The 72,089-nt window shown below is 34.6% G+C and overlaps 5 protein-coding genes and 4 long non-coding RNA genes across 18 annotated transcripts; 8 read left to right on the forward strand and 1 right to left on the reverse strand.

The window, feature by feature from the left end:
- The first annotated feature begins 364 nt into the window (after nucleotides 1–364).
- Nucleotides 365–2,954, forward strand: LOC108809236 (uncharacterized). The gene is made up of 6 exons (XR_001942799.2): nucleotides 365–701; nucleotides 815–954; nucleotides 1,036–1,083; nucleotides 1,592–1,689; nucleotides 1,848–1,893; nucleotides 2,757–2,954. It is a non-coding gene; the product is annotated as an uncharacterized LOC108809236 (long non-coding RNA).
- A 7,198-nt stretch (nucleotides 2,955–10,152) lies between these two features.
- Nucleotides 10,153–10,717, forward strand: LOC130496669 (pathogenesis-related protein 1). Its single transcript, XM_056988946.1, has one exon. It carries the CDS (start codon nucleotides 10,159–10,161, stop codon nucleotides 10,507–10,509), a length of 351 nt encoding a protein of 116 aa, XP_056844926.1. The 5' UTR covers nucleotides 10,153–10,158; the 3' UTR covers nucleotides 10,510–10,717.
- Nucleotides 10,718–13,036: 2,319 nt separating this feature from the next.
- LOC108816176 (pathogenesis-related protein 1-like) lies at nucleotides 13,037–14,072 on the forward strand. Its single transcript, XM_018588749.2, has one exon. It carries the CDS (start codon nucleotides 13,110–13,112, stop codon nucleotides 13,800–13,802), a length of 693 nt encoding a protein of 230 aa, XP_018444251.2. The 5' UTR covers nucleotides 13,037–13,109; the 3' UTR covers nucleotides 13,803–14,072.
- Nucleotides 14,073–16,365: 2,293 nt separating this feature from the next.
- Nucleotides 16,366–18,420, forward strand: LOC108810518 (uncharacterized). 3 transcript variants are annotated; one of them, XR_008935057.1, is made up of 4 exons: nucleotides 16,366–16,889; nucleotides 17,042–17,067; nucleotides 17,355–17,809; nucleotides 17,897–18,420. It is a non-coding gene; the product is annotated as an uncharacterized LOC108810518 (long non-coding RNA). The 3 variants fall into 3 exon arrangements; XR_008935058.1 differs by having other exon boundaries at nucleotides 16,366–16,517; nucleotides 16,602–16,889; nucleotides 17,355–18,420; XR_008935056.1 differs by having other exon boundaries at nucleotides 17,355–18,420.
- Nucleotides 18,421–24,958: 6,538 nt separating this feature from the next.
- On the forward strand, nucleotides 24,959–30,060 carry LOC130497046 (uncharacterized). The gene is made up of 3 exons (XR_008936085.1): nucleotides 24,959–26,597; nucleotides 26,767–26,841; nucleotides 29,194–30,060. It is a non-coding gene; the product is annotated as an uncharacterized LOC130497046 (long non-coding RNA).
- Nucleotides 30,061–33,343: 3,283 nt separating this feature from the next.
- LOC108808106 (uncharacterized) lies at nucleotides 33,344–36,272 on the forward strand. The gene is made up of 2 exons (XM_056987092.1): nucleotides 33,344–33,547; nucleotides 34,084–36,272. The coding sequence occupies exons 1-2, from the start codon at nucleotides 33,344–33,346 to the stop codon at nucleotides 35,065–35,067; spliced, it is 1,188 nt and encodes a 395-aa protein (XP_056843072.1). The 3' UTR covers nucleotides 35,068–36,272.
- Nucleotides 36,273–46,237: 9,965 nt separating this feature from the next.
- LOC108809934 (pathogenesis-related protein 1-like) lies at nucleotides 46,238–47,044 on the forward strand. Its single transcript, XM_018582068.2, has one exon. It carries the CDS (start codon nucleotides 46,251–46,253, stop codon nucleotides 46,944–46,946), a length of 696 nt encoding a protein of 231 aa, XP_018437570.1. The 5' UTR covers nucleotides 46,238–46,250; the 3' UTR covers nucleotides 46,947–47,044.
- Nucleotides 47,045–49,499: 2,455 nt separating this feature from the next.
- Nucleotides 49,500–51,529, reverse strand: LOC108808104 (uncharacterized). The gene has a single exon (XM_018580300.2). It carries the CDS (start codon nucleotides 51,518–51,520, stop codon nucleotides 49,553–49,555), a length of 1,968 nt encoding a protein of 655 aa, XP_018435802.1. The 5' UTR covers nucleotides 51,521–51,529; the 3' UTR covers nucleotides 49,500–49,552.
- A 16,158-nt stretch (nucleotides 51,530–67,687) lies between these two features.
- On the forward strand, nucleotides 67,688–70,908 carry LOC108823145 (uncharacterized). 8 transcript variants are annotated; one of them, XR_008935946.1, is made up of 5 exons: nucleotides 67,688–68,167; nucleotides 68,342–69,005; nucleotides 69,151–69,278; nucleotides 69,425–69,894; nucleotides 70,618–70,908. It is a non-coding gene; the product is annotated as an uncharacterized LOC108823145 (long non-coding RNA). The 8 variants fall into 8 exon arrangements; XR_008935948.1 differs by having other exon boundaries at nucleotides 67,689–68,167; nucleotides 68,358–69,005; XR_008935950.1 differs by having other exon boundaries at nucleotides 67,689–68,167; nucleotides 68,392–69,005.
- Nucleotides 70,909–72,089: the final 1,181 nt, after the last annotated feature.

Raw genomic sequence — 72,089 nt, forward strand, 5'->3', positions numbered from 1 at the left:
CCCAACCCAATAGATCCATTTAACTTGTTAACCCATTAACTTGTTAACCCATTAACTTGTTAACCCATCAACCCATTGGATCAAAAATAAACAATTCATTTGGGTTAATGGGTCAATTTGGGTTGGATCAACCCATGGGTCATGACCCATTTTGACACCCCTAGATGTATTTAAGATATTTAAAATAAACTAACCAAATATAAATTAGATTAAATCATTGGGCTCTGATGACTAAAAACAATAATTGGGCTTTAGGAGTTTTTTTTATGGGCAAAGCTATAGTTGTATTAATCGGTACATGTTTGACATTTTAGCTCACTAAAAGTGAAGCCCTGTAACAAAAGAAAAAAGAAGCAAACGGAGCAGTCTTTTTTTACTCTTCAAAAATATCTGTCTGAAAAGGCTACATTTTCTCTCTATCAAAACTCGTTTTTTTTTGCGATTCACCACTACTGTCAAACCAGTTTCTCAGATCTCTTCAGATATATCTCCTATCTCTTATTTATTCTTGATCCATATATAATTGTATCGTCCCAACTATTTTCCAGTTTCTTTCCAACTGATCTAATTTTTTCCCATTTCAAGCCTATTTTTTGCATGTCTGATAACTTATTCGTACAATCCGATGATCGATCTGAGCAAGATTCATCTTAGTCGTACTGTTTCTTTTTCCTGTCAAAACATCATCGAACACAAAAGAAGTAAGGAGGAATAAAATAAAATTAGAATATATTCAGAGATATAAATTTATATTCATTTCAAAGTTTTTGTGTTTATTTGTTTCAGACTACTTATGTGTTTACTCCTATTGTAGATCTTATCCAAGAGGTTGAAGTATTAGCTACATGATGTGCCTAACGCATCTATGAAGAAAGAAAAGTTTGATTTGTGCAAGGTCGGGCAGAAATATAATCAAAGCTGGAGTAAAGTGTCTAACATTGAAAACCATTGAAGGTTTGGATTCAAATCGTTTCAGTTTCTGTAGATTGTTAGTTCATGTTCACTACTTGATAAACGATAACTTTTCCTTTTCAGATAAAAATGGGAATGTCAAACACTTTCAGAATTACAATGGAGTAAGAGGTAAACAGAAATGACAAAAATCTTGTTCACTCTATTTTTCTTATCTATGTTCCCATTTGAATTTCTTTTCTATAACAATTGTATAGGTGTCTAACCTGGATAGAGAACTCAGAGCCTATTAAATATGATAAGTTACTTTTTGAAGAATATAGAATCTTAAATTAAAAGGTCATACATATTAGAAAAAGGGACTTCTAGTTAATTAATTGTTTCTTTTTTATGCAGTTTTATACGTCTTTGGCTCTTTGCTAATTTTCTTTGTTGTTTCACTTTCACATAGTTATATATTATTAGTAATGTGACTGAATACAGAAAGTTAGTTACCTTTACTAACCCCTTTCTCTTTGTTAGTAAAATTGGTTTTTATTTTGAAGGAAATTTTGGCCATTTCGAATGTTTATATGTGCTAAAGCATGGGAAAAATATAAATAAGTACTGTTAAATCTGAGTTTTGATTTAAGACTATGTTAAATAACTTCAGACTGACCTCTTTCTCTGTTTTGAACAGATTGTATAGATTTCGGTAGCTATTATTGTCCGGAAGGTTGAATACATTAACTGGTTTTGAATACATCAACAGGTTTTAAATGGTTTCACATCAGGAAGGTAAGCGTTTCCTGTGTATACGTCCTTTTCTCTGTTAAAAGTTTATGTCAGTAAAACCAAACATAAACTGCAAACTTAAAAAATGTCTAATATTTACCTTTTTGTCTGCAAATATTGTCTCTAAAGTCTCACCAAACCCGACATTGATTGGTTTTCAGGCGTGGATGACTTTGGCTTCTCAACCAAGTTGTTAATCGCATCAAGGTACACGATCCTTTTTTGGAAGACATTATATGAGAAGCGTTTTGAATTCTGTGTGTTTGCTTTGAGGCAAATAAACTGTATATATAGGAAAATAAAAGTTAGTGTATTTAGGATATTCCACAGTTTAATATTGTTAGAGAATATAAGCCGTTAGTTTAGCAAAATCATATATCTTGCGAATCAAGTTTTTTTCAAGATAAAAAAACTTAAATTTTCGGGTTTATTATAATATAGATTTAAGTTTCCAAATTCTGCGGTTTGTTGTTTTGATTGGTTGTTATTGATATTTTAAGATATGTAAATATAAATATCGACCATGTGTTTATGAGTTAGTATATTCGGTATTATTATTTAGGCAACTTCCGAAAATCAAGTTTATATACTTAGATTTAAGCTTTTTATTTAATGGTATAGATAATTATGGTTATTGATTTCAAAAAGATTGGTATTTAATGATCTAGTATATTCTCTATGGTTATGTATGGAACTTCCGAAAACCTAGTATATTTGCCAAATTTTTAGCTTTTGATTTAGTGGTTTATATTTTTGGTTATATATTTGTAAAAACTGTGCAAAATGCAAATCCTATAATTTTATCGACTATATTGCACATTGGTTAATCCGTTGAGGATTCAAAGCATCTGTATTTATTTTGTATAAGTTTATTGTTTTGATTAGTTTATATGCTGAAAATATATAAAAATGAACCGGAAAATTAAAAAGGATCGATATTCATGATTTTAAACAATGCAACATGTATGTTTTCTGGTGTAATTTTTTGTAACCAAAACATTGATTGGAAGTGATGAATGGTCGATACACTAATATTAACATAATGTATTGTTTTTAATTTTCATTTGCAGAATCCAATAAACTTTGAACCCTGGATGTCCATGGAGCATTATTATAAATATACAAAGATTTGGTACAAATACTGTCTATGAAATGAGAATTAGTGTGTTATAACAATTGAAACTTCGACGTAATCTATACATCTTTGATAAGAAGCCGCATGTAAAGTAACGTAAATGTTGTTTTTAAAGAAAAAGGTTTTTCTGCTGTATAAATAAAAGGAAAATCAGAAAATACAGAATTTAATAAAAAGCATATGTTTTAGATATACTCCGTGGCATAAAATGGTAAATATGGTTGAAACAGAAGGTTGCCTAAAAAAAGGGCCTTCTGTTTTAATAGTATTGATTTTTTTCAAATATGTTCATTTTAATATTTTAAGTATGCTCATTTTAATAATAAGTTTCAAACAGAACTAAAAAAAAAAATCCTCTAAAATTCAAAGATAAATCTTAAAAGTTTCAAATTTTAGGTTTTTAAGAATAAAAGTAACTAAATTTTGGATGAACTTAAATTATTTATTATTAGTTTTAGTTGTAATTTAAAATTTAGCTTATTTTCTGAAGCTTAAAAGTAATTTATTTATGTTATTCATAATTATATTTTCTTATAAATTTTAAAGGTATTAAAATAATTTATTTATTTTCATTCTTAAAACTTAAAATTAAATTTGAAATTTTAGATATTTATTTTTTGAATTTCAGAGATTTTTTATAAAAAAATTGAAACTCATTAATATTTTTGAATAAAATAGCATGGTTTTAGTATTTAAATGAACATAATTTTAAAGGTTAGTGTGTATTAAAATATGAAAAATAAGCAGTTTGGGTATTAAACCACATAGAAAAACTACATGTATAAAAAATTAACAAAATTTAGTTTGAGTATTTTTATAGATTTTTTCTTTATTTTAATGTAGCACTTAAAATCTTTTTGGGTACAAGTAAATTGTAGTTGGATTTCTGTAAAGAATAGATGTATCAATGACCATTGACGAGCATCATTATTAAATAACCACTAGGTTTTGACCCGCGATTTAAAGCGCGGGATTACTTTTAATAAAATTTTAGTTTATTTTACTTTAGAAAATTAATATTTGCATATACAATTTTTGGAAATGTATTATATAATTTACTAATTAAAACCTGTTTTGATTGGAAACAATATTCGTAGTTCAATGAATGTTTTTTGGTATAGATGATATTTTATAATTTATATTATTTTTTTGTTTATAAGGGTAATTATATTATATAGTTATAACATTTATATTGTAATATTTTATTTTATATTTTCGTAGTTCAATGAATGTAATTTTATAGCTATGAAAGTGAAGTAGGGTATCACATTAATTTAACTTTAATATAATTGGTTAATCAAGTGTTATATAATTGCTTGATTTATTTATTCTAGTATACAAATGTTGCGTTGATTTTTCTTCCTTCTTAAGTTGTTAAATACTTTTTTTTGTTCAATACTATTAATAACTATTTAAAATAGTTAAATACTATTAATAACTATTTTAAAATAATCACAAAAATCCAACAACTTAAGTATATTGTGAGGTATGAGCATTTATAGGGAATGTTAGGTTTAGGTAATGTCGCTTAGAATTTTTAGGAAATATTGGTTTTAGTTATTTGGAAAATCATATATGGATATTTCAAATAATTTCCAAAAGCTTTAGTTAAAATTTAATTGCAGTGGCACTGTTGTAAATACTAAATTTAATTGCAGTGGCACTGTTGTACAGCGGCGTTTATCATTTAATACTAAGAGGTAAATGAAGTCAACAATTACTCTCCGAAAATGAAGCAGAGAACAAGTCACGGGTGTTGAATTATAATACCACAAGACATTAATACATACTAATATTGATTACTTTCTTCCTACCAATCAACTCGACTTTTTTTTTTTTATCGACTCGACTTTCGGTTCGATTAATTAACGGATGGACGAGACTGACGTCATTGTTTCCAACTTCGGGCATGCATGATGCATCTCCATAATTTTTCTTCAAATTTTCAAATTTGTATAACTTATAATGATTAACGATATATACATATATACATTAAACGAAAATTAATAAAGTTCGAAGTTTGAAAACAAAATGCAAACACAATACTAGTATCTTAGTTTGTACTCTCTCCGTTTCTAAATAGATATTATTTTGATATTTTTCACACATATTACAAAGTGACGGAAATATATATGTAAATTGTTATTACTTATATCTCTCTAATCAATAGTATTTGAGATAAATAAAATTATTTATAAAATTAATGTAATTTTCATTTAGTTTTTCGCTAAAACTAATTATAGTTTGCATTGAAATTGTAAAAATAACACTATTTTTCTAACAAAAAAAAATTAAAATAACACTTATTATAAAAAAAAATGAGTACTATTTTAAAGATTTTCTCAATAATAAACAAAATAAAACCTTCCATTTCTACGTAGCCCACCAAAGCTTTTGTATAAATACATGGCAAAATAGAACTATTGTTTTCCCACAAAACAATAAGATTCAACATAATAACACAGATAAAAATGAAGAAGTTGTTGTTTTTTGCTTATAGTATCACCTTAGTCCTCGCATTGTCATCCATCTTAACTCAAGCCTTTCGTCACAGTCCCGTTCAACCGCCCATAGCAAACGTTATAAGCTCAAAGATAAGAACACGAACACAATATAAAGAAACTCTTCTTTATTAGGTTAAGATCGCTCTCTTAAACTTACACGCACAACTCAAATCCTTAATCTAAGCAATACTCTTGCTTCTTATTATATAGAGACAATATTTCCTAAACTCTTAGGATTTCCTAAACTCTTAGGATTTCCTAAACTCTTAGGAACTTACTTTTCTAATCCTATTTTCCTTTTAGGATCAATGTAGCTTAAGCTCCAAGCTATCTTCATGTTTATCTCCAACATTCTCCCCTTTAAACTTGAAGTTAGCTTCTTCAATATCTTGTACTCCCACTAGATCTTTCATTTCTCTGAATTTGATTCTTCCCAAGGCTTTTGTAAGAATATCAGCTTTCTGTTCCGTACCCGGAATGTGTTGGACATCAACCTGTTCATTCTCAATGCATTCACGGATGAAGTGATAACGTTTGTGGATGTGCTTACTTCGGCCGTGGAAGACTGGGTTCTTTGTGAGTGCTATCGCCGATTTATTGTCCAAATGTATCACTACCCTTTGCCTAGGTTCTTCGGTGATCTCATCTAGAAGTTCTTGAAGCCATATAGCTTGCTTAGCAGCTTCTGTTGCAGCCATAAACTCAGCTTCGCATGATGACAAAGCCACAGTCTCTTGCTTCTGAGAACACCAAGTAATTGGACACTTATTCAGATAAAATATGTGACCTGTGGTGCTTCTACCATCATCTTCATCAATATTATGACTTGAATCACTAAAACCTTCCAGCTTCATCATGTCCGCACGTTCGTATACGAGGCCTAACTGTGTCGTCCCTTTTAAATACCTTAAGACTTGTTTTAGTGCCGCTCCATGGGATGACTTCGGTGCATGCATATACCTGCTCAATAAACCCACACTAAACGCAAGGTCAGGGCGCGTATGAAGAAGATAACGCAAACAGCCAATCTTGCGCCTGTATTCCTTCTCATCGATGCTGTCCTCATTCATTGCCTTTGATACCTTCAGACCGAACTCCATGGGAGTATGAACTGCATTGCACTCGTCCATATTGGTTTCTTCTAATATTTTCTTTGCATATCGCTCCTGAGACAGAGTTATTCTACCTTTCGTTTGAGCAACTTCGATACCAAGATAGTAGGTTAACAAACCAAGATCACTCATCTCGAAATTGCTTGACATCTCCTTTTTGAACCCGTGAATCATGATGATATTAGACCCGGTAACCAGTAGATCGTCCACGTACACGGCGACAAGCAGAAGGTGTTCTTTCTCTCTTTTGTGGTACAAGGAAGGTTCCTTTGAGCACCTAATAAAGTTTAATTTTGCTAGAACCTTATGTAGCTTCTCGTTCCATGCTCTGGGAGCTTGCCGAAGACCATACAAAGCTTTGTTAAGCTTGTATACCTTCTCTTCTTGACCTTTAACTACAAAACCCTCGGGCTGGCTCACGTACACGTCTTCCTTTAAGTCTCCATGGAGAAAAGCAGTTTTTACGTCTAGGTGATGGATCTCCCACTCGTTTGTAGCCGCTAAAGCAATTAGGAACCGGACTGTTTCTATTCGAGCAACCGGTGCAAAGACTTCGTCGAAATCAACGCCGTGACGTTGAATATATCCTTTAGCCACCAATCTTGATTTGTACTTGTTTATGCTTCCATCCGCATTCCGCTTGATTTTGAAGATCCACTTTAGCCCAATTGGTTTTACTCCTGCAGGACAGTCGACAAGATCCCATGTTTTATTCTTCACGATCGAGTTGATCTCTTCCTTACAGGCATCATGCCACACCTTCTCTTCCATTGCATCCTTGAAGTCCCACGGTTCTTCATTTAGAAGAAACAAGAGACGCTCCCCTTCGGTTTCGGCAAGGCATATGTAGTCGTCAAGATAGCTAGGCATCTTAGTGACTCTTGTTGATCTCCGAGGCAAAGCTTGCTCTGTTTCAATCTCATCTTGCTCTTCCTGTTCTTCTTTGTCAACGGTTTCTTCTTCTTCTTCCTCTTGATTATCAACATGAGCATCGCTATTTGTCTCACCACTATCATCTTCAAGTCCTTGATTCCCAAAATTTCCCAACGAAATCTTGAACCTCCCTGGTTTCTCGACTGTTTCATGTCCGTTCTTGCTCCATTCCCACTTCTTACTCTCGTCGAACACAACATCCCTACTCACGACTATCTTCTGGGAAGTGGGATCGAACAATCTGTATGCTTTTGAGCCGGGCTCGGTTCCAAGATGTACAAGAGTACGAGACCTATTGTCGAGTTTCTTCAGATTTACCGCCTCTGTTTTTGCATAAGCAACACATCCAAATACTCTTAGATGTTCAACGTTTGGTTTTCTTTTCTTCAGAGCTTCATACGGTGTCTGAGATATCAAGGTCTTCGTTGCTATGCGATTAATCAAGTATGTAGAGTGTCTCACAGCTTCTCCCCACATGTAGTTTGGAACTTCCATGTGCTTCAAGTTACTTCTTGTCATCTCTAACAAGGTTCTGTTACGCCTTTCCACGACGCCGTTCTGTTGTGGCGTATAAGGAGCCGTTAAGTGTCGTTGTATGCCAGATTTCTCACAGTAGCTCTGAAACTCTAGACTTGTGAACTCTCCTCCTCTATCTGTCCGAAGAGTTCTAATCGTTTTGCCCGTGTCCTTTTCTACGATCTCTTTGAATCTTTTGAATCTTTCGAAAGCTTCTCCTTTCTCCTTCATTAGAATAGACCACATGTAGCGTGTGTGATCATCTATAAGAACGAATATGTACCTACTTCTTCCTGCAGTGGGTGGGGTTATTGGTCCGCAAAGATCACCGTGTATAAGCTCTAGTGCACGGGAAGCTCGGTACGCAGTTGCTGCCGGAAAAGGTCGCCTTGCTTGTTTCGCACGTAAACACGATTCACATAATTCTTTCTCAACTTTCAGTTTAGGTACTCCAGAGACAAGTTCCTTCTCGATTGTTGCCTTCATTGCATCGAAACCTAGATGGCCTAGTCGTGCATGCCAACGTGATATCTTACTCTCCTCTTGCAGTTGTAAACACCTCTGTTCTTCTATCTCCATTGTGACCTTATAGAGTCGATTCCTTGATCTAGAAGCTTTCACGATCAGATTACCATCTTTGTCATGGAGTGTAAGGTAGTTCTCTCTCATCCTTACGTCGCATCCAGATTCCGTGGCTTGACCTAGACTGATAATATTACTCTTGAGTTCTGGTATATAATAGACATCTGCAAGAATTTTTTTCTCTCCGTTTTGAGTGATAAACAGTATTGATCCCTTTCCTTCGATGTTTATCCTTGAATCATCCCCAAAACGCACCTTTCCTGTGACTTTATCATCCATGGTTTTAAAATAGCTTCTGTAACCAGTCATATGATTACTTGCTCCGTTATCTAGGTACCATACTTTATCCCCATCAGTGCTAGATTCGAACTCTTTAGGCCTTATGTTGCGTTCATTGAGATAGATAATCTCATGCATCATAAGTCTATCAGCTTCCTGAGTCTCGTCTCCATTCTTAACTTCTGTTGTCTCTTGTAGCTTGAGCAGTCTATCTGGACAAGTGGCTGCGAAGTGTCCCTGTTTATCACAACGAAAACATGTGATGTTTGTTGCGTCTCTGCTGGTCCAGTAGGACCCTCCGCGTCCTCTTCCTCTTCCATAGAACCGACCACCACGACCTCGTCCTCTGTACTCTCCATAAGAGTTCCGCTGTGCTTGTGGGTCTGTGTTGGAATACATAAGTTTATTTTGACTCTCCTGTGTGTCCTCTTCCTCCACGCTTATGCGCTCTTCGAATGTTTTCAAGCGGCCTATAACTTCTTCAAAGCTCGTAGTCTTTAAATCAAGTTGTTGCTCAAGAGAAGCAACCATATATAGGAATTTCTTGTTTGGTAAACTGCCCAAGAGTTTCTTCACTAGTTTTATGTTTTCTATGGTGGTACCTAACGCAGCCGCTTTTGATGCAATCTCTGATATTTTGCCCACGAAATCATCTATCTTATCAGTATCTTTCATCTTTACTCGATCGAACTCGAGCATCAATGTGTGTAGTCGTGCTTCTCGAACCCGTTCTACACCTACATGACGAGTTTTAATCGCCTCCCACACCTTCTTCGCGGATCCAAGACTCCCAACTTGTAGTACCAGTGTTTCTGGAATGGATTGTAATATAAGAGCGGTTGCCATCATATTTTTTTTCTTCTCCGTTGTTTCCTCCTCAACTGCATCCCATACTTCATGAACGTTTAGTAAAAGCTCCATCCTTATCGCCCACACGGTGTAGTTAGTTGTGTTCAACATCGGGCAACGGATGGAGGAAGATCCTCCTTCCTTCTTGGTCTCCACGATCGTTAAATCACTCATCTCTCTCTCTTGATTAGGTTTGGCTCTGATACCAAATATAAGCTCAAAGATAAGAACACGAACACAATATAAAGAAACTCTTCTTTATTAGGTTAAGATCGCTCTCTTAAACTTACACGCACAACTCAAATCCTTAATCTAAGCAATACTCTTGCTTCTTATTATATAGAGACAATATTTCCTAAACTCTTAGGATTTCCTAAACTCTTAGGATTTCCTAAACTCTTAGGAACTTACTTTTCTAATCCTATTTTCCTTTTAGGATCAATGTAGCTTAAGCTCCAAGCTATCTTCATGTTTATCTCCAACAAACGTAAACACTGATGTCAACCCGCAAGAAACGCTAGCGGTTCACAACAAGGCCCGAGCCTTAGTTGGAGTTGGCCCAATGGTGTGGAACGAATCTCTAGCGACCTATGCACAGAGCTACGCATACGAACGAGCCAGAGACTGCGCCATGAAGCATTCCTCAGGACCTTACGGTGAGAATCTTGCAGCTGGTTGGGGAACGATGAGCGGTCCGGTCGCAACAGAGTATTGGATGACTGAGAAGGAAAATTACGAGTATGCCACTAACACATGTGGCGGTGATGGTGTGTGTGGACACTACACTCAAATCGTGTGGCGTGACTCGGTCCGACTTGGTTGTGGCTCGGTGAGGTGTAAGAATGATGAGTATATTTGGGTGATTTGTAGCTATGATCTTCCGGGCAATTATATCGGTCAACGTCCTTATTAATGATTCTGGTTTCATAACGAATTAAAAAGATACTATGTGGTAACTTTGTTTCTTAAAGAAAATTAATAGGATGATCTTTTTCTTCTTTATAACACTTTGATTTGCAAAATGCCACAAGTTTTGGAAATGCATAATTTCCAAAATTAATAGAATGATAATTTGTGTATTCCAGTTTACTACCATCTACTGAAATGCATCAGTTACTCGTATCATTTTTGTAACCACATTAATCTTTTGATCAAATTGTTTTATTAAAAAAATAAAAATTTAAGAATCAAAGTTTATTTTGATTTCAATGGTTTAAATTCTTAGGTTTCTAAGAAATATCTTTTTTACTAATAATCCAAAATATCTCGATGATTCATATGTGCTAAATTCAGTGCTATATCGATTATGTTCTCAATTATTTAGCCAACTGAATTCTAAAAAAAAAAATTATTTAATGTGGAAGGGAACTGAAACATGAATTTTTTCTTCCATCAAAACTTTGTACTATATATATATATATATATATATGGAAGGGAATAAAGTGAATGTATATTTTTCTGTTATTCAAACTCAACATATAATTTTTGACAAAAAAAACTTAACATATAAAGATATTCCAAAGGACGTTGAATCTTGTTGGTTGTTATGGAGGGATTGAAAGGACCTTCCTAAAGAGCTACAATGGACTCCTTAAAAACTACAATGGAACATCACCTTCCTCGGGGGTTAATTTTTCAACTAGCCCAAAATTCAAAGAGAATACTTTTAATTTTCTTGGGGATGAAATATCATTTCTCAGCAGTTATCTCAGTCATACGCCCATGCACAATCTCACCGACATAGGGTTTATGAGCTAGATCATGTGAGAAGTATGCATGGATCTCTTTATTGAGTTGGTTAGGTTGGTCAAACCGGAATGTTAAAGGTTATTATCTATATCGGTTAAGGCTGTTGTTTGTTTAAATGAAAGAGGTCGTTTTCTTTGATGATGTACAAGGACATTCAAATTCGTTAGAAAGAGAAACACATCATTCCTAGTACTCACATGTGAAAACCCTATTACATACTGACTAGCCTCAAAGATAATTGTTTTGAAAAAATAATTGTTTCTTGTGAAACAATTTTTGTGTGTTTTCTATAAATTTTCTATTATTTAATAACTATAAGTTCTAATTTAAAAAAAAATATTTGAGTTTTATTGAATTACTAATTAAGTTTAACTGTATTGAAAAGTGATAATCACAAAAAGATATATTTGCAATACAATTTTGATGTATTTTTATTATGTATGAACGAGTGGAAATTTATTTCAATAGAAAGAAGATAATATATTTTAAGATTTTTAATTACATTTAAGTACTATAGCTAGACTTTTTTTTTAGTATTTTATGCAGTGAAATCTCTCACCATTTGGAAAACTTTATCACGAGTCTCTCAAATTAACTTTCATGGTTATAGACTATATCATTGTGGATAGTTTTATTGCAACACCTCACTCCTATTATCAAATGTTACAGCTTAATCTTAAGAAATGGTTTTAAGTATGACATATACGGTATACGGTAGACGGTATACGGTTAGAACAAGTTACAAATCACGGGTGCTGAGTAAAACTCACGAGAGTTATATAACATCACGTGGATTATACAGGTCAGAGAGATTAACGAATGCAACTTTTTTTCTTATAACGACTAACGAACGTAACTAACTAATTAGTCCAATCAGATTCGACGTCTGTAGGAGTGTGAGAGATTATATATGAAAGCTTAATGTGTTTCCATTACAAAACACACATCGTGAGGTACATTTAAAAAAAAAAAAAATTACTTCGTGAATCTTTTAATATCGGAAGGCGAAAGGGGTTGAAAAGTAAATATTGTTTTCCATTTACAGCCACGTATCATATATTGAAACATTATAACATCTGGTGATGATATACCGTCCACAATTAACGGACCTAATTATTCGCACCCCACAGTCAAACTTCCATTAATAACCTGTAAACACACTAATCACGTGATAATCGCACACTAGACGATAAGCTTTTCGACTAATCTAATTAACTTCTTTTACATTCAAACTAAAGATTGCGAGAGACTATTGTCGGCGAAGAGTAGATTATCCTTTTACTATTTTCTTAGATCAGATTCGAAACTACACATTAAATCATAAAATATAATCATTTGTAAATTATTTTGAACTTCTTTGCCTTCTACAAAATTCCGGGAATGCGTGAAAGAACTCTTGCCTTTTCCGTTATATTTATCAAACTTCCAAAATTGTAACTTTCAGTCGATTACTTAATGTTGACGTTAATTACTCTAAAATTAGAATATAAATAGTCTTAAATTTATATGATTTTAAGAAACTTCTACAAGTAATTTGCTATCTAATAATTGTTAGGAAATAAACAACGTCTTTTCGCTTATTTTTTGGTTTAATTAGTGGTGAGTATTTGAAATCCCAAAAATAGTCACGGAACTCTTGCTTTCCCCTAGGCTTACAAAAGGAGAAAACAAAGAATCAAAATAGAGACCAAAGAAGTTCAAAACAAAAACAAAAGAAGTGTTGAAAAAAAAACAAAAAAAAAAACAATAAGAAGAAGAACAAGAATGTCGTTTTCTGGATATAGCTTCGTCGTAGTAACATTACTCTCCGTCGTCTTAACTCAAATCTATGGTTCCTGTAATGACCCACAGGCTGAACCCCAACCGGCAGCAATGTCAGGGCATAATGCTCATCCCCAACCGGCAGCAACGTCAGGGCTTAATGCTCATTTTCAACCGGCAGCAAGGTCAGGGCTTAAGGCTCATCCCCAACCGGCAGCAACCTTAGGGCTTAACACCCTAGGTCGAACCAACTTAGACCCAATGTTTGATCTCAACCCGGCAGCAACTTTATTGGTTCACAATCAGGTTCGAGCCGAAGTCGGGGTGGCTCCAATGCTGTGGGACTTTAAACTAGCTGCCTTCGCACAGAACTACGCTAACGTACGATCCAAAGACTGTGCCCTACAGCATTCGAACGACGAAATGTACGGCGAGAATATAGCTGCAGGGTGGCTCAAATCTAAGGAATCAATGAGCGGTCCGATCGCGGCTAAGTTGTGGTATGGCGAGAAGAAATTCTACAATTATCAAACCAACAAATGTAGTGGTGTGTGCGGGCATTATACTCAGATGGTGGCTAACCAATCGCACCGAGTTGGTTGTGGTCACGTCAGGTGTCATGCAAATACATATCTTTGGGTCGTATGTAACTATGCTCCTAGGCCGATGGGTGATGAGAACACACGTCCGTATTAATGAACTTTTGTTTTTAACTAAGACGAGTAGTTGTCTGATGTAATAAAACTTAACATAATAAGTTACGTACTATAGATAAGACAAGACATTATAGTTTGGAGATGTCTGATCATGTAATAAAATTTAACATAATAAGTTCGTGTATGATAGATTATATAAGATCCAGAAATTCTATTTTTTTTTTTGTGATTTGTAATAGTAGTCATCACGTAGCAGTGTTTGATCACACCTCTTGTATTTATTTATGTGAAATACTTGGGTTCACCGCTAGAATAAACCTTTAGGTTTACCCAACCAATAGGATTTCATTATTTTATATTTATTATCTTTTTAAAAAAGGAAACAAAATATTGTCAAGTTTTATTATGTTTTTAAAATAAAAAAATAAATAGAAAATAATAATAGTCGCAAAAAAAAAGTTTTATAATTAAAATACTTTCAGCAAAACACTAGACCCTAAACCCTAAATCATAAACCTAAAATTCTTGATAAACCCTAAATCCTTGGATAAATCCTAAATCTTTGGATTTGCTTAAAAAAAATATTTTTAACACTGTCAGCAAAACATTAAACCATAAATCCTAAATACTAAACCATAAATCCTAAATACTAAACCCTAAAATCTTGGGTAAACTCTAAACCCGTGGATAAATGATTTAGAATTTATCCAAGTGTTTAGGATTTACCAAGGGTTTAGGATTTATCTAGGAGTTTAGGGTTTATGATTTAGAGTTTAGGGTTTAGTGTTTGGCTGACGGTATTAATTTTTTTTTTAAATGTGTTTTTGTTTATTTTTATCTTTTAGTATAAAAAAAATATAATTTGACAATATTTTATTTCCTTTTTTAAAGATACTGAATATGAAATAACAAAATCCTATTGGTTGGGTGAACCTAAAGGTTCACTCCTAGGGTAAACCTAATAATTTCTCTTTATTTATGGACAACAATTGGGTTCACCCCCTATGGTGAACCTTTAAATTCACCACCTTCCTAATAACCTATCAAAGTGCCAACTAGATTAATGATTAAAAAATATTAAATAATTTTTTCAAAAACCAAAATATTTAAAAAAATAAATAGTGTCAATTTTAATAAACCAAAGTGCTATCTAATCCATAAACTCAAACTCTATATCTTAAATCCAAATTCTAAACCCTAAATTCTAAATTATAAACCCAAACTCTATACCCTAAATCCAAATCTTAAACTCTAAACCCAAACCATAGATCACAAACCCAAAAACCTGAACTCTAAACCCAAATATATACCCTAAACCCAAATTTATACCCAAAACACAAACCCTATATCCTAAATATTTGGATTAATATTGATGTTGTTCTTTTGAAATTTAAGATTAAGAATTAAAGTTTTGATTTAGAATTCATGGTTTGGCTTTAGGGTCTACGGTTTGGGTTTAGGGTTTATGGTTTGGGTTTAGAGTTTAGGATTTGGGTTTAGAGTCTAGGGTTTGAGTTTATGGTATAGTTTTGGGTTTAGAGTTTAGATTTTTTGGTTTATGATTTATGGTTTGGGTTTAGGGTTTAAAATTTGGATTTAAGGTATAGAGTTTGGGTTTATAATTTAAAATTTAGGGTTTAGAATTTGGATTTAGGGTTTAGAGTTTGAATTTAGAGATTAATTAGTGACATTAGCATTATTAAATATGACACTAGAATTTGGACCCGAGCGCCCGCTCGGGTGTTTCATTTAACTTTTATATTGACTGATATTTGTTTTTTTAAATGTAATATTTATTTGTAACTTTTGTTTTACTTTATTTACAATGTCATGTCACTGAAAATTAAATAATACTGCATATTTTAATGCTTTATCTTTTTCATTTAGATTAATGTGTTTTCTTAAATTAAATTTGAATTAAATATATTTCATTCAATTCTCCATTAAATCAATGTCAAAAATATTTATTTTTATCGGCTTCAAAAAATATTTTCGTTTTTATTGTACAAATAATTCATGGAAATTATAATTTCAACTCTTCGTTTAAATAATCTGAAAGTATTACCAAAATCGAATCAAAACTGGTTAAATATCCAAACGAATTTACAATTTTGATATCTAGAGATTCAGAACCAAACATAATCCAACAAAATATTTCGAGTATTCGAATATATTTGAATCATATTTATATATGTGAATATATTAGCTATTTTCAGAGTTAATATTAAAAATATAAGTTATTTTAAAGTTGTCTAAAATATTTGAAAATATAAAAAATAGTAAAAAGTTAACATCTAAAATTTCAACTTTTATATTATCATATCATTAGTTTTTTTTTTTTTGAACACACCTCAAATCATTAGTTTATTTGATAAAATCAATACAATACTAAAAGGCAAATATAAGCCATAGATAGAATGTCCACGTCACCGATTTAAATCGACCAATAGGAAGCTTTTTTATTTCCACGTCACTGTCTTTTTGGGCCGGATTTCACTGATCTGTTAGTATTTAAAATTGGCCCATTACAATTTAGCCCATAAGCCCAAATGATATTGCCTCGATGGCTCGACCTGTCTTAAACGTTGAGATTCTTCCTCTTTTTCCTTCGTCTCCTCCTTCTTCAATCTCCTCTTAGCTTTGACGTTTCTTCTTCTTGAAACGATCATCGATCAATCAAGCATAACTCCATCTTCTACAATCAATCCTTCTAAGATCTCATTTATGGTTTCGTTTGGCCTTTCTCCTTCTAAGTGTATTTATACCTTTTTTGTTTACCTCATATTCTTAATCGTCTTTTTTTTTCCTGCTCAAAATTATCTCAAACGATGAATTCCAGCAGCAATTCCGGAGATCTGATGTCCAAGAAACCAGATGGCAATAATGGTGCTTCCCTTGCCGTACCAATCAAACAGACCGGCCGTACCGGTGACTCTTCCGCCGAAGCTGTCTCCGGCTTCTTTGGCAACGCCGGTGCTTCCTCTGCCGTAATCATCAAGCAGAGCGGCCGAGCCGGTGACTCTTCCGCCAAAACTGTCTCCGGCTTTCCATTGTTGACCAAAGCAAACGGCAAGGCCGTAGTGTGCTCCGACGTGCCCATCAGGCGTATGATAGAAGACTAATCAAGGTATGCCTTTAAACTATTTCGGTTATAAAATTGAGCTATCTATATTGTTTGTGCTTGAGATAACAGTTTTAAAATTATTATTCTACACTGTCACAGTTTCATACATTTTAGTTGAGTGCTGTTTTCTTATTGTTTGTTTGATATATCTTCAGAACCAATTTCGAAGAGGAAAAGAAGGGTAAGTTATCACGTCTCTGTTGCACAGTTTTATTCTTCTTTGGAATTTTATGCCAGCAATGGTTAAGTTTCCCACTCATTAAATCATCTACTTTTACTTTAGTCACTAAAGCTTTCTCTAGATTTGTTTACCACTAAGAAATATGCTTACAATTGTGTCATTCCTTTCATAACGTTTTGCTTTATTGTTGATCTTATAAGCTATGCAAGCTGCACACTCATCTCTGGATTAGCATCTTTATTGGGCATTGGTTTGAAATAATGGTCTAACCTGGCACAATTTTGCAGGAGCATTGGCTAATTGTATGTGAACTTCTTAAGGACATTCTATACGAATTCAACAAATTCAACAGAGAATCAGGTGGTGACGTTTATTACACAATGCCAATATTGCAGGTTAGTCCGATTCCTAATCTCTTTTGGACGTTTTGTACAGTCAATCACTATTCAGTGCCTTGAAGCACTTTTACATGGCCTTGGACTTATAAACTGTGATTTGAAGCCTCAGAACATATTGGTCAAAAGCTACAGCAGATGTGAATTGGTTGCAGCTGTTTCGAGACAGATTACATATTCTCCTGTCCAGTCGAGGTCATATAGAGCACCAGATGTAATTTTTGGGACTGTAACTCTTCGATGGCTTTGTTATCTCTCATCAATAACTATTTTTCTCATTTCCTTTCCTCAGTATATCAATGTTTTTGCTTTCATTTTTGACTGAAGCATGCATTTGTGGTGGTCGGGTAAGCCTATTCTGACTCCTTTGGTGCGTTCATAATAATTTAGTCCTTTCCATCATATTTTAAGATATTTTTGATGTATCTTTTCAGGTACACAGTTTATTAGAGTTTTGGAGACGGGTTGGATGTTTGTGTGTCATGTTTATATGAGTATAAGCAAGGTATGCGTGTGATTCTGGTGATTTTCCAGTTTGTGTGAGCTTAGCATAGGAGTGAGCTTTGGAGAGGTGATGCTCTGCGACGGTGACACATGGCAGGAGAAGTTGACGAGGGGTTTGTTCAAATGGCTCCTCCGAGTTGGGTCAGAGCAGTCGCACTAGAGACGTTTGGGGCTATGTCGGTCATCCACATCCTCTTCCCAACTCATATCTTTGTCCCTGATTGCACAAATCTATAATCTTTTTTGACATTGAAAACTGCGTCCCTTTGTTCATGGCCATAAAGTAAGCATATATACTCATACATGTACGTGTTATATATTGTTTTTATATGTGAATTATTTGATGAAACATTTTTTATGCAAACCAAAGAACTGGTGAGTGGACCAATCATCATTACAAACAAAGGTCAATGTACTTTTTTTGTTTCCTCTATATACATACAAGTTTTATGTCTAAATTTAAAAGAATCTAAGAGATCGATCAAGAGTTTCACCTCTGCCATCAATGGGCACATAGTGCAGCCATATACTGAAATGGCTAATCAAATAGAGAAATAGACGGATGAAAAAAAGACTGTAAAAGTTCAAAAAGAAAGAAAAAAAGAGAAGACTGTACAGCAGAAATGTCTGAAGATCCAAGGATCCAATTAACACATACAAAAACAATGCACATAAAGTGTCTTTCTCAATCACATGTGCCATTGAGAATAGTGTTGTCTTTTGCGTATATTTTGAAAATGTGTGTGGTGAACACCTAGCCTCTCCATGTCAACTTTTACTGATAAAACACTTGGCCATCTTCTGATTCTCTTTTTTTCGGGTTGCAAATACAAACTGCAACAGCCTAAAAATAATATTTTCCCGGTAGAAATCCAAAGCTCTCTTATTTTCACATGTTTAAAAAAAAAGTGTAGTCTACATTGATAATCAATCACTCAATAGAGGAATGGAATAATAAACAGTGATATCGTAACACCAAACGTTAAGTGAAACTTTACTAATAAACACTTCCATCGTATAACAAATATTCAACAATATGCAAGTATAACTAAACGAATAACAATTTTTTATATCAACAGAACTACATGGGGGGGGGGGGATCTATATAATTTAGAACCTGAAGAGAATTTTTTTTTTTTGAGAAATGATTTTGGAAGATTTAAGAAATAGTCTGATCTAAGTTTAAACTAAAAACTTCACTAAAAAACACTTTACAATGACTGAAAACTGTTACAAATCACAACTTCAAAATATTCCAAAACGGTTAAATATTTTATAAAATAAAAATCTAATAACTGAATACGAAATCGTAGAACCTACAATTTTGAACATTGCTACCGTGGGGTAGATGATACAAATATACTAAAGATTCATAATGGTCTTACAATGTTCATAATCTGGTTACAGGACCAAGTTCAAAATATTTATCGAAATATACTAAAGAGTATGTGGTGTTTGAGGCTTTAACTCATTAGTAGATTCTGGTTTCTAACGAGAGGTAAAAACTTATTTAGTTATTTTTTGGTTTAAGCAAAAGAGGAGTTTCGTTGAGTTATTTTTATTGTATGTTTCAAGCCAAAACAAATATTCCTAGATTATTCAAGAGATAGAGATCCAGTGTACCAATTATTTGGATGATCATTGTTTTAGTCACATCTATTATCATATGTATAAGTTTCATTTATGATTTTCTGTTTTATCATATGTGTTTTGTGTATAAAGTAAGAAAAAATTGATTTTAATTAAAAATTTAATATTATTAAATATTATCAAAAATTTCAGAAGTGATAAAAAAAACAATGATGTATATTACATTTTAAATATAAAACAAATAAAACAATGTTTTATTTCTACTTATATGAATAGTACCAATGTTTTGAAACCCGACCCGGACACTGAACCGGACTACTTACCGGGTCACCGAGTCATTGGGTCGACCGCGGGTGAACCGCGGATTAAAAAAGAAATAAATTTATTATATAATACTATATTAGTTATGAAAATATAAATACAGAAACTAAAGTTAATATTTTCTAAGTTTTTTAAAAAACATAAAATAATAGTTTGGATATGTATATATTTTATGTTTAAAAAATATTTAGAAACTACTTAATTTTACTTTTTATATTTTCATTTTCATTTGATATACAAAATATCAAAAATATAGCTTAGACTATTTAAAAAACATTATAACTAATTAAGAGTTATGACATCTAAAAAATCAAGAATAAAATTCATAAATATTTATGTCTAATGTGAATAATAAATTAAACTTCAAATCCAAAATAAAGCAAAAGTAAAACACCATTGTAATAAATTATCAATAAAAAAAACTAACACCAAATCACATGTAAAAATTATCTATTGGCTCAACCACTGGTTCAACCGGTATCGGGTTTTGGGTTTTAGCGGGTTTTTACGGGTTTTTGCGGGTTTTTAAATTTTGGGTTTTTCATAAAACCCGAACCAGATTTATCTCGGGTCACCGGGTTTATCGGTTCAACCGCGGGTCCGGGTCGGGTTTCAAAACACTGAATAGTACGTATATAAATTAATGATTCATGAAAATAAAACTATATGTTTAAAAAATCATAAATGAAACACTGTATTATTACACTAAAAATCATAAATTTAGTAAAACCAAAGTTCAAAGTTTAAATCTGTCAAAAACGGAAAATAGCCGAAAATTAAAAATATGTTGGAGGGAGAGTTCGTACTCTGGTCCAGGCACCTGCACGACGGATACCCCTATGTCGAATGAGACATCAGGTAAAAAAAGTTAGGGATTTGATAGTATCTTCGGCCAAAGTATGTAAATATCTAACTATGTAAATAAGTGTGTTCTATTTAACAAATACATATGATTCAGGCTTTTGGAGGAACAAAATATTTAAATAATCATTATAAAAAACTGAGTAAACCACATATATTCGGAATATTCTGGATAGTGCGGTTTCTTAAAAATCACATCTATTCGGTATATTATTGATTACTAGATTAAAACCACTTTTTAATCTCGACTAGGTTCAATTATAATTGGTTTGTTTTTACCGGATTGAACACTCTTATATAATTCACCGACTTTCTCATTGCTTTGAGAAATACAACACTCTCATTTCAAATAGAAACATTGAAATATATGATCGGAAAATAAATTATCAACATACTTTTCCGCGCGTAGCGCGGCGAAAGAATCTAGTTAATGTAGAAGCTCAATTAGAACTGCAATAGAACCAACGCCTTAACTTTATTTGATTGGTTTTGAACTTGATTGAATGATGCATACGTGAGGGGGTATTTGAAAGATTGTTTAATATACAACTAAAATATTAATCTAATAAAAACAGTTAAGATAATCAATCAAATGTAACAAACGCTTGAGATGTGTTTTGTGTCCAGTAATGTAAGCATACAACTTGAACACGCCACGAGGTTTTTGAGAAAAGATTAAAAGTTGTATTCTTAGATTTAGATTTAGATATATATATATAGTTAACTTCCCAAAGGATATGCTAAATAGGGAATTAGTTGTGATTTGAAGGTATCAAAAAGAGGATATACGTTTTGAAATATTTAATATACATTCCTTTTATATTAAAGCATCATAATAACCAAAATATTTGATTTTCAAAATTAGCCATAAAAATAGGAAACAAAATATGTAGATTGTGCGGACATGTAATCATTTAAGGTTCAGTCGATTTTGTATCAAATTATTTAAGGTCAATGCTGTAAATTTAATTAGGTTGCTTTAGTAATGTTACAAAACGACACCGTTTAAGGCCAGTGGCATACAAATGTAATTATTGAGGAAAACTCTGGGTTAAAATTTATTTGTACTTTAGTTTTAATAGTTTAGATTATTTATTTTTTAAATTATTTTATCATTAATTTAGTTGGCACTTTGATTGGTTATTAGGAAGGTGGTGAATTTAAAGGTTCACCATAAAGTCTTGTCCATTTATATATTGTAGAGTGTTCACTTAATTCTCTTGTTTATCTATATAACTAAAACTGAAATACAAAACCAGGTCTGGGCATTTGGAGTTCCACTAGGGTTTCTGTTTTGTCCAATCGGGTTTTGGTTTTTTAGGTTTATCAAAATCAGCTTCATTCGGAATATATGAAAATTTGGTTCGGGACCGGTTCGGGTTCTATCGGGTTCTGGTCGGAGTTAGTAAACCTTAAAAAACTCGGTACAACCCAATGTATTTTTGGGTCCGGGTCTCAATCGGTTTTTCGGTTTAAAATTATCTAATTTATACATATTTAGTAACCAAAACATGGGTAAAATCGGTTCTTCGGTTTTAAAATACATGATTTGTACTTATATTGTAGCCAAAACATAAATAAAATTGATTCAAAAATAATAAATGAACATCAACCATGATTATTCAAAATCAAGAGGAAGGTAAACATATTTATTGATAGAAATAAAACCAAATAAACGGAAGTATAAAACGAAAACCAAGTTTTCATGAAATGAGAAACATTGTTCAATGAAAACAATATCAAAATCTAAAAACTCCAACTTTCAACCATCAACCTTCATATAATAAAACCACCAGCCTTCATGTAATAGAGAATTATTTTAAATGTTTAGTATATTTTAGTGTATTTTCGATATATTAGGAATCAAGATCATATTTGGTACAAGATCTTTTTAGGGTTTTGAACATTTCGGGTTGTATCGGATATCCATTTAAATTCGGATTTGGTTCGGATAATACATGTTACCCGAAATACCATAAAACAAGATCCATTCGATATTTATGCCGGGTTCAAAACGGTTCAGATTCATTTTTGTCGGATCAGATTCAATTTGAATTTTCGGATTTGGTTTATTTGCTCAGCTCTATACAAAACAGAACCAACTGTATTTTCAACAGACATCTTTTGTTACTTTATTTTCATTTATCCTAACTAATTTATTAATTACTCTTTTTCGTCAGATATTACCAGATATTAAATATATGCTATATATTATACTAGATATATGTTAATAAATAATAATAAAAAATTGAGAACAATAACTTTTAAAATGGATGTTATAAATAAATCTTAAATCTATATTATTAAAATTCGAATACAAGATAGAACAAACTATATTTTCAACAGAATTTTTATATCTTTTCTTACATTATTTTCACTCATCATTTATTAATTACTTCTTTCCATTTTTTTTTACATTATCATGTTACTTTCATCAGATATTACCAGTTATTAAATATCTCCTATATATTATACTAGATATATGTTAATGAATAAATGAATCTTTTGACAACAATAACTTTTAAAAATGGATGTTATAAATAAACAATTTATTAGTCATATCGTTTCTTTGTCAAAATAGTCAAATCATGAATTAAACCTATTTAGAGTGTGACTGAAAGGCATATGTAGCGATAATTATTTTTCCACTCAGTTCCACTTAGTTTTAACAATCAGATGAAATCAATTTTTATCTTTCTTGCGTCTGATACTGTTTAAATAGAGGTATATACCTCACTTTTTTCTCTCACTGTATTTGAGGTGGAAAACAAATTTCTCTTAACAATTCTTTCTTCTTATCTTTATTACTCCACTATTTTACCTCTTAATTACTCTAGTTGAACTATCGCTCAGTTACTCTATGATGTACCAGTCAGACCCTCCTTAGGCCTCGATTGGTACAGCCGATGAAAAAGCAGTAGCAGTATGCTGCAGAAGCAGTATGCTGCAGAAGTTGTATGCTCTCATTAAAACTATTAATAAGATGATTGATAGAGCAATAGCAGTATACAATTTTAATTTTTTTTATAAAAGTTAGTATATAATATATTTTCTAAAAAAATAAATTATAATATATATAAATAATATATTGTTATTAAAAATAATTAATCTTAATTAATAACATAAGTTAAATTAAATTAAATTTTAAATGTAAAATAATTATTAAAAAAATAAATTTAACCTTTTTTTAATATAAATTTATTTTTGGATATAAAATAATTTGAATATTAAAAATATAAAATAAATAAATTATCTATATATATATATATATATATCTTCTTATTTTATATATTAATATATAAAAGATATAATTTATTATTTTCTTACTAATTTCAAAAAATATGATTATATCGAAAATTTTATTTTAAAAATAAAATTTACAATTAAATATATATTTTTAAAAAATAATATTTCGCAATTAAAATATAATATAATTTATATAATTAAATTATATTTTAAATGTGAAATACTATTTTAAAAAAAAAAATATTTATATTGTAAATTTATTTTAGAAATCAAAATTTCATTTTCTGGATATAGAAATAATTTTATGATATTAGTAAATCAAATAAATAAACTAATTATATTTATTTCTTAAACTTATAAATTGTAAATGCAAATGCTCTTCCAAAAGCTTCAAATGAGAGCATTTGCCATGGAGCATTTGGAGAGCATTAGCATTTAGTAAATGCTTTTCTAAATGCTTTTCGAACAAATGTTGATTGGATAAAATGGAGCATAATGCTAATGCTAATGCTCTACCAGTCATATTGAAAGTCAAATTTATATGATTGATTTATTTCTGGATTGGTTAAATTTGAATTAAAAATTCAATTAGATTGATTTTTGTTTTTTTTTACATGTCTGCTCTTTATACAAGGTCAAAATAATCATTGTTTTATTTGTTTTCTCTAATAAAATAGATAAAATTCAATCTTAACCAACCATTTATTATAACAAATACGTGAATTTTATTAAATCACAATTGTAAGAACTACTAACAGAAATATTTTCTTTTTTCCTTTTTTGAAATATTACAATCTTCATTAACTTTACATAATATTTCTACTCTATATGATAATCTCACTTATGTAAAGAGGTAAACCTTTAAATCTAACATTTAGTCATATCATTAGTAGAAAACTCTGATATAGACACGAAAATTTTCGTTACTGTGTCCATTTTTCGTGACTATAAGACATCATAGACACGAAAAGTCACGAAAATAAATTGTGTGTATAGGATCGTGACCAAAAATTCCCGTGATAATTCGTGAATACGTTATAGACACAGTTTCGTTCCTCTCTCTTCTATCTCTCTAAAACACACTCTCTCGTTTTTATCTCTAGTCGCCGTTGAAGTGTTGTTCTTCCGACCGACGTCGGTGGGCTTCCATAACCACGACGTCGGTTGGATTCCTTCTCTCCTTTGTAATCTAGTAGTTTCTTTGTCTAGTTTGTTTCAGTTTGTTTTGAAAGTTATGAAATTTCAATTCTCAGATCTAGATCTAGAAATTAATCTTTGCGATGGGTTTGATGGTCTTGGTGGTTTGGCGTTATTCTTCATTGTGGTGGGTTCCGGTTATTATCTTGAGTATCTGGTGTATTTTGCCTTGGGTCTCTCCCATCGAGGTCTTGGTCGCCTCCATCTCTGCCTCCAATATGTTTGTAAGTGATTTTTGGTTTCAATGGTTCACGATACTAGTGTTGATGATGAGTCCAGAAGGTGTGCTTATCCTTCGTTGGTGTTGCAACGGTGTGGTTACTTCGGTGATCTCCTTTGTGTGCTTGCATGTAAGATAACCGGCTCGATTCGAAGGATTTGGGGCTTTGGCTCTTTGGCATCAGGTCGTAGGAGACGACAGGTTAACCGTTCTCTTCTTTGCGTCCTCCTTGGTTGGGTCAAGTGCTATTGCTAGTGGCTCCAGTTGTGGGTTCAAGTGGTGTGGTTTGGAGCATAATAATGAGCAATGGCTTGAACTTCCTCAATAAAGTTTGATCTTTGATGTTTGCTTCCGTCTCCTTCTCGTCTCGTTTAATTTAACGCTTCAGTTCGTGTTTTGTTTTAAATGATTTGTTCTGGTTATTGAAATTCCTAACTTTAGTCTTTTATTTTGGTTCCGGGGATTGGGTTGTTTTCCGCCGGCTAACGCTTCCAGGGACTGTTCTTTTGTCCGCTGGCTCTGTTTCCGGAAGCCATGTGGCTTGCCGGCTCTTGTCAAAAACTTTGTGTATTGCGTTGGTAAATTAATATAGGGTCTGAATGGGGGAGCAGAACGTTGACAGATCTCCTGCACTTTAATATTTTATGTACTGCAAATGCGAATCACACTTTTAAAATCTTCCGGACAAAAAAAACAGGAGAACTGCCAAATGCAATTATTTTTGTCTTTATCTGTGTAAAAACAGATATCCTGCATGTCCTTCTGTCCTCTCCACTTTTGAGGCAGTTCGCTAATTCCACAATTTTCTTAACCAATAAAATCTTTTTACATAAATAATTAATTCTCAAAATTTTGGTTATTTCCCTATAAATCAAGTCAGCTACCACTTTACTAGTTTCATACTTCACGATCAAAAAAGATGTTCTAAAGAACAAAAAATACTTTGTACTGTGGCAATTAAAAAAAAGTATTCTAGTTCTATGTTTTGTTGTATTGGTATATCGTGAGTTTCATTCCTTCTCAACGTAAGCTTTCATTCTAATTTAAATCGTATATACTTTGTCCATTAATATATAATATATTGTATAGGTAACTGGAAGAAATTTTTGTTGCTGTAGGGTGGAAATTAAAAAGGGTGCTGAAACTTTGTGCTGTGTTGTGTTGTGTTGGGTCTCAGTCATTATCTTCAACCTAAGGTAAGAATAAACTTTAGTTTTATTTGAATTAAAGTTGTTTATAATTCTAATGGTGTTTTGTATATAATTATATATATATATATATATCTATATATTATTTTGTCAAAATATTATATCTTAATAATTGACAATATAGTACATCTAACTGGAAAAATTCTTGTTTTGTAAGGTGGAAGAAGTAATAAAAAGTGCTGTGATTTTGTGCTGTGTTGTGTTCTACCTCGGTCATTATCTCCAGCCTGAGGTAAGAACAAACTTCAATTTTATTTTATTATATTTGTTTAATTATATATATGTATTAGTTTTGATAAGATATAATATATATTAATAATTAAAAATATAGTATATGCAAACTCTATATGTCTCACATATATTTTGGAGTTTTTTTTTAACATCTAAATATATTAAAACTGAAGTACAAATAGTACTTAACCCTTACAGATGCACAAAAATTATAATGGCATGCCACTCCTTTTAATTAAAGATTATCCAATTAAATATAACACATACCCACATAATATTTATTATCTTTCCATACAAATCCAAAACGTGATTCTCTAACATATATTTCGCTTTAATTAAACACATTGCCCATATAAATCAAAAACGTATTTATTAACTTGCCATATATTTCGCTATTATTAAAACTATATTGCCATGTTAATCTAAAACATGATTAATAATTTATTCTCATCAAAAATAAACTACTTTGCCATTATTATTATCCAAATATATTGATCACGTAGATCCTATGTGTGATTACTCACAATAATTAAATTGAAAAAATATTATAATTTTGTATATGAGTAACATAAATTTGACATAAACGAAAAGTTTCGAATAAATTTTGTATTACTGGCTGTTTTATACGAAATAATAAACATTTCATACACATATTAATATATAAAATCAATATGACTCCTTTTAATATTTAATAAATATTGAACATATACTTTTGTCAAAAAAATAAGTTGTCCATTTATAGTATAGATATAATTACTAAATTTAACATTTAAAATAGAGAAATTTTCTATATTAATTTAGATTTATATATTAAAAACCACTGGATAGAAGAGTTTTTACCTCTTTTAAACAATATTCTCTGAAACGTCTTTTAATAAATTTTTTTCTTTGAAGACATTTTGGTGATAAAAACTTAAAAAATGATATTGAGAGAATTACCATTTTAAATATTAGGGTTTGAAAACAATATAAATTAGTAGAAACAAAAACAATAATAAATATTTGAATGTATTAGTAATCATTTGTTTGTGATATAAATACATTCAATACGATAATAATCAAACGATATTAGAGTTAATAAAATCCAGTAATTACCAATGGTTTATAAGATAACAACGATTTTTATAAATTAAAATAAATAGCCCTGTCGGCGTGTATGTCAAACTTTATACATGTATTTATTAAAAAATCAAAAAAATCAGATATGAACTTTATATATATATATGTATATATATTATATATATATATATATATATATATATATTTAAATCAAAATATTTGGAATGTAATTTAATAAAACGTAAAAGTATATCTAAATCTCTAATATTTACATTTTTGCTGTTTAATATATCAAATAATTGAATTAAAGTCTGCAGAACGTGAAAACAAAATTTCTAATAATTTGGAAGTTAAACGCATTGAACATGATACAAAAATATCAAAAGAAAATAACATATTAATCTACAACATGAACAAAAGAATCAAGTTGACAACATTATCAAAAATTAGAATATATAAGAACCAAGAATAAATATCCGTGCGGGCGCACGGGTCAAGCTCTAGTTTATATTTTACAGTTTTATTTATAACATATGCATTTGAATAAATAATATAACTGTGTATATATATATATATATATTAACTGAAAATGGAAAATGTGTCATATTTTAATTCAACATGTTAAAAACATGTATATAGAGATATTTTATAAAAATAATTTAATGTAAAAGTTATATAATGTATAATATATAATGTAGATTTTTAGTATAATAGTTTATAAATACACCAATTGGAAAAATAAGTGTTATATTTTAGTTCGCATACAATGTAAAGCAGAAAATGAAAAATAAACTAATATATATATATATAACAGTATATTTATTCAATAACACAGTTATAAAGAATTATTAAATATTATTCAGAGATTTTTCATTTCTAAATATAGTACAATTCTGTATTATAAACTTGAAAATTGAATACAATAATGTAACTGTTTCTTATATATGTTACGGTTAGTTTATTGTTCTAGTGTTTTTTCAGGGTGTGAGTAATAAAGTTATTAAATATTGATGAGTTAGTAACTGAAATTGTATCTATTAAACAATAAAGACAATTCAATTAACTCCCTTTATTATATAAAAAGTAACTTTATACGTTTTAAAAAACAGTTGTTTAAACATATATAAGTTATATACTCATGTTATGCATATGAATATAGTTATATTTTTTTTTACAAAAAATTGCAAGCGCATATAATATGATAAAATTTGTTATATCATACTCAATGATATATATTTTCCGTTTGTTACTAATTACCTCAAACTAATATTATTTATGCAATTTTAAAATGTAGATATGACATCAAATCATCGACAAAATGCAACACTTTCTGACGATGAAGATATAAATCTGTCCAGAGACACGTCGGCACGGGTAAGTAGTTAATATGTTTTTAAAAAAAATTAGAATAGTTAATACTATACTAAAATGGTTGAAATTTTTGTAAATTGTTAGAATGTAAACAATTTTAAATGGAATGCGAACCGAGAACGAGTATTTATTGAGTTGTACGATCGAGCAATTGCCATGAGCGATTACCGTTTCAAAGATCCCACACCAGCTGGTAGAGAGTTTCTCGTTGATAAATTTAACCAAAAGTTTAATATTAACGTAACCTACCGGTTCTTCAAAGAAAACTCGATCAACTTAATAGAAAATACAAGAAGTACAAGCATCTTATGAAAAATTCTACGGACATTTCGGTTGATCCTACTACATCTGTGATATCTGCGTCTGATTCATGGTGGAGAGATCGTGAAGTAAGTATACACAATCTGTTACACCCATAAGATATTTAAGAAATAACAATTCTGTAAAATTTATAGACTAAAAACTACATAATCTTATTAACAAGTAGATAGGATTGTGAAATCATTTAAACGAAAGCCGCTGGAGTTGTGGGATGTGATGCAACGATGTTTCATATTATATGACGTCCAATCACAGTCTCAATACTCTTTGCACCAAAGAAGAGAAGAGTTGCTGAATGATGGTCAAAATAATGATGAAGACCATTTGTACTCTGAAACATATGATGGTGATACACAACACACGCATGTTCCCGAGACACAAGAAAATGAAGAAGTCTATCGCGTAAATATTGATGATGAAACGCGTCAGTCAAATCAATTCAACCGTGAGAATTTACGTCAGAATTCTTCACCTGCTGTTGATAATTTTCAGATTCCTACTTCTAGAGTGCAACAACGAAGTGGACTAAGGCGTGGAAGTTGTCATGTCCCCGATCCTGGATATGATCATTAGGATCGACCATGGTGCAAAGAGACGCACCAATCAGGTCATGTGACCTAAACACAAGGGCATTAAGGCCTGGAAGTAAGGTTAAGGGCATTAGGAAGGTAAGATATAGCTAAACCAAGAAGGAGACAAGTATAAAAGAGCTGTACAAAGTGTATGGCAGCTGGACGATGCAGTGAGCAAGCTCGACCAGCTAGATGAAGTGTAGTGCAGCTCAGTGTAGCTCACTGAAGAGTGTGTCAGCTCCCTGAGCTGGATGAACTAGCTCACTCAGCTTGGTCAGCTGGGGATCAGCTCAACTCAGCTAGACTGAGTGTTCAAGTCTTGGGCAGTTGGGCCAGGTCCGGACAGTGGTTGGACCATGTGGACCACCCGGGTGTGCCGGTGAGCCGGTGGGCACTTGTGGTTGAACCAGGGGCTTGGGCAACCAGCCTAGGCTTGTGTGTGATGTGTCTAGGAGCAGTTAGGGCTGTCAGGGACGTCTGGTAACTGCCCTAGGCGAACATGTGTGATCTGGACCATTGATTAAATCAATGGCCAGAAATGTTAATGAAGGGATGCAATGGTTAAGAAGTAACCACCCCTTATTCTATATAAGGAAGGCAAGTCCGTGCCTTTGCAGGCACGCCAGGACTTCATTCTTCTTCCTGAAACACAAAGAAAAACAGAGAAAAACAGAGAGATGGTCGGATTACACAATCCAAGACCAAGAGAGGCTTGAAGGCAGCAAAGAGGCAGTTGTGATGGCAATCAAGAGGGGAGTTGAGAACGACCCTCTGGTGTGTTTTGATTATAGTTTGCCACGCCATAGGCTTCCTCTACATCCTTACTACACATCCAAATGGCCAGGGAAGAAGAGAGACGACCGGATTCAGTCTCCAAGTCCAAGGGCAGCCTTGAAGGCAGATGTGTGTAGAAAGGCAGTTTCATGGGCATTGAAGTGGGAAGTGATGCACGACCCTTGGATGGTGTTTGATCATGGATGAACACATCCTAGGCTTCCTCTGTGTCTTAGGGACACACGCAAATGGCCAGAAGAGAATGGAGAAGGCCGGACTCCACTCATAAAGGCATGTACAGCCTTGAAGGTGGATGCAGTGCAGAAACTGTTTTCATGGAAGTTCCATGGAATGGATGATGGGTGCGACCCATGATTGTTTCTTATCAATACTGGAAGTGTATGATAAGGCTTGATAGAGGCGTGCAATGGAGGAGCATGGCCGGACATGATACAGGAAGCACAAGATCTAGTAAGATCAAGTCTAAGGTAACATGTACATATGATTACTTTGTGGTTTATGTTGGTGTCTCTTGAGGTGCATATGAGGCCAAGTATGGCACGCCCTTGGAGACCATATACTGTGATGTATTGTAGGGATACAGGACCCTGGAGAAAGGGGCGGATCATAGTTGAACTAATTCATCCATATGGGATGGTAATTAGATGCTATACAGCAACTAGTGATTCATGGTGGTTCATGAGGGAACCTGATCTATGGTTTTGCATTACCAATGGCTTCAGGCCGTGGCAATAAGGTAATGGAATCATATGGTATGATAGGTATCAACCTTGGGTTGGTACAGGATTGGCTGAGAGCCATGAAGAAGAGCAAGACTGACCAGGTTCATTGGGACATGGTTCCATGGCCGGTTAGGTATGTGTGAAGACTCATCCGTTCTGAGTCATGTGGGGTGGTTGGTTGACTGACTCAGGAACTGGTGGGCATTATTAATCCTATTATATGTTGATCAGACGTGGAGGTACTGAACCATGGAGTGGCCGGTTCAGAGAAATCTCTCCATGGCCTTTGTTGGGCAAGTAAGTGGATATCTGATAGTTCCTGAGGGAATTGTTAGGATCCGACTTCAAATATCTCTTAATGGGTATTTATCATGAATTATCATGGTGAGAGATTAGTTTTATCTCATTGATTTAGAGGTGGTCAGTTATGGCCATATGGGCTGTTCATGGGCGAGATCAGTATGATCGAGGCCAGTTCTGAGAAATCTGACTTGACCATTCTCTTAGTTATGAATTATCATGAATTTTAATTAGTTTTTGGAGCATGTTTGCTGGTGGTTGGTTTTGCAGCTGAAGACTTCCCAAAGGTACTTGGTCTGTGGGGATGGTTGGTTGAATGACTAAGTAACCTAAGGGGAGAGTTTATACAGGTATAAGGGAGTTGGACGAGTGGACGGGGAGCTGGGCGAAGCTACCTCACAGCTCGATCAGCTGGGAGAGAGTGAACCTCAAGTGAAGTGGTTCAGCTCAGCTGAGCTGGACAAGCTAGTTTAACAAGCTGGGGATAGCTGAGACAATGAGCTAACAAGCTCCGTGGATGTGGCAAAGGTATGATCTAGCAATACTGCATAGATCTAGATAGAATGGTTAGGGGAATGGAACCTCAGTTATTGTATGACCTGGATTAGGTTCAGGATCAACCTTGGAGCTGGTAGTAGTTGTGTATACTGACCATGGCTAAGGTGATTCGATCTGACCAGTGTTAGATTGGTTTTAGACCAATGGTTGATAGCTAATATTCCGCTGTGCATAAGTTGAAAGGATCTAAGTTAGGGAATGACTAAGGTAGTCTTAAGCTAAGGTCCAAGATAGACTTCGCCTTTAGGCGAAAGTATATATAAAGATTGAAAAATTGAGTGGTTCGGTCAGGGTATGGACTGAGCGACGTGAGGCATCGACCGCGGCCTAGCCGGCCGGGTTCGGGTCTTACAGAAGTAGTTCACAAATAGGTGTAGAAAATTCTCGGGTTGCTACCAGAAGTGGATCTCAAGGAAGTCGTAGAAAACAATCATTCGAGACAACCTTGACAGATACGATGGCTGGCTTTAGAGAATTTCAACGCCAAAGTTTACAACAACTGCGTCCAAATTATTTTGACGAAGGTGATTACAATGAATTTGATACGGCCGTGAAGATATTCGAATCGATGGAGCTTCCAAATGACACCACTTTTTATTGGGCTTGCATTCATGCATTCAAAGAAGAAAGATTTTAGCGCAACATACTTCATCGATAGGGCTGAAAGACCTGTGGAAGATAAGTTGAAATTTTTACAAACTCTTACAGGATATACGCGGGACAGTGAATACCTGGGAAAACAGTTAGAATCTGGACAAAAGTTTGGCAGTCCAACTTGTGGGCAATGGAGTTCTGGTTTTAACCAATGGGAAACACCTCCAAATCAACTGCAATGGGGAACACCTCCAACTGCACCGCAATGGGGACCACTGCCAAATGCCCCACAATGAAATTCACCTTCAAATGCTCCGCAGTGGGCTACACCACCAAATGTTCTCCAGTGGGGTACACCACCAAATGCTCCTCAATGGACTTCATTCCAAATGCTCCGCAGTGGAGTCCACAAAATGTTCCACAATGGGGTCCGCCTCATAATTCTCAACAATAGGGTCCATCATCAAGTACTCAACAATGGGGTTCTATATCTGATGTTCCACAATGGGGTTCATCACCGGCCACTCAACAATGGGGTTCATCACAAGATGCTCAACAGTATATTCCTCCGAGAAATGTTCAACATGGATTTTCCTTAGAAACAGAAGTACAAACTACAACACATGAAAAGGAAGTTCATGTTTCCGAGAATGTTGTTAGAGGAGTATCACCAGAATTTGGTTTCAGGAACAATGCTTCTACAAGTAAAACATCACGTCCAAAAAGACGAGGAGGATTATTCAACATATTGGGATCTGGACGAGGACTAAATCTAAATGAAACACATGAGAGTGACTCCGCATCGGATAACTAGTTTAATAAGATTTGTGCTTTGTTAGTAGTGGTTATGTTTTGTTTAACATTATATTTTGTAATTCTGTTATGTTTTTATATTTTGATTAATGATAATTTTCATTAATAAGTTTTATTTTGTGATAAAAAAAAATTCAGGCTTATCGTATATGTCAGTTGCGATCACAAAGTTCCCATAGTCTAACTCATGATGAGAGAATTGAGTTATGGAATCTGAAAAATGAGCAAGTTGAAGAGTTAATGATTCAACCATCACTGAGTTATTACAACCGTTATTTTGAAAGAGGACCTGTTCAAACCGGTAGCGGTGTAGGGTGGAGAAATGTTTGGGGTCGGTTACAAGAAGATGATGCTGCATGTCGTCAGTTACTACGAATGTCTTTAGATGTTTTTAGATCTCTTTGTGACATATTGCAATCAAAATATGGGTTGCATCCTACGATGAATGTTAGTATCGAAGAGAGTGTGGCAATGTTTTTGCAAATTTGTGGACATAATGAAGTTCAAATAGATGTTGGAATTTGGTTTGGACGGACACAAGAAACAATGAATAGAAAGTTTTTTGAAGTTCTTATGGCGACAGAGTTACTTGCTTGTGATTATGTCAAGACCCCAACAAGACAAGAACTACTTCGAATTCCTGAAAGCCTGCAAACAGACAGAAGATATTGGCCATATTTTAGTGGATTTGTTGGAGCTATGGATGGAGTTCATGTATGTGTTAAAGTGAAGCCTGAACTACAAGGAATGTACTGGAATCGACATGATTGGACATCATTTAATATCATGGCAATATGTGATCTAAATATGTTGTTTACATATGTTTGGAATGGAGCACCCGGATCATATCACGACACAGCAGTTCTCACGATGGCAGAAAATAGTGATTCTGAATTTTCTTTGCCTCTAGTAGACAAGTATTATGTATTTGATTATGGGTATCCAAATAAGCAAGGTTTTTTGGCTCCATACAGATCTTCTCGGAATAGGGTTATTAGGTATCATATGTCTCATTTTAACAACGGTCCTCCTCCTAAGAATAAACAAGAACTGTTTAATCGATGTCATGCATCTCTACGTTCTGTTATTGAAAGGACATTTGAAGTTTGGAAGAAGAAATGAAAGATTTTGAGTGATTTTCCCAGATATAATATTGCAGTTCAAAAAAAAGTGGTAACTGCTACAATGGGACAACACAATTTTATCAGAATTACAAATTATTTTGATGAGGATTTTGCTGAAGTAATGAGGGACACAAATTTCAGTAACGAAAATTTTGAAGGTGATCCTCGTGATTTGGAGACAACAAACATGGCTGAAGGAAATCATATGATGAACATTAGAGACAATACTGCAAATATGTTATGGGCAAATCATTAAATGGTTTTACCTTTGTTTATTGTGTTTTTTCATTATGTATTTTGATGTTTTGGTGTAATTTTTATTGTTGAAACACATGATCTTCTTTTTTGGACTGCTTTTACCATTCTTAACTTCTAAAATAACTTGTTCTACTTGATCTGCCTCTCTCATGTATAATCTGCTTGATCTGCATTTATTCTGCTTGATCTGCATGATCCACTTGATCTGTCCAGCTTGAATTGCTATTACCATTCGTAACCATAATGTTCTCGAGGACAAAAAAAAAAGACACAGTTTCGTTCGTGATTAGAATGGTCACATTTAAGTCATAAAAGTAATCGTGTCTACTCAGTCACGTTTTTTATTGTGACTTTACGTGACTATTTACAAAAAAATATTAAAAAAATAAAAACAATTAAAATATTTTTATTAACTTATTTACAAAAACTAAATTTTGTATATATACATAATTACATATATTTACAAAAAAATACATATGTATCATATATATTATATGCAATCAACGCCTTCACCGCTCCACCATCGGCTCCGCCACCGGCTTCTCCACCAACACCTACACCCGCTCCGGATGCCATGTCTTAAGCGATGACTCAGTCTGGTGGTAGAGCCACCGGTGTTACTATTGATGTATTAGAATGTCGGTTATGTATATTTGGTTTAGTCTTTGTACATTGATACCCGATTTGTTCCGGTCAGGTTGTTACAACAAGTATATATAGTCATTTGACTGCTTTAATGATAAGCTAACAGAAATCTTTTCCCATTTTGTCGTTTCTCTCTGGTTGCTCTTTCCACCATTGTTGCTTTAGAGAGCTTTTCTGTTCAAACTTTGTTTCACTAAAATGGTATCAGAGCGTTGAGCTCTAGCTCAACATCGTTTCCGTTTTCTCCTCTCTTTTCCGCTTCGATCGATCTTCTTTTCATCTCTCGCTTTTGCGTTTGGTGTTTTCTGCTCCGATGGTGGTTACTCTTCGCCGCAACCGTCGTGGTCGCTTCGCTCGCGCAGTCAGCTCTGTTCCTCCTGTCGCTAGTCCCGCCTCTGTTTCTGAGGCTGTTCCAGCTTCGTTCATGGGAACGTCGTTCGCTGCTGCTGCTACGATGAACCCCGATAGCGTTCACTCTCCGTTGTTTCTCCATCACGCCGATCATCCAGGTTTGTTGATTGTCTATGTACAGCTGGATGGGTCGAACTATGGTCAATGGAGTTCTGCGATGAAGATAGCACTGGATGCTAAGAACAAGATCGCTTTCATCGACAACTCTCTTCCTCGTCCTGTTGACGTTAACCCTCTGTTTCGAATCTGGTCTCGATACAATAGTATGGTAAAGTCGTGGCTTTTGAACTCGGTCTCTAAACAAATCTATGGTAGTATCCTTTCCTTTGATGATGCTGCTCAGATTTGGAAGGATCTCCATGACCGTTTTCACAAAACCAACTTACCTAGAACCTTTCAACTCGTTCAACAAATCCAAGATCTTCGTCAGGGATCGATGGATCTGTCTGTGTACTACACGACTTTGAAGACCCTCTGGGATAACCTTGATAGCTCTGAGGTTGCTGATCCTTGCGCTTGCTGTCAGACATTCAACTGTGATGGACAAAAACAAGCTCAAGCGAAGGTGGATCGCTCCAGAACCATCAAGTTCCTAGCTGGTTTGAACGAGAAGTACTATGTTATTCGTGGTCAGATAATCATGAAGAAACCCCTTCCTGATTTAGCTGAGATATGCAACATACTTGATCAAGACGACAGCCAACGCTTGTTCAACACACCTGTGATTCCTGCTGCTTTCCAAGTCAGTTCTCCTCAAGCCACTACTGAGTCACAAGCTGCTTCTCAAGACTCTGTGTCTGCGGGTTCTCAAGGTTCTCTTAACGCTTTCCAAAAGAAACCCAACAGACCCATTTGTTCTCATTGTGGCGTTGAAGGACACGTGATTGACCGTTGTTACAAGCTCCATGGTTACCCCATTGGATGGAAGAAAGGCAAGCCTATCCATAGCAAGTCGACTCCTTCTCCTGCTGTAGCTGCTTCCGTCACTACTTCAGAGAAGTCGTCCACTGGTGGCCTGGATAGTTTGGTTGGCAATCTCAGTAAGGATCAGATTCAAGACTTCATTGCCTATTTCTCCTCCCAGCTTCAGCCTGCTCCTTCTATGAACTTCAGTGCTGGAAGCTCGTCACTTTCCACCAGTCCCTCTGTTGCTAGTCCCTCTGGTATTTCCTTTTAACACTCCACGTTCAGATTCATTGGTATTCTTACTGTCTCTGAGTATGTGACTACTGTGAAAACTTGGATCATTGACTCTGGTGCAACGCATCATGTTTCACATGACAAATCTTTATTTGTTTCGCTTGACACTTCTATCAAGCATCATGTGAATCTCCCCACTGGTCAGACAGTTGCCATTGGTGGAGTTGGTTCTGTTGTTATCAACAGCACTATCACCTTGTAGAATGTGCTTTACATCCCTGCCTTCCGTTTAAACCTTATCAGTATCAGCTCCTTAACCACAGACCTTGGTTCTCGGATTATTTTTGATCCTGAGTGTTGTGTCATTCAGGATCTTTCCAAGGGATTGATGATTGGAAGAGGTAGAAGAATTGCGAATTTGTACATCTTGGATGGAGAAGATACAGCTTGTGAAGATTCTGTTTCAACCTCTTTTGTTGCAAATTCAGTTATTGATGCATCTGTTTGGCATCGCAGACTTGGCCACACTTCTTTTTCTCGTTTAGATACTCTTACCAATGTTCTTGGGATCTCTAAATTTAAGAATAAAGGATTGATGCATTGCGATATTTGTCAAATAGCTAAACAGAAGAAGTTGCCTTTTCCTTTAAGAAAGAACATTTGCTCAACCATCTTTGAACGTCTTCACATAGATGTTTGGGGTCCATTCTGTGAAGAAACACAAGATGGTCATCGTTACTTCCTTACTATTGTCGACGACCATTCTCGTGCAACATGGATCTACCTCCTCAAACACAAGAGTGATGTGCTCCAAGTGTTTCCATCGTTCATCACAATGGTTGAGACACAGTTCAATGTCAAGGTCAAGTCAGTTCGCTCAGACAATGCTCCAGAGCTACGTTTTGAAGAACTTTACAAACGGAAGGGGATTGTTTCTCACCACTCCTGCCCTGAAACACCTGAGCAGAACTCAGTGGTAGAGCGCAAACACCAACACATACTCAACGTTGCCCGGGCTCTTCTCTTTCAGTCTCACGTTCCTTTATCTTTATGGGGTGAGTGTGTACTCACGGCGGTCTTCCTTATAAACAGGACGCCTTCACCTCTTCTTGACAACAAGACTCCATTCGAGATTCTGCATCAAAAGGAACCTGAATATGCCCATCTCAAGACCTTTGGCTGCTTATGTTATGCAAATACTTCACCGAAGCAACGCCATAAATTCCAAGACCGTGCTAAAGCTTGTGTCTTTATTGGCTATCCTTCTGGATGCAAGGGCTACAAGCTGTTGGATCTTGAGAGCAACAAGATCTTTGTCTCACGGAATGTGGTCTTCTATGAAGACATATTTCCTCTTCAGAAACTTGTTATCACCACTGATGCTGAGATGTTCTTTCCACATGTTGGTTTAACTACTCGTGATCAAGAAGCCACTACTTCTGGTACTACACCTATCTCTGATCACTCTGCTACTTCAGGCTCTACCGCTACTCGCAGAGCAACTAAACCACCAGGTCACCTCAAGGACTATCACTGCTATGCTGTGAACTCTTCTACTGAACATCCAGTCTCCAATGTTCTATCTTATGACGCTTTGTCTGATCCCTATATGATCTTTATTAATGCGGTTAACAACGTTTCTGAACCATCTACTTATGCTCAAGCACTCAAGTTTAAGGAATGGTGTGAATCAATGGACATTGAGATCACTGCTCTTGAAGATAATGGGACATGGTTAATCTGTTCTTTACCTGAAGGAAAGAAAGCTGTGGGTTGCAAGTGGGTCTATAAAATCAAACTTAACGCTGATGGCACAATAGAGAGATATAAATCTCGACTTGTGGCTAAGGGTTACACACAGCAAGAGGGCTTGGACTATGTCGAGACATTCTCCCCTGTTACTAAACTAGCTACTGTCAAGCTTCTACTTGCTGTCGCTGCTGCTAAAGGATGGTCTTTTTCTCAACTGGACATCTCCAACGCCTTTCTCAACGGAGACCTAGAGGAAGAGATTTACATAACCTTACCTCCTGGATATGCAGGAAGACAGGGGGAATCTCTTCCTCCCAACGCTGTGTTGAAGCTCAAGAAGTCACTGTACGGCTTAAAGCAAGCTTCCCGTCAGTGGTTTCTGAAATTCTCTGCAACTCTGCTTGAACTAGGCTTCAAAACTTCTTCGGGTGATCACACGTTATTTCTCAAGAACTCTGGTAATGTATACATGGCGGTTCTTGTTTATGTCGATGACATAATTATTGCTAGCAGTTGTGACAAAGCTACTGATCTGCTCAAGGAAGCTCTGAAAACGGCATTCAAACTTCGAGATTTGGGTGAACTTCGTTATTTCCTTGGCTTGGAGATAGCTCGATCCTCTACTGGTATAAATATCTGTCAACGCAAGTATGTTCTTGATCTCTTGACAGAAACTGGCCTTCTTGGTTCGAAACCTTCATCTATACCTATGGACCCTAGCATCAAGCTTTCTCTTGAGGATGGTGAACTTTTATCTGATGTGGAATCTTACAGACGTCTCATTGGCAAGCTTATATACCTTACCTTTACTCGATCTGACATCACCTTTGCAGTGCATAAACTATGTCAGTTTACTTCAGCTCCACGAGCTCCCCATCTTCTCGCTGCTTACAAGGTCCTCCGCTATCCGAAAGGAACTATAGGCCAAGGTCTCCTCTATCCAGCGCAATCAAACTTGAAGCTCTCTGCTTTTGCTGATGCTGATTGGAGTACTTGTCCAGATACTAGAAGAAGTGTCTCAGGTTTCTGCATGTTCGTTGGACCGGCTTTGATTTCTTGGAAATCAAACAAGCAAGAAGTGGTTTCTAACTCATCTGCTGAGTCTGAATATCGAGCTATGTCGGATGCAGTGAGGGAAATCTTCTTGAAGATCTTTGGATAGATGTTTCTGAACCTGCTCCTCTCTATTGTGACAACACTGCAGCACTTCATATTGCCAATAACTCTGTTTTCCATGAGCGTACCAAGCACATAAAACGGGCTTGCCACATTGTTCGGGAAAGAGTAAAGATGGGACAGATCAAGACTCTTCATGTGAGGTCTGTTAATCAACTTGCAGATTTGCTTACTAAACCATTGTATCCTAATCCTTTCCAACATCTATTAGGCAAGATGGGCATTATTAACATATATGCTCCATCTTGAGGGGGAATATTGATGTATTAGAATGTATGTATATTTGGTTTAGTTTTTGTACATTGATACCCGGTTTGTTCCGGTCAGGTTGTTACAACAAGTGTATATAGTCATTTGACTGCTTTAACGATAAGCTAACAGAAATCTTTTCCCATTTTGTCGTTTCTCTCTGGTTGCTCTTTCCACCATTGTTGCTCTAGAGAGCTTTTCTGTTCAAACTTTGTTTCACTAAAAGTTACGGCTGACGCGACGAACTGATATGCTCGCGACACCTCCTCCGCCGTGAGGCTTCTAATGCCTCCTCCGCCATCAAGCCTCTTCTATCTCATCTGCTGTCAAGTTTCTTCTGCTCCCTCCCTTCCGATCTGTTTCCTGATAACTTCTTGTTTTAAATCTGCATCTAAAAAGAAATAAACATTGAGCATATAGAAAATAATAAAAAAGAGTAATCAGATAGAGAAGTGGAGAACGAGGAGGTGGAGATTGAGGTAATGGTATCGGAGGTGTTGGTGTTGGTTATTGAGATAGGTTAGATTCACGGAGACTGATTGAGAGATAGAGGAACGAAGAGTTAAGAGGAGAGAAAGTTGGGTATCCGAGAAAGAAAGAAAGAAAGAAAGAGATAGAAGAAAAAGTGTGTTTTTATCTTAGTGCATTTTGGTCCGTTGGATTCATTTTTATCATTGGCTGTAATTACACAGAGCACGATCCGAGCCATTGTATGTGATAGGCTGTTTTTATGTTGACCAATCAGATCTTATGTATTTGTTTTCCTATTTTTTCAACACCATTGATTCCCTATTCTAGTTTGTTTTTTTGTTTGTCAACTAGTTTGTTTTTAAGATATACAATATTTATGATAAATTTCGTAAAAATAATTATTTTGAGAAATAATAAGGTTTACGATTTACAATTTAAAATGTTTAGATTTAAATTTAAAATTTTAAAAAAACTTTATTGTGGTAAAAAATATTTTAAACTTTGTGATTGATATTTGGGTATAGAAAATAGTGTTTAGGGTTTAGTTTAAAATTTTAAACTGAAGTTTGGAAAAATATATTTAAAACTTAAATATAAGATTTAGAGTTTATATATAAGAATGAGAGTTTGAGATATAAGGTTTGAGGTTTATATTTTAAGATTTTATATTAAGTTTTGGATATGTGAATATATTAATTATTATACTTTATAATTAAAATTTATTTTTTAAGTTTATAAGTTAGTTTTTATACTTTTGGGAAGGAATAGGGTATATAGGTTATATGTTTTATATAGATATTAATTTTAAGTATATTATAATAACTGAGAACTTATTTTAAAATTAAGGCTTAACTTAAGATTTTTAATCTAGGGTATGGAGTATATATATAGTATTTGAGATTTATAATTAGGTATACATAGTGTTAGGAGTTTAGATTTATAAGATTTGAGGTTGAAAATATGAAAATACTTGTATTTTTAGGTTTGTGTAAAGATTTTAGGGTTTAAAATTCTGTTTAGGGTTTAGGCTATCATATAGTCACGAAATATCGTGACAAATTCGTGTCTATTTGCTGTCATGTTTTCATCCATGATTATTTCGTGACCTTTTTTAGTCACGTTTCTAATTTTGTGACTATTTCGGGATCTTTTTTAGTCACGTTTCTAGTTTTGTGACTATTTCGTGATATTTTAGTCACGTTTTTTATTTCGTGACAACTTAGTGATTAATTCAGAAATAGTCACGTTTGTTCGTGACCACTTCGTGTCTATTTGAGTTTTTTCTACTAGTCTGTATAATATTTTATTTTGCTACTTAGTGCATCATAATTATTTGGATACTGGATACCATATTAATATTACACGTTAATTCTAGCAATATTTTCCTTTAAGCTATTCAAAATCAATTAATCACTAGATATATTACTTATTGTTTTACTACTACAATTTACAGGTCGTATAGTCCATAAAAATAATAGTTAAACAAAAGAATAACTATTTCATGTTATAAATTTTCCCTGCTGTTATATATTAGATCATATATTAATTAGTATATCATCAAACGTTTTATACACCTGCTTATTCAAATTCTTTAAATATTAAAACAGTATATATAATATGTATATAAAAGATTTAGTTATCAATTTTATTAATATACATAAAATACTAATTGGTATTTTAATTTATAAATAGATACATCAGAAACAGTTAATATAGTTAAAAAATATTTTTACAAATATGGTATACAACATGTCATCATTATTGGTTTAATATCAAACACCAATATGAGCACAAATAAAAACCGTCGATTTATATTATATATTACAAATCGAACAAACATCCATACAAACACATGTTTGTGAAACTATTACATTTTATGTTTTAAAAAATTTCATATGTCTATTATATTTAAACAAATACAACAAACATCTGTGTGGGTGCACTGGTGAGATCTAATTTATATTTCATAGAGCCAGTACAAACATAATACATGAATTGAATTTGTAATTTGCTTTTTCTTTTGAAGTTACAATATGTGAATTTTAATTTGAAGATGATACGTTAAGGAGACTAACAAAAAGCATAATACTAAATGTTTTTGTCTATTCTTTTCAAATAAATATATGCTTAATAGTTGGGGGAATTGGATAAAAGAGACACTTTAAACTTTTATTTGTCATTGTAGGATTTTTCATATTTTTGGCAATTCTGGACATATTTTACCCTTTGTCTATGAAAAAAATAGTAAACTTAGTTTTAAAAATGTAAAAAAATATAAAAACTATTGGAAACATAAATATGATAATTTCTATGTTTAAGTTATTTTTTAAAAAATAGGAAATCATATTTTATTTTACCTTCTAACCAGGTTAGAATACACATTCTGGTGATCTACTTAACCTAGAAATCGGATAATAAATTTTATACATAGATCTATCCAGGGTATATACTGTAAACTAAACTTTTCTGTATTTTATATCTGAGTTAGAATTTGGTACATTACAATCTAGCAAGATGCTTTCAATCTACCTACAACTAGATAACGACATATAGCATCAACCCTATATTGTACCTTACGTAATTTTTGTGTCATAATCTCTTCTGTCTTTTACCTTATGTGACGCATAAGGAAGAATAGATTTCCTACCTGTTGTACTGTGTTATGGGTGAGGTAGGATATATATTCTAGTCAAATATGAAAAATATGGAAAGTTTTATATTTCAGTTAATATCTTTCCTAAATTTACGGTAAATCTACCATAAATCATGCACAATATCTTCTATCCCATGATCATTGAATTAACAAAAATTCAAATAAAGAAAAAAAAATTGTAGATCTGTAGTTCGAACCTACACCCACGACAGATACAAGGTATTTAACCAATAGGACACAAAGATTTTTGGTATCGTCGATACATAATTTAAATTTAACAAATAGGTCAGTTATTCTCCCCCACACAATTCTTAACAACATTAGATTCTTTTCTTTTCACGAAGAACCTGGCACTCATGGCGAGAATAAGCGTTTGAATACAATACATGGTGTGCAGTAATTGGCACTGCACCAGAATGATCTATGAAGAATTGCTTATCATCTCAAAGGTCTACAAATACCAAATATATGACCATTAGAAACTCTGTAAGAAAACTTAAAAACTCTTCTTGAGCCGTAAGATTTTCAGGAACCAAACCAAAGAATATTCAATCAAAATAATAGCAAAAGGTAAACTTAATCGGGAAGAAGGTAGGATTCTCCTCAAGCCAAAATCACCATTGAAGAGCTTCGAAAGCTTAGGCAGAGAAGATCAGAGAATTAGAAAAATAATTAGGGTAAACGTGTTACTTTTTCTTGCTTTTTTTACTTTTAAAAAATAAAATAATTTATAATTAAACCAAACTATGTATTTAATTGAAAATTTAATTTAATTAATCATGAGGGTATTATGGTATTAACATTAATATAAATCTTATTTTTCCAACTAATTAAGAAAAAATACTAGAAGGACAAACCTAGGTTGATGGTGTCTCTTTTATCCAATTACCCCTTAATAGTTCCAGTATGATATTTTAAAATTATTTTCTAATGTGAATTTTTAATTTGGGAAAAAAATTACAGAAGTAAAAAGTCAACAATTACTTTCCGGAAATGAAGCTAAGTAAGAATAAATCACGGGTGTAGAATAACTTCACGTGAATTATTATATCACGACGACTAAATAGATTAATTATACGTAACTTACAAGATATTGATACACATAAATTTAAAACTGTGGTTTATTTTCTTACAACCAATCACTTACGACTTTAGGTGTGATTGACGATCGCTTTCAAGCCATTGGTATATGCCTTATATGCTGTTAATTACCCGTAATTAAAGGACTTAAAAAGGAATGGCGTCAAGCAAACATTTACAACAAAAATAGTATGATCAGTTTGTTTAGTTTATTTCTCTGTTAAAGCTTGTTAGACTTTTTAATAGTACAGTATAACTTCTTTAAATTAATAATCTATAAATTAATATCTCTATAAATTAATATAATTTCATAGTTCTAAATTGAGTTTTTGGTTCAATTACTATCTCGATAAATTAATAATATCTATAAATTAATAAAAAATTATAGTTTGGTGTAGTTCCGACATTATTAATTTATAGAAGTTTCACTGTATCTGGTAAATTCTAAAAAAGAAAAATTGGACTCGTTCATACACAAGTTTATACTTTACAGATTGTGCAATGTAATTATCTTGTTTTCGTAAATAGCTAATGTCCGATTTATTTTGATAGCATTTGATGTTTTGATGTACAGTATGTACTTTGTCAAACAAAGAAAAGATATACAGTATGCATATATTGCCACATAAACTTTATGAAAAAAAAAATAATAATTCCAATATAGATCAGATCCAGCCGGATAGAGCGTCTCTTATGAACGTCTCAAGACCGACTACCACTTGATCTTATTACATGGGCGTCGACAAAAAAAAAAACTTTATGAAAAATCTTGTAAAGGCCATGTGCAATTTCGTTTAGATGGAATCATGTAACACCAAGTTATAAAGTCATTTATTTTACTCCCTATATTAGTCATCAGTCAAAGTCTTATATTTTAAAACTAACCATAAAATCAATCAAATTTTAGGAATTTCTATTTAGAATTTTCGCATATGTCTATACTCACATAAATGCATGTATATTCTTTATCTGTTTTTGCTATCACATTTCCATATTTAAGATTTTCGTATTGAAAAATTGTTTATCAGTTTTGTTAATTTCGAAATCTGAAGATTTTCTGCTCAAAATTTACTTTAATGTAATTCAAGGAAATCCTAAATTTACTTTCTGATATATACTAATTATTAATAATATAATAGAAGCCAAACCTTCAAAAACAACTGTTAGACAGCAACTAAATTGTCAAATTTTTGTGATGAACAATGTAAAATGCTCTATTCCCATTTATTCCATAATTAATTTTACCACTTGTAGTTAATGATTTTAATCTATCAATTCAACACAAAAAATCATTTCTGTACATTTTTTATTATGAATTAATGGAATGAAAAAAAAGAATAAATGGAATGAAATCTATTCCATTCTCACCTTATTTCATTCCTCTAGTCCCATTCTTTTTTTATTCTACTAATTCCAGTTTGAGGCTTACAAAAGGAGGAACAACAATCAGAGCAGAGATCACATATAACATAAGTTCCAAAAGAAATTTACAAAACCAAAACAAAATGTCGTCTTTTGGTGAAAGCTTTGTCGTAGCCCTAACGTTGCTCTGCGTCTTTTCAACTCCAGCCCATGGTCTACCAAAAGTGAAGCCAATCGATGATGTCCAGCCAAAGCAAACGCTAGAGGTTCACAACGAGATTCGAGCGGCGGTCGGGGTGGCTCCATTGGTATGGAACGAAACCGTTGCAGCCTATGCACAAAACTTCGCCAACAAACTAGCCAAAGCAGGAAAATGCGCGTATACTGACATGAGACATTCTGGTGGACCTTACGGGGAAAACATCGCGGCAGGATGGGTCCAACCTACTGATCAAATGAGCGGTCCGATCGCGACTAAGTATTGGTTAACGGAGAAGCCTAATTACGACCATGAGACCAACAAGTGCAAAGATGTTTGCGGCCACTACACTCAGATCGTGGCCAATCAATCATTGAGTCTCGGATGTGGTTCGTATAGGTGTCATGATAATGAGTTGATTTGGATTGTATGTGATTATTACCCTATGCCTGTGGGTGATGCGAATACTCCCCCCTATTGATGATTCCAATAGGATTATTTGAAAAAATAAACATGGTTATGTGAGGTGTTCAAAAAAAAAAAAACATGGTTATGTGAAATTTATAAAAAAATATATTAAGTTTATATCTTATATATATATATATATATATATATATATGTGATCGTATGAGACCAGCTAGTTTATAATTGTATTAATGATATTGTCGTATTACCATTGTGATAGAGAGGTAACAAAACATACACCAAAAATCCATATAAATGATCCTATTTATATGTGTAATTTTATATTAGACGTATGTACGCTGTTAGCAGAAATTATGCAGCAAAGTTAGGTCATTGGGCTCGGCCTTATATGCTCCAAAATGTGTAGAGGAGCTTTAGGATGATTGGTTAAAGTCACCATGAGACTCTTTGAGTCCTATACTCTATTCCTATATTATAATTGTAGGTTGTGAGAAATTTTATGCTTAGTCATCTTCTGAAGTAAACACTATTTATGATTTCTAGCTATGGCAATGGAGTTGCATTGTGGAGCCAGTTAAGTGTTCGGTAACAACTAAAAAGTATTGTAAAGTTATTTTTTTACACAAGTTAAACAGAGTTGCAGATGGCTTAGCCAAGCAAGCTTTAAATGTAGAACTTGCCTTAATGGCTCCCACCTATCTTTGGTTATGATCTAATGCATTTGTGTTTTAAAAAAACATAAGTTGATTAGATCATAAGCAAAGTTATGTTTTTTTTACAGTTGATCTAATGCATTTGCCTTAATGGCTCCCACCTAACTTTCTGGTGATCCTGGCCCAGGAGTGTCACTGTCAGAGGTACTACCTCCATCTAAAGGTTCTGTTCCCACCTGGTTGATTCTTTAAAACGAGACTTGGATAAACTGGTGAATCTGTGGTGCATGTTTCTCATTTAGGCGAAGGAAATGAGGAGAAAGAGAAAGTTAGCACCTCAGTCAATTTGGATAAAGAACAGGAGTAGAGAATTGCTGATATCTCAACCAATCTGCAGAGAGAGAGCAGGGTCGTAGTGATGATGATAAAACTTCCCTGAAGTATCAAGATGACTTGAAGAGGTTAGTGAGTCTCTGGAATGAATTAAAATAGCACATGCTACGTCTGCTAAGAAAAAGTAAAACTGATACTTGAAGGTAGTCAGTGCACCTAATTTTATTTCTTCATTTTTACTGTTATAGCAAGAGCTTGCCAAGTCATATGAAGCTAGCATTAGACAGTTACAAAAAAAATTATCATCTCCTAAAAGTGAAGTGTCGAAAGTAGAGTCAAGCATGGTTGAGGCAATAGCCAGCTAAGAACTCAGAGATAGAAGCACTTGTCAGCGCAATGGATGCCGTGAAAAATCAGGCTGCTCTCAACATAGGAAAATTGTCGTCCCTTCAGGTTCTAGCCTATTAATTATTGTCTTTTGTTTGTTTCCATGACTTCTTAATGGTCCTAAATACTAACTATCTTCAGTTGCTTTTACGAAAATCATTTACTTTTACCAAAGGCAGACATGGAGTCTGTTATGAGAAACAGAGAATAGGCTGAGACTAGGATGATGCAGGTATTACCAGATATATATTCTTCATTGATTTCGTCCAATCACTTGCTGCTTGCTATATACGATTATGAGCATATAAGGTCCTCATACCACTGTACTAATATTTTCTTGTTCCAGGCATTGCGGGAGGAGCTCACAACTACTGAGAGTTTGTCTCTTCTTGTGAAAAGCATTAACAGTTCTACGGAATAATTCTCTTTTAGTCCACTGGCGTTTTATTTCATTGCCTTGTAAATCCTTCGTGTGAAAGACTCATCGCTCTACTTTTGATTATTTACTTGCAACTAATTTATTTGTTTCTCCTTACTCTTCAAGCGGTACATTTAATAATATCACTTGAGCTTAATTGCTACGCCCCTGACTAGTAGGAGCATATGGAGCTGGAGAAACGCTACCGTGAAGATACTGGTATGTGATCTCTAAAATGTACTGATTCTTAGACCAAAGTCATATTAGGAAGTTGTCGGATAGCTTCGGACCATCGGGTGTGTGATGCAGTACTATAAGCAAACGCAACTAGAGACTATGGCAATTGAGAAGGGCTGCAGTAGAGTTTCAGTTGGAGAAAGAGGTCAAACGTCTACACGAAGCACATGTTCGGTCTCAAAGCTCTCTACGGTTTATAAATATTCATTGAAATCTCCGTGCAACCTACAACAAAGGCTCTTCCATTGTATCGCGAACACATGGCTACAGCATGGACACAGGTAGAGAGACTTTGGTGTACATTTAAAAAACGCTGCTTCTCCTTCTTTCGCTTTTGAACTTTTTACTATTATGTTTATTTTTGTTTCTGTCTTCTGTCTTCGGATTACAACGAGAGTATTGTCTCTCGAGGAGCATGGAGAGTGGTCACTACCCACATTCATTTTTAACAACTGCAATATACTTAAGAGAAATTTGTCATTTTATATGTAACATTCTTAAGAGAAAAAAGTATTCAACAACTCCATCCCTTTGGAACCCTTAAGAATGGAAGAGAAACTGCAAAATGTTGTAAAAAATAGAGGTGTTCGGTACAACTTATTGATGTATGCCTGCTATTATGACGCAGACCTGTCAAACTATCATAAAACAACTGTAAGAGCAAAAGTATTCAACAACTCCATACTTCGAAACCTTCAGAATGGAAGGGAGAGTGCATCTCTTGCTACACCTGGTGCAGAATGCTTTAAGAACAGAGGTGTTGGGTATAACTTCTGCACGCCGACCTTCTAAAAGACATGGACCTGGCTCAATGTATGTGAAGTCTCCCAAAATGCATGAAATATGTAACACAACTCCACAATCATTGCATGTATAAAACCATTTCTCCGGGTCCAGTGTCGTTTCACATGCTTCACACCAATATTCGCCATCGACACTATTTTCACCATAAGACAAGGAGAGAGGATGATCGTCGTATCTCTGCCTCATTACCTTTTTTGGTAAAAGACCGCACTTGAAGCACAAACTGAAGTCACATTCATCACAAACTAAATTTCCTGTCTTCCGCCATTCACACCCATTACAAACTTCGAAGTGTTTTCCATAGTACAAAGGATGTGGATGGCTTCCATGCACAAATGGTTCTGGAAATGAAATGCATCGTACATCTACACACATATGATGATTAGCGTACCTGAAACCGGTGAACCTTTGATGACAAAGTTCACAGTAAGAAGCTTCGTCAACGGTACTTGTCCTTTGTAGCATAAGAGGAAGGTTGTCGCAGACATGCCGTTTCTTCCGAGGAAGGTTAGCGCATTTTGTGTGGAGCAAAAAACAGCATGACTCACATTTGTAGAACGACTCTGAACAAATCTGGAACTCGCACGCTTTACAAAGTTGGCTTTCTTGGAGGATCTCACCATCCTTGTTGATGTGTAAGTTATGATCATGGAGGAAATGTTTTATCGTTTTATCATCAATCACTTCGTATGGTGCAATTTCCTCTTCTTCTTCGGGTATCCCTTCCCATTCGACCATGTCCCAAACATCTTCTCTTGTTGCACACCTTGCATGAACAACAAAAGTAGGACATTTTGAGCAAGAATAAGCTCCATAAAAGCCATCGACTTTCTTACGACAAACTTTGCATTTCCACTCCCCATGTCCAAGGCGAGGGGTGTAAGAAATACGGTGATCATGGCGGTTGATGTTTATGACACGTGGTAAATCAATACAGCCCCCATGGATCACGAAATTGCATTGAAAACAGAAATAAGGGCTTCGGTCACCTTTGGTCCCACAAGCATTGCAAGTAAACTCGAGGTGTCTAGGAAAAAGATGGAGTTGATGCTCATGAGTGGTTGGGGTTACAACAACAAGTGGTGGTGGGTCTCTCATGCACATTCTGCATATGTTGAAATTGCAAATATCACAGTGGTGAAGTTGTTCACAAAAGCTTCCCCCGCAAATAATACATTCTGTGTCGGCGTAAGTAGGTGCTGCTTTACTCTTTAGGAACTTGAGTGAGTGTTTAGGATGGGAAGTGTGGTACGCCTCTGGAATAAATATGGCACATTCTACATGGATGTGCAGTTTGCACTGAACACACATATACTTGTATCGGGAGTGATCACATGGGTGATCGCACAATTTGCAATCTCTCTTGGACATGTCGTCGTCACCAACAATCTTGGAAGAATGGCAGAGTTCAAGTGGATGTTCGTGCGCACTACTAGGCTTCGCAAGAATAGCAAGTGGGGAGGATTGTGTTGCACAGACCATATCCAACTTGAAATCACAAATTGAACAAGAATAGCCAAAAGGGGATCCCCATCCCCCACATAAACTACATGAATACTCAACATCATGTCTGAATAACTTGAGAGGATGGTCGAGATGGGAAGGGTGGTTGATTTCTGGCAGGGCCTCACCACACTCTTTATGAAACACAGCATCATCACCACACCCCAACTCATTGCAACGATACCCGCCGTAAATGTTACCATAAAAACCACACCCTTCACAGCTACCGAAAAAAAATCGAGTAAAAGGTAACAAAGGATGGTTGTGAACTGATGATACCTCTTGTTTTTCCATTTTGATGTTCTGCTTTCCAAAGGCCAAAAAGCTCTTTTGTTGAGTATTTAGATCCGATTAGGTTAGGTTTAGCTTCTTGAATGTTAACGTGATTTGGTTTCTTCGATTTCGTTTCAGGTTCGAGAACAGAGCAACGAAGAACAAATGAACAACACAAGATTTGTTCACCCGGTGTTCGCTGATCTACTCACCGGGGAGGGAACGGCATCCCTCAACTGATCACTATTGAATGTTTTGATCAAGGTTACAAGCTCAACAATAATGGCGTAAGTCAATAAACCAGAGCAATACAAGAGAGATTTAGCGAGCTTATCACTTCCTCTATGAAGCCGGAAAGTCACTGCCGGAATGATCCAACCTGATCGTGTACCGCTTTCGTGACTCCGTCGAACTTCAACCTCGTGATCTCAAAGCTAAGTCGTCTTCTCTCTTCCTTGATCTTTCTCTCTCGATGTGATTCTCTCTATCTTCGCCGTAGTGATGATGACAGCTCATGAGTTTGTTATAACAAACTCTACCACTCTTGAAACGCACCGTTTCAGTTTAGCCGTCACTTGATTATTTCTGGGCTGAGACTTGGGCTTCCTTGTTTCTCTTGCAGGTTTACACGGAAATGGGTTTCGACACTGAAGCCCACTCGGTGTTTGACTGAACCAAAAGTCCACAATCTCCACCTTTCAGACACAACACCGAAGTGCTGTCTCTCTCTCCTCGAAACCTAGCCGCTTGTCTCTCTGAGGCGATGAATCGCCTCCTCTTGTCACCGAAGCTTATCGACGACCCCAGAAGCAATCCTTTGCTCTCACGATGACAGAGAACCTCCACGGATGTAAGGTACTCTCTGTATCCCTCTCTCTTCTCTTTTCTTCTTCTGATTTGCTTCGACTGTCGAAGTAAACCAATCTCGGATCTTTCACTTACTGACCCCTTTTCTTTTTCCTTCTCCTTGCAGATCAAGATGAACGATGCTTCAATCTCTGATCAGACCTATTGGCGAGTCAGAAGATGAACCGACGAACTGCTGAAGACTCTGCATGAATCTGATCTGAGCCGGACTGTTCCAGAATCAATTGTCAGACGTCAAAGCTTTAGACTTCCCATAACATCGAACCCAGATAAGTGACCACTGACTTCTCTTCCTTTCGATGAACACTGAACCTTTCAAGATGAACTGACACTGATGATGAAAACTCTTACTGACTCTGATCTTCTTTCTGTTTCAGGAACCTTGAAGAGACTCCACCTGAAACTGAAACTCCACCTGAGAAGGAAACTCCACCTCGCTTCCTATACTCGGGTAACGATTTCTCTCTTTTCACTTCAAGTTGGTTTGATTCCAGTGAGTGTAGTAACAACTCATAAGAATGATAATGTTAACTAACTCCCTGAAATTTGTTTTCTTTGCGAGGTAACCAACAACGGAGCCACATCATTACCCGGAGCTGCTTCCTTCTCAGAACAGATTCACCAGCTCAGAGCAAAGTCTGAACTTCGGACCAGGTAACACTTTAGTTAGGAAATCAGCTGGGTTTTTGCTTGTGTGAATCTTGTGTAGGATAATATCACCCTGAGCAACAATATCACGGATGAAGTGATACTTGTTTGCAACATGCTTAGTCCTTTCGTGAAATACTCTGTTTTTAGCTAGAGCTAGGGCACTCTGTGAATCACAATGCATCTTGACACTTCCTGGTTTTAGGCCTAGTTCTTCACATATCCCTTTTAACCAAATAGCTTCTTTGGTTGCTGTGGAGAGTGCCATATACTCTGCCTCAGTAGTCGACAAAGCTACAACTGATTGTAGGTTAGATCTCCACGAAACTGTATTACCCCAAACCTTGAACACATACCCAGTAACTGAACGTCGTCTGTCTAAGTCAGCCGAGTAATCTGAATCTGAAAAACCCTCAATAGAACGCACATCACTCTTAACAAACGTTAAACTGGTTTTAGATTCACCACGTAGAAACTTTAAAATCCACTTCACCGCCAACCAATGCTCCATACTAGGTTTAGACATAAACCTGCTCACAACTCCCACTGCATGTGCTAAGTCTGGTCTTGAGCCAATCATGGCATACATGAGGCTCCCGACTGCACTTGCATAAGGGATTCCTTCCATCTCAGCTGCACCTGCTAACGCCTCTGCCTTGGTTTGACTCTTCAGTTTGAATTGAGGCGCCAATGGAGTTGTGACTGGCTTAGCATCTTGCATTCCGAAACTCTTTAGAACTTTCTCAATGTATGCCTCCTGAGAGAGTACTAAAGTTCCCTTCTTCCTGTCACGAATAATGTCCATTCCAAGAATTCTGGAAGCCCTTCCTAAATCTTTCATTTCGAATTCTCTGCTCAGACTGTCTTTCATCTTCTGAATCTCAGTCATATCTCCTGAAGCAATTAGCATATCATCCACGTAGAGAAGTAGATAAATTTCCTTAGGGGTATCAACACTTCTCATGTAGACACACGAATCATACTCACTCTGTAGAAACTTTTCTTTCTTCATAAAACAGTCAAACCGTAGATTCCACTGTCTAGGAGATTGCTTTAGACCATATAGAGACTTCCTTAGGAGACACACCTTGTTCTCATCCCCGGGTTTCACATAACCTTCAGGTTGATCCATTAGAATCCTTTCGTCTAGGTTCCCATGTAGAAAAGCAGTCTTGACGTCTAGTTGTTCTAACTCATAGTCTCTGTTCACCACAATTGAAAGCATCAGTCTTATGGAGACGTGCTTGACAACTGGTGAAAACACTTCATTGTAGTCAATGCCTTCCTTCTGTGAATACCCTTTAGCAACTAATCTTCCCTTGTATCTCCTGTCCTCCACACCGGGGATTCCCGGTTTATACTTGAAGAGCCACTTGCAGCCAACGGTCTTCTGACCTTTTGGTCTCTCAATGAGATCCCAAGTGTGATTTCTGTCAAGTGAATCCATCTCTTCGTCTGCAGCATTATCCCAGTGCTTCCAGTCTTTACTCCTCTTTGCTTCTTCGTATGATTTAGGTTCTTCCCTCTCAATATCATCTGCCACAGCTAGTGCATAGGCAACTAGGTTAGCATCTTCATATCTAGATGGTGGCCTGACATTCTGCCTTCTGACTCGATCTCTCGCAAGCATGTAGTTATCAATAGAGCCTGTAGATTCATTATCCTCAACAAACGTCAAACCTTCCGTATCACTGTCACTCTCTGAGTCGCTTGAACTCCCATGAACCTCTGAATCTTGTTGAGACTGATCTGAGTTTCCAGGATCAGACGTTTCACCATGTTCATAGTTGGGACCACTCGGTCCTCGAATCAGACTTGGACTGAAAGATACCTTTTTATTCGGCTCCTTAGTTTGCTTTCCTGAATCCTTCTCACTCTCTGTAACCTTCTTAGCTTGCGTGTCTTTGTAGATCTCATCCTCTCTGAACACAACGTTTCTGCTCGTAGTACACTTTAGGTCCTCTGGAATCCACACTCTGTAACCCTTCACACCAAATGGATAACCCACGAAAACTCCTTTAACTGCTCTAGGGCTAGTCTTGTCCTGAGTAACGTGAACATAGGCTGTGCAACCAAACCTCCTTAAGTGTGATAAATCAGGCCTATTCCCTGACCAAACTTCTTCTGGAAGTTTAAAGTCAATGGTTGAATTTGGTGTCCTGTTTATCAGATACACAGCTGTAGAAGTAGCTTCTGCCCAAAACTCCTGTCCTAATCCGGTCTCAGCTAGCATGCTTCTCACTTTATCCATTATGGTGCGGTTCATACGTTCTGAAACCCCATTCTGTTGAGGAGTGTAGTTACATGTTCTATGTCGTTTGATTCCAGACTTTCTGCACAACTCGTCAAACTGCTTATTGCAATACTCCAACCCATTATCAGTGCGAAGGCACTTGATCTTCTTCTCAGTATGACTCTCAACAGCTTCTTTCCATTCCACAAACTTAGAAAATGCTTCGTCTTTAGTTCTTAGGAAGTAGACCCAAACTTTCTTTGAGAAGTCATCTATGAAGCTTATGAAATATTTGCAACTAGCCAGACTCTCTGGAGTTGATGGAGAACCCCATAGATCTGAATGCACATACTCTAGGATGCCTTTAGTAGTATGCTTTGCCTTAAGGAAACTTTGTTTATGTGATTTACCCAATACGCAGCCTTCACAAAACTCTAGCTTCCCCACTTCAGTCTTAGGTATATAACCTTCCTTCACGAGCATCTCCATGTTCTTAGAACTCATGTGTCCTAACCGTGAATGCCATATAGTAGTCTTTGCGTCAGTAGACTCACTGATATTAGCTTCACCACGTGACACTGTTCCTTGTAGATAGTACAACCCATTCTCATACTTGCCAGTGATCACCTTCTGTCCATCTTTGTAGAATGTCACAGTGAAATCTCCACCTTGATAGTTACACCCTGATTTCTCTAGCATTCCATAGGAGATTAAGTTCCTGCTCATGTCTGGCATATAGCGAACATCTTTGAGAATAATCACTGCTCCATCTTCATTAGTAATTTTGATTTTACCAATGCCCTTGACTTCGCATTAAGTGTTGTTCGCCATTAGAACTTTGCTTCCATCTCCTTCTTGTAGATCAAATAAGACATCCTTGTTAGGTGTAATGTGAAATGTGCAACCTGAGTCCAGAACCCACTCGTCTCTAGAGTCATGTATGCTTGCTGTAAGTACTAACGGTTGCCTTATCTCAGTTACTGAATTCACTGCTTGTTCACCACCATTTTTGTGTCCTCTGGTTAGACAATCACGCTTCCAGTGACCTTCTTTGCCACATGAGAAACACGTGCCTTTCTTAGTCTTATCTGATCTGCCTCTAGACTTAGATCGATCACCTTTGCTTCTAGACCTGTTGTACTTCTTGTTGTTACCATTATCTGATCGCTTAGACGCCTTCCTCTTGACTCAACAGATAGGCCTTCTGATGTAGTTTTCTTTTTATTCAGTAAACCTTTCTGTCTGAGCTCAGCTTCTTTTGAATATGCAGATGTAACAACTTCAGAGACAGTGAGAGTGTCTCTGCCAGTGCCGTATTGAAGAGTGTGGACCAGTTGCTCATACGCAGTAGGAAGACCAGAGAGCAACTGTATAGCTTGATCTTCATCTGTAATGGTAACCTTCAAACTCTCTAGATCAGCTATCAGTTTTAGAAACACATCCACATTTTCTTCAATCGACTTATCCTCTTCCATTTTGTAGCAGGAGAACTGACGCTTCAGGTAGATCCTGTTTGGAAGAGACTTGAGCTGATACAGCTTCTCCAGGGACTTCCACATGCCAAGAGCAGTCTGCTCGTGCATGATTTTCCTCAAGATTGAATCACTCAAGCAGGTACACAGTAAGCTTCTGACTCGTAGATCTTTATCAGCCTTCTTCTGATCAACTTTAGGTTTCTCACCTTCTTCTTGCTTTTCAGATACTGACGTAACCACGAAGTCGTCTTGTAACACTGCAAGGAGACCTTGAATCTCCAACTGAGCCATCATCTTGTACTTCCACATACCGAAGTCCCCCTTCCCATCAAACTTATCCATCTCGAACTTTCCATGAGTTCTCTCCATCTTGAAACGTAAGGATCTCAAGAGCAACTGCACACAGAAAGCGAATAGCAGCAATCACAGCAACACAAGCAGGAGATCTACAAACCTCAGTGATCGCAGCAAGTAATCACAGATAAGTAACCTCTCCTTCTCCTTCCTTATCAGATCTGATCTTACTCGTTACCTTAGCACCCAACCTTGTGCTCTGATACCAATTGTTGAGTATTTAGATCCGATTAGGTTAGGTTTAGCTTCTTGAATGTTAACGTGATTTGGTTTCTTCGATTTCGTTTCAGGTTCGAGAACAGAGCAACGAAGAACAAATGAACAACACAAGATTTGTTCACCCGGTGTTCGCTGATCTACTCACCGGGGAGGGAACGGCATCCCTCAACTGATCACTATTGAATGTTTTGATCAAGGTTACAAGCTCAACAATAATGGCGTAAGCCAATAAACCAGAGCAATACAAGAGAGATTTAGCGAGCTTATCACTTCCTCACTTCAAGCCGGAAAGTCACCGCCGGAATGATCCAACCTGATCGTGTACCGCTTTCGTGACTCCGTCGAACTTCAACCTCGTGATCTCAAAGCTAAGTCGTCTTCTCACTTCCTTGATCTTTCTCTCTCGATGTGATTCTCTCTATCTTCGCCGTAGTGATGATGACAGCTCATGAGTTTGTTATAACAAACTCTACCACTCTTGAAACGCACCGTTTCAGTTTAGCCGTCACTTGATTATTTCTGGGCTGAGACTTGGGCTTCCTTGTTTCTCTTGCAGGTTTACACGGAAATGGGTTTCGACACTGAAGCCCACTCGGTGTTTGACTGAACCAAAAGTCCACATCTTTTCTTTTGTCAATCTTTTTTTTTCTTGATCTTTTCTTTGTTAATGAGTTCTGCTCTCAAAAGTAAACAAGGCCATGATTCTTTTGCCGTTGAGAGATCCCATGATTCACGACTTGAGATTCACGAGGGCAAAAGTCAATGGTAGATCATAGGAAGTTAGAACATTTAATAATATTTCCAAATCACAAAGTTAACTAATACAGTATATAATCATATGGTTGTTTGTGAAAACAGCTCATCTAAAATATTATGTCTAATAAACTAAAGCAAACCAAATCAAACATTAAATGTTCCATCTGACTTTTGATTCAATAATAGGGAAAACAAATTTTTACTCTGACTGAAGAAAAAAGATCATGCTGAGAAAGACAAGGTTAATAATATTCAACATCAATATTAACAAACAACAAAACCATCTGTCTCTATTAGTAAAAAGGCTTGTATGCTCAAGCTCAACATTGCCATCTCAACAACCATAGTTTGCTTTGAATGACGTTGTGGGAAAAGTTAGAGATGAAATAAAGAGAGATTTACGGTGTGAGTCACTTTATGACTTTCAGTATCACAAAAGGTCACTTTAATATACTGAGACACTTTTTTCGTGTTAAAATATGATTTTGTCCTCAAAAGACCTAATTAGGTGAGTTTTTTTCACCCTTAGCTTACAATTTTTTTTCTACCGCATCTCTATCTTTTTTTTTCATCTCTCCACCACATTTCGATCTATCGCTTCAATCTCCCATCTGCGAAAACAATCTGAAAATTAGAGAAGCTATTACCTAGAAATTCATTGAATACCTTGGTCGTAATGAGACTGATCTGGAGGAAGGTGGATTGTGTTCCGGATCGAACGGTGAAGCAGCAGTTGTGAAGAGGCTGAAGACTAATCTGTTAAAAATAAATAATTATGGAAAACTTGTTTTTTTCTTCTTCTCTTTTGACTATTGTCGGTTAATCTATACAACATCTGTAAGTTTTGGAGGTGAAATCATCAAAATAAAGATTTCATGAAAAAATCAATGGCGGCTCCAAGATGCAGTTGCAGAAAATACAAAAAGTCCTAATTTAAAGATGACGATTTAATTATAAAATTGCCACTCTTTAAGTGTTTGTACACATGTACAACATATAAACATAATCCACATGTACATCGAATATATATAGTATCCACATGTATACATTTAACGTAAGTGTACAAATCAATATTTTTAGAGAAAATCAATATGCATTTCAAATTAAAACTAAAACACTACTTTTCTCCCAAAAAAAAAAAGAAATCAGTCTCTTGACAATAAATAGAAATCAATTGTTCTCTTCAGATTCATCATTCATCCATTGTCATGATTAAAAATTGTAAAACACATGTATAAGCAATTTCTGGATGTACATGGTTATTATTATCCACGTGTACAATGATGTAAACAATTTTCAATGTACACCAAATTATGATATCCACATGTACAAATTATATATAGTATCCACATGTACATGAAAGATTTTATAGGTGAATCTATGAGCATTGCCAAAACCAGAAAATATTTTAATGGGGTCTTTTATCTCTTCATAGCATGCTTCTTCACCACATAACTTATACATTCCTTCACAAATAAAAATTCAGAAGCCGAAGTTAGAACCTGTAAAAGAAATGTACAAAGGGGTTTAATTTTTTGGAATAGCTGCCAAGCTTGTTATAGCATCACACATACAAGCAAGGTCAACAACAGTTGGTACTCCAGTAAAGTAACACAAGCTTATTTGGACATAATCTCAACTTGTTTAGGAACGGTCTTTTCCCAGTCAATTATCAACTCAAATAGCCTTTGTCCATTAGATGTGATCACATTTTCAAAAAAGAATCTGATATTTACCAATTCCTATAGCTCATGATACTCTACAAAACTAACCCATCAATCTTAAACCATGATTAATCATTCAAAGAAAAAATAAATCAACGGATATTTGTATTGTACCTGCAACTGAGATCATGACCACCTAGTTATATTAATTTTGACAGCAAATCAGCTTCAAAATCTGAAGCTTCCAATCTTCTCCGGCTGATACAGAACAAAATAGCCACTTTGAATCAATCTATAAACAACACTTTTCATCTGCTGAAGAGTTTGAAAGGATATCTAACCAATTAAAGAAACAATTTTACAACCAAAACAAATGAATGAATCTCAGACCAAAGAATCAACACGAGGTGACATTGAAAATCTACCAACCCAGATTTTAAGAAATCATATGCTGAATCTAGTCAATGAAACACTAACATATAATTCATCATTTAAGTATTCTTTATCGCCCACTCATGTCTTACCTCACGAGAACTAGGGTTCTGACTCTACTCATCAATTAGAGATTTGGAATCGACGATGATATATGTGGCAGATGCGGAGGATTTGGAGGATGCAGCCATAGAAGAACTAGTCTTGATGAAACACATGATAAATCTGAGAAACTTCTGTAATCAATGGATTCAAATAAAAAATTGAAACTTTGAACAGAGGTTAAAAGAAAAAAAAAAGAGTTTGCGTTAGTTCTGTAGTTAGAAAAGCATTCATTAGGTTTTAGTGTGCACAAGGATATAAATGAAATTTCATATGGTGAATAGTAGAGAAAAGGCAAGAGAAAGTGTGCTAGGAGAAGAAAGTGACTTAGAATGACATTAATAAGTGTAAAAGTGACTCACACCGTAAATCTTTCTGAAATAAAAACAGAGGGGGTGGTTATATAGTGCTTACAACATAGACTATAATAAGCTAATAGCTCTTCTAGAGATAGATCAGGAAATACATTCATATAGCCATAGTTAGATCCTTCCTAGGAACAACTCCTTCCTCCAACACTTGGGACAAACTCTTCATCCTGCAACACTTTTTTTATGAAGCTAAAATCCCTTTTATATTATTCTAAGAGCATTATTATAAATTAACCTTGTACTCATGTGTTATTAATCAAATTATCATTTCATACGTGAAAATATCATATTCATTCTCACGCTATATAATTAAAAGTACTCTTCTTACTAAACTAATTACATATACTGTTATTGTTCATAAAATTGTAGCTTTAATATAATATACTACTAGATTTTGATCCGCGCTTTGAAAGCGAGGGATTATTTTTATTTATCAAAAATATATTAAAACATATTGAAATTAGACATATTTTTTATATATTTTCACATCTCAATGTGCATAAATTTTCTTTTTGACAATACATATTCTATATAATATCTTTTTATTTATTTATATTTGTAATTATTTAAATTATTTGGTTTTAACTATTTTAATCTTATTTTATTTTTAACCAAAACTTAAGCGATTATTTTTAATTAATTATTAAGATGGAATCAATGTTCATATTTGATATGGATATGTGGTCGAACATATAGTCTGACTTGTAAATACTTGCTCTAACTTTAATAAAAATTGTTAGCTAAAAATCTACCATTAAACTACGACCCATCACTATTGATCCGGTAAAAACTTAAAATATTCCTATTTGAGTTTAGAATGAAATTATATGTATTTGTATTGTTGAAACATGTGTATAAATTCACTTATTTAGTTTTATTTATTTTAATCTTTTTCTATTTTTTTACCAACACTTATGCGGTTATATTTAGTTAATTGTTAATATGAAATCAATGTTCATATTTGATCTGGATTTGTGGTCAGGCAGTGACCCGTATATTTTGGTCCAACTTTAAATAAAAACTGTTAACTAAAAATCTACCATCAAACCTCGACCCGTCACAATTGATCCGGTAAAAACTTAAAACAATCTAATTTGAACTTAGGTTTAATAAGCATTCTCATAAATATTTGATATTTGATGAAAACTTAGATTTAGTAAGCATTCTCATAAATATTTGATCTTTGATGAAACTATAGGTATTTGTATTATGAAATCATGTGTATATATTTTACCCGATTTGATGCATATTGTATCAATATGGTGCACATTTATATTTATGGCAAGTAAATACTCATGAATATGCATTTGAGATGTATTGTTTTAGATAGCTCGTTTTATATGAGGAAGTCTATATTTCTAGGAATTCAACGTATGTTTAAAGGTTATGCGTGATGCAAATCATAAATCATAATAGGTCTATTTTATTAATTACATAATATAACATAATAATCAATAAAAAATATTAACAATAAATGAATTTTAAATATAAATTTGAATTTATTTTTAGTTATAACAAAATCTGTTGAGAAAAATCTAACAAAATCTTACTCAATATTTTAAATATTTTTATTAAATAATATATTAATTATTTCGTAATTAATATATTAAATTAATATTAATATTAAGTTTTTTTTAATTAAAGAAGCATTATCTATTAAAAATCGCAGCATATCTTTTTATAAATGATACTTGCCATAATAATAAGTATTGTTAGTTTGAATATAAATTATTTAGTTGATTAATTAAAGGAAAATAATTAAAAGCATATATTAAAAATATACAATGGCAAAGAATTGTAAATACTTCAAAACTTTAAGGTGTCTTCAAAAAAACCTCTTGTATTTTAATAGTATTGATATGCTTTCTAATTATTAGATCGTGAAACCGGTCTGACTATTAGAGAACACAACTTGTTATCTAATATATGCTTTAATTATGTGATACTAATAATTAGAATAATCTTAACTAAGTATATCATTGTGTACTATAAATATTTTATATAATTTTATTCGTCAAACAAATATGATGATTCCTTTAATATGATGATATGATGTTGAAATAGATTCTTCTATATGGATGGTTATGTATTGTATAATATTTAGGACAATATAATGATTCCTTTAATATGGACCTTATACATATTCTTAGTTTTTTTTTATATTGACCGAACATAGTATTGGGTTAGTTGGTTAGTTTCCATTTCTTACAATATTACTTAATGCTGCATATATTATTCTAATTAATTATCCTAAATTAGTGGTTGACCGTATATTTTAATTCACATAAATTATGTATAAATATTCGAATTGCAATATATTGATTTACTAATTCGCTGAAATTAAGCTCGTGGTGCACAAAAAAAAACTGTAACAAAATTTGGCGCTCCCCAAACTTAAGTTGCTATAATTCCCAAAATATCTAGACTATAAATCTCTATATATACACCATACAGTTATATAAAATAAAAAAAAGAGCTAAGATACAAAAAAATTATCAAATATATATTATTCATAACCATTAATTGTCATATATACGTTAATCATCTTAGGAAATTTCATAGCTTTTATTTAAAGAAAATGCGAGAATATTTTTCTGTGCATTTAATCTTTTTTCTTTAAATTAACATAACGTCGGTTTTTTAATAATCCACATTAAAATTAATATCGAAGAGTGGCTATTAAATGTCGTATTAAATCTCGCTCGGTATAAAAACTATAAGACTGGCGAGATATGCATATAACATTTAATCAATCCTAGCGAATTTACCTCAATTGCCTTTGAACCAACAATTTTTTTTCAATTGAAATATGAAGCTAACAAGTCACTAAATTACTATGTTAATTAACTGACACCTAAGATAGATATTTTTTTAGTTTTTACAAATTTGAGGTAACATCTATTCAAAATTTTCTCTATTATTAGGGATATGACAATTGCAGAAATTTGTTCAACTCTTCTGGATGTATCTAATACACCTACGGCTACATGTATTGTTTGGTCCCTTTTACACTGAATATCATCACATTCATGGAATTCGAATTCTCGTCGTTCTAATCGCATGCTCTCACGTAGGAGCAAGCTGAGGCCCAAGAAGTTGAGTATTCGATGAGTCTGTCCAACAACGTTTTCAGACCATGACGGCTTATGTAAGAAAAGCACTGAATGGGGAGTTTAAGGTGACCAAAGAAAAAAAAAAAAAAAAAAGAGGTGACCAAAGAACTTATTTAAGGATTGTCCTAGAGATGGTTTTGAACTTTTTTTTATACAGAGGCTGCTAAACGCTGGAATGCGATAGAACATAATGTTTCATGTTTGTACATGCCTAAAAGGGGTTTATACATATGCTTGAATATATACCTAATTTCAACTAGTTTGAATTAGAATGAGTGTATGCTCCTAATTTCAACTAGTTTGAATTAGAATGAGTGTATGCTTTTGAAGGATAAACCCGACACAAGACCAGTTTTGCATGGATCACATGTAATATCATTCTCCGTGGAAAACTAGAGTGTGACATGTGGACTTTGATTAAAAAAAACTCGACGCACCACTCATTCTTGGATTTGATTCAAAAAATTCAGAACATAACAGAATAAACCAATTCATCATAAGAGAAAAGAGTAAACCTTTTCGAGCTACAAAATTTGAGACTGAAATATCTTTCTAATGTTAAAAAAAAAACTTTAGAGCCTTTCCCATTTTCGAAAACTACACAAACTCTTGAAGCGTCATGGAGAGTTTACTGATTCCAGCAGCGATTGCTGAAACGCTTAGCTTACCTCAGACGGTGACCGGAAAATGTGGCATACTTGTCAATTACTTGCGTAAATGGGTAGAAAAAGGGAGAGAAATGTATAAAATCGAATCTGTCATGTGTCAAATCTATATATATATATATATATATATATATATATATATCAAACAATAATTAAAAGAGAAATTTACTATAAGAGTCACATTTGTAGTTATTAATAGCAGAATGAGTCACTTTATTATACCAGAGCACTTTCTCTTAACTAATAGTTTGATATCAACCGGAAGAAGCTTAAGTTGTTCTCTCTCAACCATTACTATAGCTGACTAAATAAATTTATAGGCGGGCTTTTATCACAGCCATCGATCTTAAAAACGAATGGACGTCCCAGATTGACTCTCTCAGATCTGGACAAGACTGATTCCTGCTTCAACCCCCACCCCCAAATCTTTTTTTCCGTAACTGCAAATTTGTTATCTTGGCATTAGATTTATGATGGAATCTCCTCACCCAACCTAAATCCAGATGTGTGTGATTCCAAAATCTGAGATTTAAAAGAAATGCAAGGATCGATTCATATCTTGGGCAAGACCCATTGCCAGCTAACGATATCGTGGTCTTCTCTCTCATATTTACGGAGCTCTCGATATCGTCCGATGAAGCTCCTCTGACCGTGGTCTTCTCTCTCACACTAACGGAGCTCTCTGTCACATCGTCTGTATATCTCACATGAAAACGGAGTCATGGCGTATGTATCTCCAATGAAGCTCTTTTGACCATTGGCTGTATCTTTGGCGAAGTTCATCCGATGAAGCTGGTAATGCTTCAACGTCTTAGTCTCTTGATTGAAAAAGCTGTAAGCTTTATAAAGATCAGATTTTGTTTTGTTGCTAAGGTGGAGAGGAAATTAAAGGTTTGGATTCTTGCGATTTTTCAAATTGGATTCAATCTCTAAAAATCTGTGTAATATATGTATATATGTGTTCTTATGGTTTATTTTCGTGGATGATATAAAGTTATTGAGGTGTCTAAGAACACATATGGCCAATGTCTAGGTTCAATTAGTGTGTGCAATTTTGGTTTCAGATATGGTTACAAGAACATGCTTATATTGACATTTAAGATATAAAATGTTTTCTTTAGCAATTTTATTTTCACCTTGAGCTTGCCATTGTCCCTCTAGCTTCTAGTGCAAAGCAAATTTCTTTCTTGTCCTGTTTTATTGGAGTTAATTCACACTTTACGTCGAAGTTTTGTGAACTCTCTTGTATTTAAAAGTTTTTGTTTTATGGCTTACTAATTACAGGGTTTACCAGCTAGTATACTTCAAGCGTTAATGTTAATGATTAACCAGTACCTAAAGATGACTCTGCCACTCTGCAATGGGCAACTACATCAAACTAGCCATAAGAAATGGCTGATGCATCACCTGCTTTGAGGAATCATGTGTTCACCAAGGTTAGTTAGCTGAGACCAAGAACCAATGGTCTTTTTGTGAACGTGCATCGCTCACGAAGATGGTGATTCAGATAGTACATGTGTCTAAAAAAAATTCCTGTAAATGATTCTAAGTCATGCATATAGGGATTGTGTACACGTGAATATTGTAAAGTTGTTGTACATGTGGATCTTGGAACATTTGTGTACATGTGGATACTCTTTTCACAAGTACATATGTTGAAATAAATAGAAAGAATTTGTAGGCTTCTATGGCGATAATTATATTTTTTATGACCTTACAAAAATTATCCACATGCATATTTTGGTAGATTCCTTTGTTTTGTTGATCTCTATTTGTGTAGAAATATACACACAACATCTGATTATAAATTTATAACTAAAGAAGCTGATGAATCTGAATAAAGTTCTTATCATATGTGCACGAAGCTTTATAATTGTGTGCTGTGTATAAGATGGAAACGAGGCTTGCTAATTAGGTTACATGTGGATACTTATAATATTGTGTACATGTGGATAGGCAAAAGGTGTATACTTATAATATTGTGTATACTTATAATATTGTGTACATGTGGATACTTATAATATTGTGTACATGTGGATACACATACCCAAACTATACACATGCATATTTTATACTTGCACATATTATACACAGCTTTAAACGAAATTGGATACTAATAAATAAATTTAAGCTTGTACATACTATAATACAAAATTGTGATTTTGATGGAAGATAATTTTCTATTTGGGACCGTCTCTTCCACAACTCAGTATGTCCTCCAATGAAAACATAACCCTTTTCATTCACAATACTCCCAAAATAAACACATTTGCACATTGCCTTATACTAAGAAGAGAGGAGTGGGAACTTCTAAGTTCAGATATCTCAGATTTGGTTAACTCAGGTTGTACATATACTCCCTTGCACACATGTGCATGTTTCTTAGTGTACACATAACATCCTAGCAAAGTTTTACAAAAACACCAAAAAGACCTTAAACCTACCGCATCAACAACTCGTGCATCTCCACCAGGCAGTTTGAATAACTTCTCGAAACAAGAACTCAATAACCTATCCATTCCCGGTGAGCCCTCCAACACATCTCTTACGAACAGTAGGTGATCCACCTTAGAATAATTATTGAGCGCCTTTGACTAGGAAAACGGTGAGTCGCAAAATCCCTCACCGTGGCAACCACCGTTAACCTCTTCGACAACGGCCGTATAGACACAAAAAAACCACAACTTACAGTTAGGTTGAGAACAACCCAATTAAATTTTAACAAAAAAAACTAAATCGACCAAAGAATCTACAAACCTTCGGCGATCTCTTTTCCGCCGTCGTATGTAGTTTTTAAAGTTCTTTTTTTTCACTTTTGAGAGATAAAGCAAGTGGTTAATATCTAAATAATTCAATTCATTAAGTTTGTCTGGGGTCCACCATTAATTTGGGTTCGTGTCCACTAATACATCTCTGTTTTTTCAAAATTTAAATCTTCTAACTAACCTAACTAGCATAAAATGTTGTTTTACCGAAATGTCCATCTTTAGTTAGGCATTAAGAGGGCATATATGTACTTGACCACACACAAAGTGTTTTGGTATAGCAAAGTGACTTATGGTGATACTTAATGTCAGAAAGTGACCTATTTAGTAAATTTCTCTAATTAAAAGCACGAATATGAACCTCAAATAGGCTATCCACGTCGTACAATTGAATCAACCAGTAGAAATCTTCTATGTTTCCACGTCACACTATTTTGGGCCAGACTCTTCGATGATCCGTTTGTATTAAAATTGTATCCATAATAAATGGCCCATAAGCCCAAATCAAATAAAAATCTGAAGAACGTAGTTTGTAACATCGAGACCCTTCTCTAACCTTCTTCGTCTCCTCCTTCAATCTCCTCTTACCTTGGACGTTTCTTTTTCTTGAAACTCCATCTTCGACAATCAATGCTTCTGAAATCTCATTGGTGGCTTTGTTTCACCTTTCTCTATCTAAGTGTATTTATACCTCTTTATTTTACCCCATCTTCTTAATTGCCTTTTTCTTCCTGATAAAAATTATCTCAAACCATGAATTCCAAAAGCAATTCTGGCGATCTGATGTCCAAGAAAACAGATGGCAACGACGGTGATTCCTCCGCCGTACCAATCAAACAGACCGGCCGTACCGGTGACTCTTCCCCGAAGCTGTCTCCGGCTTCCTCGGCAACGACGGTGCTTCCTCCGCCGTACCAATCAAGCAGAGCGGCCAAACCGGTGACTCTTCCGCCAAATCTGTCTTCAGAAGTTTTAGCCGTCGACACAGTCGACGATCATGGGAGGTCTGTTTCTTTTTTCATTACCAAGTTCTCCCTGTTTTTTTTTTCTTTTTGCAAAAAGTTCTATTCCTGTTTTAGTTTATCTTACCATTCGATGAACACTATGAATCCTGAATAAACAATGGACTATTTATATTAATATTTTTTTTTTGGGATTAAATATTAGTTGTGTTGTAGTTATATTTTTCTTAAGGTATGGTGTTTTTGACCTGACATATGTATCTAAGGAAGATTGCTATGAAAAAGTGAGGCACTTTTTGTCTTGGGTTAGTGGTCTACGAGAATAAGGTAAACATCCTTGCGCCAGTTTACTTTGTAAAGCAACCTTTTAGGGTACCTTACTCCAACATTACTAATCAACTTTTTAGGGTACCTTACTCCATAGCTCAGGTTTACATTGTAAAACAACTTTTTACGCTACCTTACTCCAAACTCTGGTCTCCATTGCAGTTCAGCGTATTGGGACAGACTTTTCTTTTGACTTTTGTCTTTACTTTCTATTCCTTAAACCATGTAATTTCCTATGAAATATCCTTAATGTTACATTGTCTGATGAAGACCCTGACATTGAACAGAGACTATATATAACTGCATCAATATAGTAAGTCTTCCTTGCTTAGCATAAACGTACTTTTCTTTCGGTATGAATTTTTCTTCCTGTGTATGAAACGTAACTTATTTGATGGTGTTTTTCGATTTCGCTTTCCTAGCTTTCATGTGACCTTTGTTTTATTCTTTGCAGGAAGAGCACGACTGCTGCAATTCATTTTAGGATGTTTGTCACGCATATAGAAAGAAACGTTGGGGTGTTATGAATCAGAGATTTGATTGACTACGTGAGGTACTGATAAAAATTCAATATATGGTTTATAATTTTGTAAACCAATCAATCTTTAAAATATATAGATTGTCTTCGTAGTTCGTATATATAATGCATTACTGTTAAATACCTTATGTAATTCCAAATTTATCTTAACACCCCCTAGCTGATCACTGAGCTAACGGCTACCATCCTCACTTGACTGCTACTGATCAAGGTGCATCTGTTGACATCCATCTCTAATATTTTCGGGCTCATGCGATCTTGGGTATGAACAAGTCTGAGATTGATACGGTATGTTCTTCCCTTCTGTTAGTAATATATATACTAGCTCCAAGGTCTAATTTACTTTGGTCCACTGTTATAAGTGATGTTCGTTTGGTTGACGCAGGGTGGCAGCAGCTATTTTTTCACAAAGTTTGTTCGTTTGATTGACGCAGGTACCTGCGGCTGCGTCTAGACGCTGCGTCAATGCGTTAATAGAATCATGACGCCGATAAAATCAGCGGCTGAGACTTAAATTCTGCGTCCATCTACATAATTTACCATTTTGTCCTTAAAACATTTAAGTATTTACATAAAAACCTTAACCTAATTGACGCAAGACGCAGCTCTCTCATCCCTGACGCAACCTCGAGCTCTCTCATCTCCATCTCAGGCAGACCTCGAGCTCTCCCATCTCCACGCCTCGAGCTCTCTCATTTCCATCTCCGACGAAGACCTCGAGCTCTCTCATCTTCAACTCCGACAAAGACCTTAAGCTCTCTCATCTCTATCTCACGCAGCCACGAGCTCTCTCATCTCCAGGCCTCGAGCTCTCGCTTCTCCATCTCACGCAGCCACGAGCTCTCTCAACTCCAAGCCTCGAGTTCTCTCTTCCCCTCCGATTTGGGTTTCAAGCATCGTTGAGGTAATTGTCTCTTGTCTCTGTTTTTGTGTTTCATATGAGTTTCTGAGAATGGATTTTGGATCCAAGATAAGAGAATTTGTTCTGATGGGAATGGTTTATTTATGCTTTATTTCATAACTAAGACAAGAAGAAGCTGATAGTGATGGTCTCTGTTCTAAAACATTTAGGATATGGAACGTGTTAATGAAATAGAGTTTCCACATTCTGATTATTTTAATCTCTGATGATTGTTTGATGCTCCCTAGTGAGTCTTTGTGTGATGTATCTTTGGTTCTATTGTGAAAGAGACCAAGCTTGCGAGACTTTTAGCAAAATGAGTTGGGGTTTTTGAAAGTCATTAGCATCTTATAGTGAAACCATTTCATGTTCTCAAAGTGCCTGCCTTCATTTATCATTTGATTCACTTGAATATGTAGTCTGAGACTTGATTTGTGTTTGCTACAAAGTGGTCATGCATTGTGCTGTTAAAGGCAATCTACTTTCATTCTCATGCTTTTTACTGTATTGAGATTCATGTGACTGGTTTCATACGACATTCATGTGACTTAGGGTTTAGAAAGAAAAGTCTTTTGTGTTTTCTTCATGGGTTTTGTGTTCCTCCCAGCGGGTTTTGTCATCATCATCGTCTCTGTTTTTGTTTCCACCTCCTTTGCTTTTCTAAGCTTGAGATTATCATGGGTTTTGCTTTAAACCGATTTTAAACGTGCTTTGGACATGACTCAGGTTGTGGAAAGTTCAGATGTTGTATCCAAGCTTGTGAAGTTTACTGAACAAAGCAAAACCATGAAGGAGATGTTTGGTCTGGCCTTCACGCATCCTTCCTTGTTGACATCTCAGAAAGCGCATGGTTCAAGTGTTTTTTTGCAGGTTATTGCTGGTGTTACTGGCAAGAAACATAGCTTAATACATGCAATGATTTTCCCCTGTTTTCCTTATATTCAGATTCTTTCTGTCTTTAACTCATTCCATTCTCAAATGAAATATGCTAAGACCTCGTGTTGTTTTTTACATAAAGGCTTGTGTGTAAAGTACACTCTGTTCAATCTTTTTATCACATGTATTTGGTTCTCAATGACCAAACGAAAAGCTTTAAACTTTTGTTGCCACATGAAAATGCACATACATACATCACAAAGATATTAATTTACATTATGATGAAATTGCTAGTTTTACAAACACTCTTAATAGCTCTTTTACATCAACTTGATCCTCAATAGGTAGACCAAAAGATGATCAGTATTTGTTTGTAAATTGTAATGCACTTGAACATATATGCTTATGATAAATATTTTGATATATAATTTTGTTTTAATTTAGCTTATGATTTATGAAAAAAAAATGTTGTTATATTTATAAGACTATATGTATTATTTAGCTTTTTATTTGTGATAAATTTGTAAATTTGACTAAAAATTTATGATAAAAATGAGTTGTTAAATTTGTAAATTTGACTAAAAATTTATTACCAATAAATTATAATATTTGGATAGATGTAAATATATTTAAACTATATTTTATTTATTTAAACTATAATTTTACAAATTTAAACTACATGTTTCTTTTATCTGTAACACATATTTGCCTTATTTGTTTGAAGTGCTAATTTCGAAAATTAAATGTATGATTTAGTTTTATGACAAAAATATTGTTATATTTGTATATTTGACCAAAAAATATTACCAAGTAAACATAATATTTTTGTGGATGTAAATATAGTTAAACTACATTGTATTTATTTAAAAGACAATGTTACAAATTTTTAAAAATAAAATATGAATAAAATGATAATAGCCGCAGCTTCTGTCAAACGAACATCATTTAATTCTGCTTTCTGCGTCGGCGTCAACTTCCTGCGTCTTCGAAACGAACAACAATCTGTGTCGGCGTCGGCGTCAGCATCGGCGTCTATGAAACGAACATCAGATAAACAAGTTTGACGCAGCCGCTGACGCAGCCGCTGACGCCGACGCCGATGCTGACGCCGACACAGAAACCTACTGCAACCAAACGAACAGGGCTATAGACATATTGAAAATGTGCATGAATTAGATCACTACCTGAGTCTAGAGTGGAGGTGACAAACATGGCGATGGAGTCGTTGCAAAAAGTGTGGGAGGGAAGTAAGAAACTAAGCAACACTGCAGCTGACATGAAGCTTCTCCAGCTGTGAGAATGCTGACTTTTTTTTCTTGGTT

Source organism: Raphanus sativus, chromosome 6, assembly GCF_000801105.2.
Source record: "Raphanus sativus cultivar WK10039 chromosome 6, ASM80110v3, whole genome shotgun sequence".
In the NCBI taxonomy this organism is placed as follows: Eukaryota; Viridiplantae; Streptophyta; class Magnoliopsida; order Brassicales; family Brassicaceae; genus Raphanus; species Raphanus sativus.

Excerpts from the sequence above, each read along its gene's own strand:
- LOC130496669 (XM_056988946.1), top strand. The coding sequence starts at position 10,159 with ATGGTGTGGAACGAATCTCTAGCGACCTATGCACAGAGCTACGCATAC.
- LOC108816176 (XM_018588749.2), top strand. The coding sequence starts at position 13,110 with ATGTCGTTTTCTGGATATAGCTTCGTCGTAGTAACATTACTCTCCGTC.
- LOC108808106 (XM_056987092.1), top strand. The coding sequence starts at position 33,344 with ATGGGAAACACCTCCAAATCAACTGCAATGGGGAACACCTCCAACTGC. Across the intron at positions 33,548-34,083 it reads CGCAGTGGAGTCCACAAAAT|GCTTATCGTATATGTCAGTT; the intron begins GTTCCACAATGG and ends AAAAAAATTCAG.
- LOC108809934 (XM_018582068.2), top strand. The coding sequence starts at position 46,251 with ATGAAATCTATTCCATTCTCACCTTATTTCATTCCTCTAGTCCCATTC.
- LOC108808104 (XM_018580300.2), bottom strand. The coding sequence starts at position 51,520 with ATGGAAAAACAAGAGGTATCATCAGTTCACAACCATCCTTTGTTACCT.